Genomic DNA, 72,089 nt, shown 5'->3' with positions numbered 1-72,089 from the left:
CGGTCAAAAGCGCCGCGTAGGATTTCAAACCCTAAAACAGCATCATCGCTGAAATCAACCAAACAACCAGGCACGTGCATGCCCTGGGCTTGTGTATGCGTTATCCTGATTGCCATCGGGAATGATTATGTACCGAGATGAGAGTGACGTGTGGGTAACTAACGTTATTGTCTATTTTGCCTGAAAAGCGTTCGAAATGACATTTAAAGGCATAATTTACCATTTGCAGGAGAAACAAAAACCCAGTATTAGTGCTTCAAAATACATGTAGTTCTAAAAATAAATGTGAGTTAGGGATAGAAACAACCACTGTAAAATCTTGATTCCTTATAAGTGATGTTAAGTATTGTTAAATACACAAAATGTGAACAGTAGTTATAATAATAAAAAAAAAAAAATGTTTCCAGACTAAACCGTCTACAGCAACGGTTTAATGAGAAAAATAAAGATATCTCCTTATATTTTAGGCTTTATGACAAAAGTTTTATACGGTAGGATGTTTTGTGATACAAGAGACCTACACATATGCATCAAATGTGATATCTTGAACATTCTTTTTCAAATCACTGCTCCCAAAGGTTAAAAGGACCTCTAAAGGCTTCTGGCTTGTTTCTCTAAACACAAACGGACATAATTATCATCATAAAAGCTTAAATAGCATGATATCATGATTCACGTGTATGTATGTATAATAATGCACTACATGTATGTGTTTAAGTATGCAAGTATGTACGTAAGTGCGTTTTGTGTATGTATGTGTGTATGTACAATTTATACGTGAACGTGACTTTAGTCATTTTGACTGGAAATTAATATCCCAAACGGTTATTTCTTTTTCTTTCTACAAGACACATGAATCAAATAGCCCGGCAAATATTGCGTTAATGTGTATTTTTATTGTCCCATAAAAACATGGTTGATAATACTAATACAGCCTATTCACTACAACGAAATCAGCAGGCTTAATTTATACAGTAAGTGTTGCACACTCACAACAACAAAATTAAGAAGTAGAGGCTCAAGGCTTTCAGAAAATATAACTTTGTAAATATGACTTCAATAAAGATGATTTTGTATTATGTACATCTTGATTAACAATCATGGATCGAAAAATAAAATTGACGTCAAAGTGACACGAGTATACAGGACTCGTCTACATCCCTAATAGTTTGGTAATTATTGTACATGGCTTATCGTTTATACCAACGCAGCGGTAATTCCCTATAACCACTACTAGGAATAAAGACATTTTTAAGGGGTACACACGCTGTGGTTCTGCACCAAGCAGGCATTCTGCTCTAATATTCCATTGTAAGAACTGTACATGTTCAGTACATTGGAATGAAAAAAAAAATTCTCAAAATGAATACATGTACATACTTAACTAAAATGTAAAGCTAATGTTGTTGAACAATAAATATCATGCATGTTTTCGTACTATACGTTTGCAGGATGCGAAAAATGCAGCAATTTTCGTTTGCACTTTCACAGCCTCAATGGTCCGAATTTCTAAACATCGCCTAGATTTAGTCCATGGATTAACTACGTCATATGACGTCATTTAGACCACGGTCTGGTGTAAAATTTTGCGTTTCCCCAAAAGAAATTCTGATTTAGTCCATGGATTATCTAGTCTACCGTTTGGGAAATGCTCAGTGGCTTTGATTCAAACCATGGATTCGGACCAATACGTTTTCCTTGTTTCGTGATGAGATACACAAACATTAGTAAAAAAAAAAAAAAATGACGTGCACACAAGAGTGACGTTTAGTCGTTCCTCTGCCCATCATTTTCTACACCAAACCGTCCTCCGGCCAGTGATATCTGGCTTTCATTGGTTTCTCAACACCTGAATTATATGCTGGGCTTGATATTAGGGGTGGCTCGATGGCCAGGGGCCACTAGAAACTGATGTCGGACCACCAAATGTCTATTTTGGCTGCTCGATCGGGAGCCCAACTTAAATTGAACATTTGTCTTAGGTCACTAAAATTTCAAATTTAAGCGTTTAAGTAGCCTGAACGGGCCACCAGAGGTAATAAGTTAGGGTCGAGCTCTTATGTAGCCTATATTATGATATGCTTACACGTAAACATGGTAAATATGGTAAATATATCTTGGTAATCATTTTGGTGTACCTTTATTGACTAGATGAAATTCAGTTTGCATAACATAATCTGAATGCATAGATGATTGTAATGAGTTCATGTAACTGGTTTGCAAGTTATCAAGACGACACTCAGTCTTTCTGCAGTTTCAAGTTACGAACTGAAATAATGACAAACATTTTGTGGCGTCATCCCGAACCAAAGCTCGTTATTTCGAAGGTTCGTTGATCCGAAAATGAAAAGAAGGTCGTAATAACGAACCTTCGAAATTACAAACGTTACAGCTGTAGTTCGTTTTCGGATTGAAGAACCTTGGGAATAACGAACCTTCGTTCATTTTCGGCGGATTAACGAGCTTTCGGAATAAAGACCTATACGATAACGAACGGTAACAGATTTGTCGATAGATTATTCACTTTTCAGTTATTAACAAGAAAGTCACTGATTTCTTCGCAATATCACATGGTTCCAATATTCAACTTCTTGTAGGTTTTGGCTGAAAACAAATTACGCTGTCTCAACGAGAAATTTTACGAGGAACTAACGACACCATGCCGATGTGGTGATACCCGACATCTTCGTTCAATTTCAACTGGAAACGTAGCTTGGACTACGTTTTCTTGAGGATTCGCACTCTAATCCAAATGTTTTGACGAAGATCATTTGAGCCCAAGTTATTATCTGACTTTCTATGATAACTGAATGACGGAAAAGAGAGATTGTTTTTCTATGATATTATTTTTTGAAATTATGAAATGAATTTGATTTGTCACAATACATGTATCACTTTCTGCTTATATTTACCGATGACACGTCATTCTCTAAAGACGTTAACTAGTCTCTTGAAACCACAAATTGTGGTAATTTATGATGTTCATAGTGGGCATGTGCTAATATACTAATGACATTGAATGATGCACAGCACAGATTGGATCGGTGGGAGCTGGATGCGCGAGTTTAACGTTGGCGTGGGTTTTAGACTGTTCCAAAGTTTAACAAAAGCATCGTTCTCACCGATCCATAGAATAGGCCTGTGCATCATTCGCTACATAAAATGGGTTCGTAAATTCATGAAATTCAACTTTTTTCCCCATCGTGCGTCCGTTACACCAACAACACAATGCAACACTTGAGCCATGCGTTCGGATTTCATGGGTTCGTAAATTCATGAAATTCAACTTTTTTCCCCATTGTGCGTCCGTTACACCAACAACACTATGCAAGACTTGAGCCATGCGTTCGGATTTTTCCGGACGCATGGTTGTGTGTGAATCAGTAAAAGTCAACGCATGATGACTGATCAATCAGATTTCAGAAATTCTAAAGCCCATTTTTATAAAAGTTAATCATGCACAAGCGACAAAGACGCGAAATCCACATAGTCTTAAATCTCAGACTTCGTCGTTGTCAGGCACATCCGTGTTGTCCTCCTCGCCTTCCATCTGAGCGTAGCTGGCCGGAAACAGACCAATGCGACCATTCATCTCTCCCCTCCACCAGCCATCATGTCCCTTCTCAAGCACGTTTATCACATCGCCTGGGATTGAAGTTGACACAGAATTGTATTTAAGTTTTTGCTTTTGCACCTTAAGATGATAGATCAGGGTAATACAAAGAAGAAGGCACAAAAAGTGAATCAAAATTTGGGATAAACGGTAAGCACGTTATGGTGAAAAGAGGCGGTAGAAGAGAAACGCAGTATACTTAGAAATCCACGTCGGTCGACTCTTTGCTGGCTTTGTGATGCAGGGTCACATTAAAAAAAAAAAAATCATGGTTGGCGCCTTTTTGTTGGTGTTGTAATGTATAGGGTCACAAATATCCTTAATCCAATTTTCGTAGGATGATAATTGGGCAACGCCAAGATCATATCAAACTAAACACACAGAAATATTGTGGAAAGTGGAATAGAGATAAGACAGAAAACTCATTATCATTCACCTCAATATCTTCCTCTAAGGTGATTCATCTCAAGTCGTTGATTGTAATCACCCAATGTTGTAAATGAAATGACTGTGATCATGGTGATATATCCTGGAGCGATGGCCTTACCTTCCTTTATGTCCAGCTGATCCTTGTCTGTCGCCTGGAAATCGTAGATGGCGCTACACACTCCTAGGACCTTCTCGTTCCCTACTAATAGTCCCATGGGGGAAGATAAACACAAAAGAATTAAATCAAAAATTATATTTTACATAGTTATGAGTCTGCCTCATTCTTCTTTTTTTTTTTGTATCGGATTTCTTTCTTTCATTGCTCCTTGTTTTTTTTTTTTCTGTCATGTTCGTTTCCTGTTGAATTGTTATACCCGAAGATTATGGATTGGAGCCGATGGTAAATCATCACCAAAGCTTTGGCTACTTTGTGATACTGTAGTAGTCATACCTATTGAGCATAATTGGATGAGCATCGAAATATGCAAATTGGCCTGTTTTGAAAAAAAAAAAATCATGACATTTCGTATAATATTAATAACATAATTATCAAACTTCTATTCATACAGGCCTACTTTCGAATGTCGGTTTTAAAGGGGATGGCTAGTAACTGATCAGTGGGAATCAGTGGGAATGCTGGGGGATGATTGTTCCAATTCTTGTGGGATTCATTTAAGAGTACATTATATGTCTATTGTTGTGTGAAAATTATTTGCTGCAGAACGGTGTCATATTCAAGTAATGTGCAGTTTAATGCCCCTCCACTGTACAGGCATGCTAACCTGGAAACATTAAACTGCACATTACTTGAATATGAGACCATCTTAAAGCAAATAATTTTCACACAACAATAGGTAATAGATATGATGTACTCTTAAATGAATCCCACAAGGATTGAACAATCATCCCCCAGTATTCCCACTGATTCCCACTGATCAGTTACTAGCCATCCCCTTTAATCTACCATAACATAGCTCATCAGGTGCACAGGACTGTCTTTTGGAATAAAGTTACATAGCATACAGATCATCTCATGCAGGGGCGGATCCAGGGAGGACCGCAACCGGCGCACGCCCCCCCTTTATTTTTTGCGGAAACAAAAGAAATAAAAAGAAAAAAATGGGGGGAGGGGTGCGTGCGCCCCCCATTTAATTTTGTAAACACGCCCCCTCTTTACGGAATTCCTGGATCCGCCCCTGTCATGTACAGTACTTCAAAATTCTATTCACGTGGAAAGTGAATGTCATTGACCTCTTTATTACAACGCGTTGGTTCAGTTGAAATTTTTGATAAACTTGCAGGCTCAGAAGCTAACTCACTTGAAGATGCTGCGGAGGCAGCCGCGGCTTCTTCCACCGGCGAAGCTGCGACAGCTTGCTGAGAGCTCGGGGCCACGGGAGCAGCGGCAGCCTGCTGAGAGCTAGGGGCCACTGGAGCAGGGGCTTTCTCTGCCGCTACGGCTACAGCAGCAGCAGCAGCAGCAGGAGGTGGTGCCTTGACTACCGCAGCAGCAGCTACTGGAACAAAGACGAGGGATGGCATGCTTGAAATGCTGCGGACGTGACTGGGCTCCGGTGCGTTCGTCCGCGGGTAATGTAGAGTGCCAACTGTTGAGCCCTAGGTCCATAAAGACAAGTAATTAAAGATATAGATATAAAAGTGAGACAGACATATTTCCCCTAAATTTGATTGATTTACATTCATATATGTACTAGTTTCTTTCTTTGATATCTTAAAACGTGAAGATGTTCGCTTGAAATGAGGCTACATAACTGATTAGAATTTAAAAATGTGCGTACTATTTTATGTACGTTTATTGCTACTCATGTTGTACAAAGATAGGTCAATTCATGGTCATTCATTTGACTTGATACTGATATGGTCATAACGATAACCTTGGCATCACATATCATCGTAAATCAATGTTAGGAACTCCATAACGCAACAAACCGCTACTTTCAGGCGCTGTCGAAAACTCAGCAATATGAAAATATAACATCAGTAGAGTTTCCCTATAAATTAATTGATGTGAAGTCACTATCAATTCATGTGTTCACTGAGGCGGAACAATAATTTGTTTGTTTGTTTCTTCATTTTCCATTTGAGAAGATGCCTGGAAAGCCCATATTCAGCTATGCTAAGCTGGTCTTTCGTGAGGTCCAGTTGGATGTGAGGCGGGACCACTTCAGCGGATTAAACACCCTGCTCTTTGCGATGAATGAATGAAGCGGGATCTTTTACGCGTATGAGTTTTGACTCTCTCACTCACGGGACCTCCATTTTATGTCCTATCAGAGGACTGATGTACCATGTTATAGTTACTGATGTACCATGAAGCACTCGCTCAATTTTGCTCCTCGGTTCTTCGGTTCTGCTAATAAAAAAGGGGGGTAATAGGGATCCAAATCAGTGTAAAGTCAGTCTGAAAGGGGTTTTCAAACTCACCTGCTTGTCCCTGTTCACACGGATGTACTCGGACAGTCCACACACCGGTCTTGTCTGTCCGTCCATCTCTGCCAGGGAACTGAGAATCTTGAATTTGGATGCTGTCAGCATGTTGATGGAGTCATTTGTCTGTTTAATTTGAACGGAGATAGAGAGACAGACAGATAGGTAGATAGATAGGTAGATAGATAGATAGATAGATAGATAGATAGATAGATAGATAGATAGATAGATAGAAAGAAAGAGAGAGAGATGGAAGTGGTTATGGCCACGAGTATCATAACAGATTCAAATCAGAATGATTTTTCTTTCTTATGTACCAATGATGCAGATATTGAGCTAGTGTCTGAAAATTGTCATTGGTTTACAATAATTCAGTATACACGCTCCTTTGAATTCTCCAAGTGCATGGAGAGACAGAAAGTCAAAATTTAAAACTAAGCTTAAATAAAGGGAATTACAATTCGACGACGACGACGATGACAACAACAACAAAACAAGAACAACAACAAATATATCATATACCACGTTTTATTGCACTAGACAATTTGGAGCGTGGCAGGGTTTTGTTCTTTGGTTGTTTTTGTTTTTGCTTTTTGCTTTGACACCATTTACTAAAATGTGAAAATGCACCAAGAGAAAAACTTGTTATTTGAGCAAAGTAAAATAATGCTGAGCATATGTCAGGTCTTTGCATGTCAAGGGAAAGTGCTCTCTTGATCGTCAAATCTGAATTAATGACGTATATCCGTTTTATGGAAATAGATTCAATTCAGTAAATTCATAGATAGATGGAGTATCAAAATGCAATGAACTTCGGGGTGGTTGATTTGTAATCATAAAGTAATAACCTAAGGTATTTAATGAGGCAGCAAATTTGCGTTGCGTGTGGAGCTTGGAATAATTCAATAACTTCATAATTACAATTTTAGAACTACAATTTCCGATTACTACAATTTTCACAACAACAAATTAGCTAGAGGAGTTTGTTACTAAGTTTGTCAACTTGCCTTAGGCTAAATTTATTTCAACAACATTGTTTCTAATCTGTTTGACTCTCTTGTAAGTCACTCTCTCAGGTCACATTTCCGCCTTTATTCTTTTCAACATTAAGACAGCAAAATCTTGCGAACTAAAATTGAGCATGACCTTTTTTTTTCTATCAAAAAACATTTGGATGACATTTAAGACCATGATGGTCATTGAACACTGCTACTTAGCGTACTTACGTGCATGGATTGAAGTCTGCTGTCTGGCTTGGGGCTATCCTTTGGCGCCTTTGTGCTGCTCTTGCGGTTAGGTGCGCTCTCTGCAATTGAGAATGTGGGTACATAAGTTTGCTTTGAATTCCTCAATGCTATTATGCTTTTTGAGTGATACATGGGATATTACTTGTCAAGTGTTTCTGAAAAAAAAATACTCGATAACCTAGCGTTTTATTAAGCGGTAGTGAAAAAAAAAGCTTAGCTGTAATTATTTGAAGAGTTTGTTCGCAAAAACCGATAAGTCCATTTTTGAAGATTTTGAAGTACGGTCTTTGTCATAAAGTACAAAATAATGCCTTTTAAATGATATATTGGTTAGTACATATAAAGGTACATTTTTAAAGTTATGGTCAAAAGAAGCGAACATTTCTTTATTATTCTCTTTATTTTTCTTGACCTTTAATGGCAAATACCTCCATTTGGCAAATATGGACTTATCGGTTTTTGCGAACAAACTCTTCATTTGTTTATTTAGATATTGATTATACATATTCATTAAGTATCTATTTTTGTATTTACTCGTTTATTTTTTTTTACTTCAATCAATTAACATTTTGTTTATTTCTTTATCTATCTATCTATCTAGTCATTCATTTATTCATTACTTCACAGAATTTATTTGAGAATTTGAGAAGTACCAAGAATATCATACGGCACTAGATGACTCTTGCCAAGTCTCACATAATGATTACAGAGAGATTTCAATAAGAAATTTATAACCTTCCGTCTTTAAACATCGTAACGATTTGATTATGCAGAGTCGCTGAGACGATCAATCAAAGTGCAGTAATCTGCTAAAAATGTACCTTGCCCTTTGCCGACTCTGGCCATTTCAGCATCGATCATCTTGATCTTTCTCGCTACGTATGCCTTGCGTTGCTCCATGCTCATTCCATTATTTTGTTCTTCCTCCTGCAGGATGAGAAAACATCTTGTGAATTGGCAGAGTAGTGCAAAAGATATATAAGAGCACACACACATACACACACACACACACACACACACAGTATACACACTCCCAACTCTTCATTAATATGCCTACTCGAAGATATTAGGCCAAGTATCAACGCAGGCCTTCATGGATGCTGAAGTACACGTCTAAAATGATAAATTGGTAAGTTAAATCGAGAAATTAACCTTCTGCGGGCAATATTCACTTTTTTGTGACTTGTTAGCACTATTCTCTTATAAGGTGATGCGTTATTTCATAAAAATCACCATAGCAACGACACTCTGATAATAACAGCATACATGATGATTATGCTTATTACACGCTCAATTTATCCGTATTTTCTCTTTTTTTATAACGTACATAAACTTGAAGAAGATACAGTGATATCAGTTTTGTACAGGTTAATACACATGAAGCCTTTTCTTAAGCTCAAGACACCATGCTAGTTGACTCCTCTTAAGATAAGCTGATTGAAAATACGTATACTCGTATCAAACTTTTTATAAAAGATATAAAAAAAATAAAAAAGAATCAAGTTTTTAATAGAGAGGCGAGGACAGACCTATTGATCACTCACATAGGAATCTAGGAGCATCTGGTAGGTAGGCTGTGGAATCTTGCCCTTCGCCTTAGCGATGGCAGTGACGTCAGCACTGGGCACTACTGCCGACAAAGCGCGGTTGATGCTCTCACAGCACTGTGTGAAACAACAACATAAACACAAAACAAGAAACAAAAACAAAACATCCCAATATGAGACTCATATCATGTAATTTGTAGGCAGTTTAATGAACTTCGCGTTATATTCATGTTTATATGTAACAAGGAAGAAAGATAAAAAATTGTGATTCGTGAGACAAGAATATATGGACGGGTCAACATTAATCGGAGCAAGGAATGTAATAGTATGGTATTAAAGGGATTTGATAGAGAATGGTTTGAACAATTCGAAAAACACTTCACCACTTTGGCAGAACGAGACCGTTTTAACTCCAAAAATTTACAGATACTCATCGTCACCAATATCGCACCATCACAAATGATATTTGGAGAAGAATTCATTGAGATTGAATGCAGCATGAACAAAAAGGAAGCCTCTTTAAAATATGCAGTGATTTTACCGTCTGAATCTTTGGTGTCATGTCCCATATGACTTGAGAGTATTTGCCCAAGAGCGACTTCTGTTGATTGATGCGTTCGATTTCAAGCTTTTGGACGGTAGAGGACGCCCCGACGACAGCCAGCTCGTGGTCTTGGCGCGCTTTTTCAGTCATCATCAGCTGCCTGATGTATTCTGTTTCTGTCTTGACGACAGTCTCGTCTGCCTTTTCGCTCTTCGATTTCAGCTAAAAGATATGAATGGAACATGAATTCAATTCAATAACAGTTGATTCATCATCCATGTATATCAAAAATAGCAAAACAAATGGCTGTCACCGCGATTTATAATCATTCAATTAATGTTAATCTTACTTGGATGTGGGGATACTCTATTAAGAGTTGATAACCCTTTCGAGCTTGGAGGGGAAATTTTAATCAATGCATTTGCCTGAAATTATAATGATAATGATACAATAATATAATAGTAACAACAACAACAATAATAATAATAATGATAGTAATAATAACAGCTAAACATTGGGACGTAATGCAAAAGCATGGAAGCAGGGGAAGAGGAACGCTGGGATTATGGACAAAACTTATGAAATTGTTTCAGAAACGACATAAAACATTCCTATGAATGCATATCCAGACAAGAAACTGGAAATGCTAAATGTCCTTTTTTTATCATGTACATTGGAGTTCAAGCATGCGCAGACTGTATAAAATGAAACAAGCAAACGAACATACATCACCTCTTAAGCATCTAATTGAATCCCCCACACACCCACACCCACCCCTCCCCCCGAGTTAAAAAAAAAAAAAAATGGAGGGATACCATATGCCTTCCTCCACCAGTACACATACCTTGGCAACCTCCTTTTCCGACAGTGGCTTTCCCTTGGCGTTGTTGGGACTGCTGGCCTGATTGAAGAGGTTCTGAGATTCCTTTGACTTTGCATATACGGCCTTTTTCTTCTGCATAGGTATCGAGAGAAATGTTAATTCCATTTTTAACCCTTTCTGTATCAGTGACCTTTTGGACAGTGTGTAACATGCATAAGGTTTGGTTGGCAAAGCACAAAAGGGGTTAAATTACTCACGAAGCAGATACAGTGGACTCCCGTTAAAACGATGTCCTCGAGACCGGCCGTTTTCTTTCGTTATATGGAAATTTTGTTATAACCGAACAAATAAACAATAAAAAACATAGAGCAGATAATGCTGAGGTCTGAAATTTTATTTCGTTGTAACCGAAATTTCGTTATAACCGTGTTCGTTACAACGGGAGTGGACTGTAGTAGTTATTCTCTTAGCAGGGATATTATGTCACTTTGCTAGAGCATGAAGATGCTCATACAAAGGTACATTTGATTATAATAAATCATGTTGTCTATAGGCCTGCAAATATCAGCTTCCGAAGCTGCGAAGATGGTATTTCTTATTTAGTAATGTTCGTTATTCCCGAGGCTCGTTAATCCGAAAATTGAAAAAAAAAAGGTTCGTTTTCCGAAAGTTCGTTATTCCGAAACACACACGTTTCCTACACCTAGATGTTCGCAATCCGAAAATGAAAAAAAAAAAAAAAAAAAAAAGGTTCGTCATTCCGTAGATTCATTATTCCGAAAACGAAAAGAAAGTGAGTCCTAATGAACCTTCGGAATTACAAATCATATTTCGTCTTCGGATCAACGCACCTTCGGAATGACGAACTGTAACAATTCTTGTTCTCATGAACTCAAACCTGTAGAAGAAGAAGAAGAAGAAGAAGAAGAAGAAGAAGAAGAAAAAGGTGAGTCCTAATCAAGAAGAAGAAGAAGAAGAAAAAAAAAGGTGAGTCCTAATCATGCTAATGAACCTTCGGAATTACGAATCTTATTTCGTCTTCGGATCAACGAACCTTCGGAATGAGGAACTGTAACCATTCTTATTCTCATGGATTCAAACCTGTAGAAGAAGAAGAAAAAGAAGAAGAAGGAGAAGAAGATGATGATGATGATGATGATGAAGAAGAAGAAAAAACAACAACAAAACAACAACAACAAAAGTAACAGCAAAATCAACCACAAAGCAAAATGAAAACGAAAAAGACTTGCCTTCATGAGTTCTGCTCGTGAATCGTTCATTGTCTTGACAGCCTTTTCCACCGGAGATTCGAACTAAGAAACGGACAATAGGATCGAAAACACAAAATAATCATATTAGTGTTATCAATAAGTAGAGAAAAGTTCCAACTTGCCGAATATCCTCTTACAGTTGAATCCAATTAATGGACAAAAAACTGGAAGTTTCTCCATTCTTCGAGTGCCTATTTTCTAACATAAATGCAACACTGTATATCTGACTGCCTTCCCACTAAATTCATATCCAACACCATGACGTGCTACATACAGGTTGGACCTGTCGAGCTTGTATGTAATGATATCATAATACATGATGATGATGATGATGATAATAATAATAATAATAATAATAATAATAATAATAATAATGACACTTTACAATATTTATATAGCGCATTATCACATTTAATGTCTCTAAGCGCTGTCACATGGACTGTTTATCAGTAAGATAATTGTGTTGTGTGCTCATAGAATTTCCATGGCAACAGGGCGAATTCAGTCCTGACTAGAACTGCCTTTCAGACACTTTGCATTTCAGCAAAAATAATGATGGCACACCCAATGTACTTACCAATTTGTAACTCTTTGCCTGCTGTTCGGCCATCTTTTTCAACGGTTTCTGAAGGTCCCTCATTATGGTTTCAGCTACAGTTCTTTCAAGAAAATTCAAAAGATGAAATGATGCTGGTAGATTTTGTCGGAAAAGAGCTATTAGAGTTTACATTTGTTTGTTTATATGATCTTATTTCTACATTTCTTTCTCGTATTTAAATGGAACACACAGTCAATCAAACAGAGCTATTGAGTAATATATAAATCTAACAGTGGAAATACTTGGAAAAAAGTTAAATGATTGACCCAGACGTACTGCATTATTTCATGATAGTGCAAATTGAAGACCAGCAGGTGTCACTTTGTGCATAGTGAATGTAAGACTTACATATACCTGCGGTTCAGGGGACAGACTAAGTAAATCAAAATATAACAGAAATGCAGAACTTCATTAACATGAGAAAACGCTTTATAATGGCCTCAGAAATACTATGTGTCAACAAACTCGACTTAGATGACAGCTATCTATCTAAACATGATAATTATTATAGTGTTGCACATTTTGTGCTTTCGTCTTCCATATTAAAATGTTTTAAGAGTAACCTGCTCACGTGCAACTGGAGTTTTCTTTTAAGCAGATATTAATCTGTTATGAGCAAGATGAAGTTCACAGCAATGGATGAGAAGTTAATACATGTAGATATAACAGCATTCGTATCACCAAGAATTAAACGGAGAAAGACAGTTTAAAAAATGTAGAACCAATTAAAATTATTTCCATGGTGATTGTCGCTTCTTTTTCTTTACTAACTTTTCAGGAAATAGACTCACTTGTGTATGGTTGCCTCTGCATCGAATTGTCCACACAACACACTCCATGCAGCAGATAAGGTTCTGGGTGAAAGATTTTGAGAATTTATATGAATATATTTACTCACGGATGTTTGTTTTTCAATTATGTCAAATACTTTATATCATATGCATTCGGTTACATTTTTGTACCAAAGGTTTGTCATTCCGAAGGCTCATTTTCGGATTAACGAACCTTATTCCGAACCTTCGGAAAAAACGGACGTCACCCTAACAATATATGAGAGATATAAATCGGATTTCGTTTGTCTTTTTTTTTTTACACATGCAACAAAATCATGTGTTTCAAAACAAATGATTTATGATGCTATGTTTATCTATGGAGGATTATGCTCTCTCGCTACATTTAATTTTCAAGTCATATTAAAATGTACAAGTAAGTTTAGCTCAGACAAAAAAAAAATCAAATTACTTTGTGGTAAACTTCAGGGGAAAATGTCACAGACGAGCTGTTTGCCCTTCTGTTAAAAAAAAAAATACTGATATGTTTAGAGGGAAACCCTTTGGTATCAAGAACAGCTTTTGCAGGAAGACCGTACCCTGAGTTGGTTCTGGTAATCTTGTTGGCTTTCACGCTGAGTTTGGTGAGCAGTTTGGAGTAATTCATCTCCACTTCAGCTCTGTGAGAAACAAACAAAATACAATGATAAGTAAAAACCAGACATACGGACACAATTGCAGCATATAGCTGATATTCGGTAAAGAAATGACTTTTTACCGAAATGTCTCCTTACTGATTATCAGCATAAAGCTGATATTCGATTTTTAAAAAAAATACATAGTTACTTGTGCCAAGCAAAGGAAATATAAAAATATATCGTTTCTAAGAATACGGAGTCGAAATATTTTTGCCCATTCAGGTAGTTCCTTTTTCCAGAGTGTAATGCAAAGGGAATATAAAAATAAAGCATGTTTAAGATTACTGACAGAAATACGTGTCATGTATTATCAATTTGTTAAAGTTGAGGTGTAGATACACTGAAAATAAATCTCAGTAGGAAGAAGGATTCAAAAGATGTAACAACCAAAAAAAAAAAAAAATGTCATGTGTAATGTTCTCTGAGTTCACACCATGTTTGGCATCATACACAGCGCTCTCTTGATCAAGATGAAAATGCATTCTAGATTAGGAAGTTTACCCAGGTCAAAAATTTAATTTGTTGCTTGAGAAATTTGGAAAATAGCACTTTCTCATTTGATTTGATTTTGATTTGATTTCAGGTTTTTTTTTTTTTTTTATTGACCTCTCTATTCTTTCTTCCTTTTTTTTCAACTGAAGCATGACTTTTTATTATTATTATTTTTTTGCCAGTATGCGGTCTTATGTTTATTGATACCATTTATTAATTGCAAAGGCAAATGTTCTTTGTTTATGATGTAAAACCTGATTTATCTTGTGTTTTGTTTTTGTTGAAAAAGAAAAAAAGAAGAATGAAAATAAATGAATTGAATTGAATTGAATTGACCTTTGATATTTTTGCGCCAGAATTTGTTATACGTTATTTTATAGAACACAATAATAAAATCTAACTGATCAATATTCTAAATGTACAAAAATAATGTCTTGTACCAAGATACATTTTCAACTTCATGTTTCTTCAGAAAAGTATCGATTTCTTCAAACGCAAATGATACCAGTTCCTTTCCAGCACAGGATGCACTAGTTTTGATGTACGTGCATACGCGTTGGTAATATGAAATGTGTGTTTATACCACACACAGAAGATATCTATCTAAATTACCAGCACAGACTTAAACAAAAGTCAATAGTGTTTACAGATAATTAAGTAGAGAAAAAAGGGCGGTCCATAAAGTGATACTGTTTACACGTGTCAAGCTAGATTCTGTACGATGCAAGCTGCCAATGTCTCGAACTAAGGCAGTGACAAGGACTGCCGATCTATCAGTCCTACAGAATTAGAGTCAGTTAAACGCACCAAAGGTGTAGTGATGTCGTGAAAGAGACTAAAAGAAATGAGTCGAAAGGTCGGCTCTGGCTTTGCTTAAGATAATGGGTATCAAAAACAAACATCCAACATTCACTGCAGGTTAAGTACGTTTGCAAATGACTTCACGATGTGTCGTTATTGGCTTAGAGCCCTATTGCGTTGCAGAGTTGAAATAGAGTCTTATATGCATACTGTTGTGTGAATAAAATTGTGCACTTTTAATCAGGTTCAGTTTAAAAGACAATCCTCGTTCAATGGATCATATAGATTCGGTTGAGACCTAACTTCAGGTTTGTAACATTTTTTTTTCGGGGGGGGGGGGGGTAATGGAAAACCTCTCATGAAATATGAAAGAGCATGTAATTCCGAGAGGGATTCAATGTTTATTTGATGAAAATTGGTTTTGAAATGGCTGAGATATCCAAAACAGCGAAATTCTGATAATAGGTGGGACCCACCTTTTATTAAGATTGCTTTGTTTTACTTTGTTTTTGGATGTCTCAGCCATTCCAAAACCAATTTTCATCCAAAAAAAAAAACAACTTTGAATTCCTCTTATAATGATATGCTCTATAGTAATTCATAAGTGGTTTTCTGATATCTCACAAAAAGTTAAAAGCCCAATCCTCGTCTCCACCAATACTATACCAGCCCTTTAATGTTTAACGTAATAACTATGATTCAGACATCGACATTTTTGAATCGATATTAATATATGAATACTTTGCCACCATTCTCGAGCAATTTCGTACAGTTTTGGAGTCTCTGCAATTCAGTTTTTTATTACTATTTTGAGCTCAATATGTACAATTGCTCTTGTATAGTACACTATTCCATCTCCAATTTAAGCAGAGTTTTCTCTGTTGTGGTCACGATGAAGGGTTAATACATCCCAAAACATATCACATAGATGAATCCAGAGAATTATAATGTTTGGATTGATCAAGCAAAAGCTTGATTTTATTGACGACATAAAGGAAAGTAGAAATTGTTACTTCAATTGTCCTGTCTTGCGTCAAAGCACTGAGCAGCAATGCAGAAGACGTATGCATGCATGTCCAGCTACTGTCCGTAATACGCAAATTGAAGTATGTATATTGCATATTGTGTTTCATTCATTGGGTTCAAGTTCAAGTTCAAATCTATTTCGTTTTATCCCGTCGGTCTTAAAGTTTTGAGTGATTCTCAACATAATCTTCGATCATAGTGTTATGGCATTAAAACTGTATCCTACTTATGTTGTCTGTCACTATATCCTCAAATTTATTCGTTGATCAATGATTACAACCCGCATAAAGGCTCTGTCTAAACAAGTCGGATGTGAGTCTGGAACTAAGTTTCCTCTAATTACAGTTAATCAATAACGATATTAAACGACCTTTCGTCCCGAAGACGCCAAACACGCCCAACTAATTCTGATTCCGTATGGACACTCACGTGCAAGCCCTGGCATTCTATAAAATTCATTTCATCTTAGTGTGTTTGTAGAATGCCGTCTCCACCTTTTAAATTATGTTCAATTTGTATAATCAGTCACAACAGTTAATCCTTATCACACTAAATGTTTGATGTCAATTTCTTAAAGAACAGTGATTTTTAAGAATTAAAGAAATTGAAAATTTCAGCTTAGATTTAAGGAAAAAAATATTCAAAACAAAGATAATATCAGTATTTTCCGCTATATGACTTGAGATTTAATACGAGTAGATGAGGGGACAAGAGAAGCAATTGTAGTCCTCATACTAAAACATTTGTTGAATGTTGGACCAATTTTACTTACATCGTTTGTACATTGATAAGACTTATCAAACATTGCTTGCTCTCGCAGGAACATGTCTATAGAATTAAGCAGAACTATAAGTAAGATAAAGCAAATCTCAAACTATGCAATACTATCCATATGCCATATAGGAGTATATAGACGCCACATTTGATGCAGTTTGCTAAAGAAAAAACACACAGATGTCAGACAGCATGCCAGATATATAAAATCATCAGAGGTAAATGTGTCAAAGACACAAATGCCAGAGCCGAGAATGTCACTTATTAATCTAAGTCTCAGTGAATAAGCAAATTTATTTGTGGTACGTGGTAGCGATCGTTCAATACAACGTTAAGAGTTTTATTCAGTTTGTTTGTTTGTTTGGTTTTATTTCTGCATTTTTCATGAGAGAATACACAGTGCAAACATAACTTACAAATCTATTATCAACGATGATAATCAACACCAGATTAAAGTTTTTAATGTCTTTAAGTGTCTCATATCAATGGATGATGCCTTTGTTAAGGTCGGGGTTCGGTAAAAAAAGTAGAAAATAAAATAAAAATAAAAAGTATGTCAGTTTTAATCGTTCTGTTGTTTGGAATTCTTTATCAAATGACATACGGTGTCACAGGAATTTAAAGATGTTCAAAAAATCTCTTAAAAACATTTTCTTGTGAAATACTGAACCTTACTGTTTTTGTCTGCATAATTTCATATGATTGTTACATTTCTATGTTTTTTATTGTTGATGATGTCTGAAATTGTAAAACACTCGATGTGTCTCTATAAGCACTCGTACACATCTGAGAGAACTTATTTCATACAAGGCCTCTAGGCTTTTCTCTAGTTCTCTTTTTCATTTCCATATACTGCTTGATATGACAAATATGCAAACTCTAATTATGTTTGTTTGAAAAATGTGATTTATTTTTTTTTGTTTTTGTTTTGTAACCATTGATCTTTTATTGGAATGAATAAACGAAACGAGGGTTGTGTTGCAACATAAGGAAAATACCACGAGATTTTTCCCCAGTTTAGGTGCACACACAGAATTATTCCAAGAAGAGATATTGGAAAATACGTTATCACGTGGGATGAATTATAAGGGATGGTAGATGGCTAGAAGGGATTATCGGGTGTATACATTACGAGCTAGACATCCACGAGTTATACAGTCCATTAGCCCAAGGCCAACGAGCTCGACATTTAAGTAAAATTGGCCTACGAGCTATACGTCCACGAGCTAGACCATGGGCAAATAAGGCCCCCACGTGATCATGATGAGTTCGAAACTAGGCACAAAGGCCCTGGAACTCGACATTAGAGTATCGAGTGGACCTTTCTTCCCCAGCGTCGTGCTCGTGGGGCTTATTCTGCCAAGTGTCGAGCTTGTGGGCCTTATTTGCCTTTTGTTTAGCTGTTGTGTCTGTTTTACTTGGTGTCTAGCTCGTGGGCTGTATGACTCTATATAGGGAGTATGACTCATGGACCCTTTCCCCCCATGTTTAGCTCGTGACCCCGGAATTGTAGGAAAAATTGTTCCGGAACTATTCGACATTTCAATTTAAAGGCGTGGATTTCTTTCACCTTTCTTCCAGAACAAGGGCTAACTCCTTCGTGAACTCCGTGCTCTCCCGGATGTGTTTCCTCAACTCCTCGTATCCGGCTGCATCCTGGGAATGAAAGTATAAAACAGATAACGATGAAGCCAATGATGTGTAATGGTTTATGGTTAGATTAGGACTAGTATAGGATTGGCACTACGACGAATGGAACAAATGTAGGGAATCTGATGGTGATACAAAATGACAATCCGAGATGCTGTCTAGCGAATTTGGGGGAACAGTCGATGGAATGTATGATTTGTTCCTTTTTCCTTCCTACCCATATTTACGGAAAATGCCGGACCAAAATCAAGAGAACTATTTCTCTCGCTTTGGATACCTCATTCCCACGTTTCTTTCAAACTGTGTGCACTACAGAGCATAATTATTATGTTACGCTACTCTCTAATCATTTTCTTCTGTCGTTTCAAAGCGTATAAATGTATTCATTCCCTAATATGGTCCAAACTTGTGTAAAACTATACGTGAATTGTGTGAATGACTATCTACCCTGCACACAGTTAATAGGCATATGAGAACGCCGATACACCCATGGTATAGCGTTGGAGGCGTGGTCACCATCTTGGATTAATGGTAAGAAATACTGTGATCTAACAATATGTGAATAAATATAGCTGGTGGTAACGACGAATAAGTTCTGATGAGCTCAAGAGTGTCATTAAGATGTTTGTATGATGGGGACGGAAGACAACAAGACAAATTGTTTGTGAGGGGAAGAGGAAATAAGAGCAATCGTAGAGAGCAAATAGACAAATGCTTGACTGTAGAATATGTTTTTCTCTGGATGGACCTTTATAGGTCATAATTCCGGGTTTATTGACATAATTGAGCTCATGAATAAACGGGCGTATATTTGTCTTCTTTGATTTTTTTTTTCTTGCCTTGTTGTTTGCAAAGTAGATATCTGCATAGATCTTCTATATTTCATTTTCAATAGTAACATTCTAAGTTTATTCCCGCAGACGGTAACTTTACATAGGCCTACAGCAAACACATTACATTAGAATTTGTAAAAACAGAAGGTCTTATACTGTTCCGAAATTTTAAAACATGTGACTATACAGATGGAAATATGATAACACCGTTATTGTGCTAACAGCTACAGCCATGATAGGGCACTGAAACCAGTGAAACGGTTGAAAGTGGAGAAAATCATGTTTCTTAGAACTTACCACAAACGCCGTAGTGAAGTCGGCCTCTGCCATGGTGACAAGACGCAACGATTAACAAAGTAGTCCTGGAATAAATAATTGTTACCGGTACAAGTTCTAAGACCAGTACTGGGCCTTTTCACTTGCAGTTCCTGTTCCACTGCAGCTGCGTGTAGTTTCTTAAAACCCTATAATGCAGGTAGGTCCCTGGCGTGTATGGACACCATGCGTGTTTGCGCTGCAGCTGACGGAAAATGCGTAAAGATAATGATGATTACGTCACGTTCCAAGATCCATTGGGATGCTTGCTTCTTGCGACATGTCTCGGTCCACATTCGAGGCACCTGTGTGTGCTAATTACACTACACTGCCTTTTATACCCGAGGCCAATATAGCCATTATCTGTTCTCCTAGTGCACACCATCAAACACACGACCAACTCACGTAATAGACTACAGTATTGTATGTGACCTGTCTTTCTTTACTGAACTCTTGCAGAAGGGATGGACTTTACCCAATGCGAAGAGCCAACCCTTTACAGGCTTGGTATGATTAATGATGTTATCTCGGAAATCTTGGACCACTGCGTACAGGCACGCCCATATGAGGCGATATCGTGCGATGTGGACTCGCCCGACTCCGGCGGCGACGCTGATGTAGTTAGTAGTCATCTCGCTTGGCAAGCTTTGCACTCCATTTTAAATAGACTCTGATAAACGGACTAAAGTGAATAATCTTATATGCGATGACGGGGTGATGTCACCTCCTCACGAAATGAATCTGTATCTTTTAAAGAAATTAGACAGAGTAATTTAACTCCTAATAACGATAGGTTGTTATGGGAGGAGATTGTTTATTCTGTATGATATGACCCGTTTCTGGAGTTGTTTCTCTTTATTTTATTTGGGCTACCAGAATTTCTATCATCGGTGTACAAGAGGAAAATTTATGAAGGGAAGACTTCATCGCTCTATCTTGAGTACACCTTGGCTGGGTTGCAAAGAGGTGTGTTTTAAAGGGGAAATCCACTCCAAATATAAGTTAGCCTGATAAAAAAGAGTAAAATCTTACGAGTTCAACAGTAAAAACTTGACTGAAATCGGATGAAAAATAAGGAAATTATGACATTTTGAAGTTTTGCTAATTTCTGTAAAACAGTTCTAGTACAGTGGATATAAATATACAAATGAGTAAGCTAACCATATCATGCCCTCACAATTTTCCATTGATCGTGTACAAAAAAAAAAGAAAAAAATGACGAAAATTCGATGTTTCTGCCATTGAAGTCTGAAACGTGATGTTATTCCTGGTTGAATAACTTCAGAATAGTGATCAGTTAGATGTACGAGGATTTGAACCTCGGGGATAATTGCGTTTGAATGAAAAAATGGAAATTTAAGAATTTTATGTACAAACTATATGGTAAGTAATGTGAGGGGATGACATGCTCACTTTTCCATTTGCATATTCATATTGACTGCTCAAGAACTGTTTCCCCCCAAAATAGCGAAACTTCAAAATATCATAACTTTCTTAATAACTTAATAACTTCCATAATATCTTACTCTTTCTTATCATACTAACTTTTATTTGGACTGGATTTCCCCTTTAAATAAATAGACCTATGTCTCTTTGGCTGACACCAATGCCACTGTTTCCCGAAGACGTATAGAATACTCAATTTCCCTTAACTTTCCTATTCCACGTCTCATATCAACGGAATAAATAGTAGTTTGCCAGTTTGCTTTTACTCTTATATAGCACTTTGAACACGGAAAGGAGTTTTACGAAAAGGCACATCCAGTTGGTAATCATAATTATGATGGATTTTGTTTCCATTCTTCTTCAAAGCGTCAATCCACACCACTGCGTACAGTGAATGCGACTATCAGTTTTTCACCCTGGCAGAAAACTAATATGGACAACTCCATGTTCCAGAAGCGGCTTTTGTTGACCAGTCCATAATAGACCTACGTATTGTTGGCGTAGTCAGGGCTCTTTGCGCCTGTCCGGTATGTACGGCACTTCTTAATTTATATGGTGACATGAATGTCTTTATTTTTTTTTTTTTTGGAAGGGCCACTTCCGTCGTCACACACGTACACACACACTCACACTCACTCTCTCACACACAAGTACCTCGACTTACTTGATTGTCGGGCAGTAAAGTAAGAGTTTATTTCATATAAAACAAGATTGCTGTCCGAGGGCTAAAATTGAATGTTCCCGGTTTACAAATACATCAAGATTGATCATTGTCTAAGAAATAACATGACATTACAATAAGAACAATATCATGTTTGTATCCCATAACGAAATAAGTAAATACAAAACATGAGTACTATACATTGAGACTATTAAAATGGGACTTAAACGGAACTGAAATGGAGATTAAAACGATTACAATGTAATTCTGCATAATTTTGAAAAGAAAGGATTATTGCGAAAATTACCGGTAGCATTTAGTAGATCTATGAAATATGATAAAGCACTTTCTTTGAACAGGACCATTCAGATTTTGAACTCTCAAAAATTTGATACATATCACATCTCGTTTTCCTAATTGGTAACTATTCTTTACATTGTGGGTTATTTGGGAAAACGCAGTGACATAGGTTATTCGAGAAAGATAGCGCAATGTTATAATGCCATAATTCGTTCACTGATTCCTTCATGGTGGAAAGAGAGTACCGTACATCAAACGTTGCAAGGATGCAGTGAATACTGACAGAGTTTTAGATCCCGTTCACAATGCAGGGCCGAGCCGCGGCCGAGCCCGGCCTCAATTGCGGTACTCGGCCCCGCAATTCTGTCCGTTTACAGTGCCGGGCTCGGCCCGGGCTTTTAATTCAAACCTTTCAATATTTTGTCGTAGTGACGCTCTGCTTGTAAACAAACACTATTATTGGGAGGGCGCCGGTCGCAATTTGGTACCGCATTTGGTCCAATTTGCGTTTACCGTTAGAATAGGCCGGGCTCGCCCGCGGCCGAGCCGAGGCCGAGACTACCTCCTGAGCTTGGCCAAATGCACGGCCGATTTTGGTACTGTATTTGGCCTTTTGCGCGTTTACAGTAAAATGAAGGCCGGGCTCGGTCGCGGCCGAGCCCGGCCCTTTCACTCACTGTAAACGGGGTCCATGTCAATTATCCACCCTCCTTACTCATTCATTTTACTTCACTCTTCTATTAATATGAGTGTGGCTTCGATCTTCGAAGTGGTATACTTGACAGAAATGTGATATTATGTGACATTATTGAAGGATCGGAAGGGTTTATATGCTGCGACCGCTTAGGGGCGAGATGAAAGCACATAACCTAATAGAAGCATCAAAAGTTCAACAATGTGTGTTATATGATGAAATCACACTAATAAGTTGTTTTATAATTTGTAGAATAACATGCTCATAATAATGATACTAGTAAACGTGCTTCTCCCTAGCCATATTGTACATACCACAACCTATCTCCGTTAAGTCACCTGTTGTTCCTGATGAACAAAGTACTTTCATCCTTTCCGATCAGAACAGGATTTTGTTTCCTATTTTGATCTAGACAGTTACAGCCAATAAAGAATAATTGACAAGACTAAAATCACAGGTAGCAGCAAGCGGATTCCTCGAGGAACTTCGTCATGGTTCTGTCGCGCAGCTCTTGAGTGAACTGCACCATGAGCCTTGAGAAAGCGTACTACTTCATCGTGCCCCTCGTGCTTGGCAAAATCCAACGGCGTAAAACCGCCAAAATTAGAAACATTTACATCAGCTCCATTGGTTACGAGAAATTTTACGGTCTCCAAACGGCCGTGCCCCGACGCCATGTAGAGGGGTGTGCAACCGCCACTGTCCTTTGTCCCTATGTCGGCACCACTGGAAACCAGGAACTTGACTGTCTCTTGGTGACCCCTTTCTGCCGCAGCGAGAAGGGGTGTTTCGCCGGTATTCGACCGCTGCTGCATGGTGGCGCCCTTGGATACAAGGAATTTGATAACTTCCAGGTGGCCTGCTTGTGCAGCAAAATATAAAGGTGTAAAGCCATTGGAATCGCGTGTATTTACGTCAGAGCCGGATGAAATGAGAAATTTGACAAGCTCTAGATGACCATGTCCAGCTGCCAGATAAAGAGCTGTGGCGCCCTCTTTGTTCGTTCTCCCAACGTCAACTCCTTGAGAGACGAGAAATCTGAGCAGTTCCAGATGACCGTTGCTTGCTGCTGCGTGGATATGTGTTGGTTCCTTGTCTAATCTTTTATTCGGTGTGGAAGATTCGTTGAGCATGAGAAATTTAATGACTTCCTGTTGATTCTCCTGTGCGGCAAAGTATTCGGGCGAAAAACCACGGGCATCACATTTGCCTACATCAGCACCATGTGATACGAGGAACTTCACAGTCTCCAAATGACCCTTTCCGGCAGCTATGTAGATGGGTGTGAAACCTTTGCTATTACTCTCCTGGACATTTGCTCCATTTTCTACCAGGACTCTGACAGTTTCCAGATGACCACACGCTGATGCAATAAAGAGGGGTGATGATCCATTCGCATTCTTCTTCTGTATGTCCGCCCCTAGCTTCAAGAGGAGCCTTACTGTCTCCACGTGACCAAATCTTGCGGCTATATAGGCAGGTGTGCAATCTTCGTCGTTCCCTTGCTGTACATCTGCTCCGCACTCGACAAGAAACTCAACCACATCTCGATGACCAAGACCCGCCGCCAGGAAACATGGTGTGCAGCCTCTACTATCAGCTCTTCCTACGTCAGCACCATTCCAAACTAGGTGTTTAACAACGAGTAGGTGGCCTCTTTGTGTCGCAGCTTGCAGGGGTGTTGGGGCAGATAGAAAGTTCTTATCTACACCGGCACCGCTGGCTAAGAGGAACTTAACAATTTCCAAATGACCCTCCTGTGCTGCACAGGAGAGTGGTGTATAGCCATTTTCATCACTCTTATCGACATTGGCTCCACTTGACACGAGAAACTTCACAGTCTCCAGACGGCAGTAACCCGCAGCAAGATAGAGTGGCGTGCTGCCTTCATTATTTCCTTTCTCTATATCAGCTCCCTTACTTAACAGAAACTTTACCAACTCTAGATGTCCAAAAGCTGACGCAACGCAAAGAGGAGAAGAGCCTCTGTAATCCCCTTTATTTACATCAGCGCCGCATGAGACCAGGTACTTTGCTATCTGTATGTGGTTGTTCTCCGCTGCAGCATGGAGGGGAGTAGGGGCTATGTTGCAACTCTTGTCCATGTCAGCGCCCTTCGATATGAGGAACTTGACTGTTCCTTTATGGCCCTTTTGGGAAGCGTAACACAGTGGTGTGAAGCCATTTAGGTCACACTCATCAACAGCAGCTCCATTTGATACAAGGAACTTCACTGCATCAAGACGGCCTTTCCCTGCTGCAGCGTAGAGTGGTGTGCAACCTTGATTATCCCTTGACAGCACATTGCCTCCTTGGGATGCAAGATACTTGACAATCTTCACGTGGCCATTTTCTGCAGCGGATAGCATTGGTGTCATGCCTGTAACGCTCCTGGTTTGGGTTGCTCCTCGGGACATAAGGAATTTGGTGACTTCCAGATGCCCCATTTGCGCTGCGAAGTGCAGAGGTGTACAGCCATTCTCATCATGTCTGTTGACATCAGCGCCACAGGCTTCGAGAAACTTGACGACCTTAAGGCGTCCATTCCCTGCCGCCATGTATAGGGGAGAGCATCCCCCATTGTTCGCTTTCTCAATGTCAGCTCCCTGAGCTTCAAGGAACTTCAAGATATCCAGATTGCCGTATAATGCAGCCATGTGAAGCGGAGTGTTACCTTCTACATTTCCCTTCTGTAAATCAGCTCCGTTGGTAACTAGAAATTTTACGATCTTCAGATAACCACGCGAAGCTGCAAGGTGAAGGGGTGTGTTCCTTGTATCGTCTTCACCAGATATGTCTTCTCCCTTTGCCACGCAAGCATTCACAAGCTCCAGACGCCCCTTTAGCACAGCAGTGTGAAGCAAGGTCTGACCTTGCCCATCGCTCCGTTTCTTCCCATCCTCAATCCTGTGGGGAGTGATGTGAAAGGTGGCGTAAGAATAGCGGCGATATTAACATTTGACATTAAGGGTGAAAACTGCAGACATACATCATGAAAGAACAGTTTCATTCAATTGATTTTCATTTGGAAATGTAACAATGATTACCAGTAACCTCCTACCCCCCCCCCCCCCAAAAAAAAAAAAAATGATTCACTTCATCATTTGTTTTGAAACCTGTGTTAATCAACAGGATGCACCATAGAAAGAAAAATCATCCATAAAAATGTTGTGGGTGACATTCATATAATATCGATACTGATACATTCAGCGCACGCTCAAAAACTTCAAACAACATCACCGATGTAGAAGTACTTTTTACCTCTACTCCATTGTATTAAACTGAAGTTGTAGTCTTTCGCTTGTTGGCACATAGCGAAGTTACGAATTCAGATATATACTTTAATCCATATCACATGCAGCAACTTATGTTCATGAAAAGGACATTGTTTTCTGCTTATGACACTGGCAATCTTGTGCGTGTTACTTCTAATTGACAGCCTACTTGTGATCTCTTCTTTTGCTGTGTTTCATAACTTCTGCAGGGACTACAAAACGACTTGTTTTCTTTCTTTACGTTGCCCAACATATGTTAACTGGTAACTAGTGATTGATGTAAACAAAATAAAGATATGTTCTAATCACCTTGTCTGACTGGTTGCAAAAGCTTCCTTCTCCGTATTCTTATCCTGGTAGAGTAAGAATATTTATGAATGGGATATCAAAGGACATGTATGCAGATATATTTTTGTCTAGCATAACTTTTTTTTTCGCTCGTGAACAAAAGAATGAAATCGAACTGGAGGCAAATGGCGCTATTAGACAAAGACAACATATTCGGAGAGAATACTATTTGATCTTCATAATATTAGCACAACAGCGTTGTGTATCTGATGTGTAAAATGAATATTCTAGACCAAAAATTAACTTAAATTTCAAAAGAACACAAACCATTTACAAACACAACAATGAAAATGTTATCAAAATCGGATTATAATGTACAAGTTATTAAATTTTGAAGAATTTTTAAAGTTTGCAAAAGGGTTCTCGAATTGGTATGGATATGAAAATGAGGAAGCTGATGTCATCATCTCAAAATCTTCACAATTCAGTTTGAACAAACACAAAAACGGAAATAATTAATATTTATGGACTACACTATATGGCAAGTTGTCATCATTTCACTTATTTGTACGTTTAAATTGATTTTAGAGTTTAAAAACTGTTTTTTACAGAAATTCAAGGTTTCATAACTTCTGTTAAATTCTATCCTGTCATGATCAAATTTACGCTGTGCTTGTATGATTATACATTTTCTTCTCAGACTGACTTTAAACTTGGCCTGAATTGTCCTTTAAACATTTCCTGTGATATACCTGCAAGTTGCAAGGTCAGGGGACAAGACTGCAATAGTCCAAGTACTATGTAGGCCTACACCACAACCCTAAATATATAGTCGACACAGTGATGATCGATGTAATAATTCTAGCACACAGAAGACTTTTGGAGAAGAACTATTCGTTTCATTTCGACACTTATACTATGAAGGATACATGCATACTTTAAGTATGTCCCTTTTACAACCCTGAAAATTAGATTCATTTCATAAGCTGGTATATGGCAGAGCTAGGTACTTGAGACCTTTCGTTTAAAATGATGAAACTTGAAACTTCATATAATGATGATCAGGGAATAAATATTGCAGATTTCCAGGGAATTTATTCGTACCCCGCCAACAAAAAAATAAAATAAAATCAACGTTATCATCTGGACAAAAGAGGAGCGTATTCTCGAGTAACATTGGGTAAGTTTTTCATTTCTTTCATTTCTTAAAAAAACACAACTATGAAGTGTTTTACCATAAGATTTCATACACGCTGTTGAAAGACAATAATATTCCTCGACTATACTATCAATACCACATTTCGTGACATGTGCCAAAGGGATATGCGACCTTTAAACATTTTCGCGTCAAATCTCCAACTTTTTATTCATCACTTCTTACCTTGAATTCACTCATGGGCGAGTCAGTGCAGTCAATTTTGTCTCCCATGGTGATGCCTTAAATTTAACAAACAAAAAGAAATTACTAAAACAATTCTAATGTTGTGACATGGACATTTAATATCAAAGTGTTGAATTATTAGGAGAACACTAAAATGACGTATTCGCTCATATACAGCGCATCGTATCTTCAATAAGTTTTCTTATCTCCCTCGAGACAAACAGAGAGAGAGAGAGACATACAAGAAATCTTAACCTTTCAGATGGCAGTGAATATTATTTCTCATGATGTCAGAACGGGTACATCATTAGAAGTTGTACACCTTAGTGGATACATACTGACGTCAATTGTGTATTTTTTTTTCTCTGTGCTCAAGAGAATAACTAAAAGGATTTTACAGAAATATGACGGGAGTTGCTTTGATAATTGATGTATTGTCAGTGGCTTCCCAAGCCTTCATGAGCCTTCATGTATCTGCACTCGGCACGGCCATTTCGGCTGACTTGAAAATCAACTCATGCTAATGAGGATGAATAATATAGTATTTCCCGTTATGAAAAGATATACGACCAAAATTGATAACCACATCTTTCGAAGTCTCTGAAGCACAAATATATCATGACACTATTTGCGTAAATAAAGCTGCCGTGGAATACTCGTCAAGGTAGGAGCGTTAATATGTTGACAAAACATTAAATCTCACTGCTGAAATTATTTGATGTAACAATTCGAACTTATCCTTTTTCTAGTGATAGTTTCATTGATTCCTGCATTAAAGTAGTATGCATAAACATAACAAGGCTTGTCCATACAAGTGAATGATGTGCAAGATTCTATATACACTTTACAATCAACAATCAACAATCCTAACAACGTCTAAGCAAAGCTTCATCAACATATTTAAAAAAGGAGATAAACTTACCTTTCTGCGGTAGAATGAAAGACGAGATCCCACTTTTCTTGTGTAAGTATGCATGTATAGAACATTAAACACAATCGATCGGCAGACTGAATATAGATGAATTATTTGCTTGGGGTTGTACGTCTCTATAATTCAAATGGCGATTAGTTATTTTTCAGATTATCTATTTTGTGTGTGCTTGAATAGGGACGATCGAAGTTCATTTACATGTGGGATAATGTAAACACTCGACGATGATATTGAGATAACCCGCGTGGTAGGTAGATTTCGCTGAGGCCATTATTTATGCAGAAAGTACATGCTAGCCTGCTCAAACTCAACGTCGAACGGTAGATCATATTCATGAACTCTGTCATTACTCTGTATCTGTAGAGATACGTGATTTTCGACCAATGACGAAAACAAGAGATTGCTTGTTGACACTGTTTTGGGGGTTATTTTTAATGGTTTTGTTTTGTTTTGTCTTGTGTTTGTTTTTGCGGCTGTTTTTGCTTGGTATTCCAAATTCCTTATCTGCTTTTATCGAGGAAGGAGAGCAGAACGCTTCAGGAAAATCTTAAATCATAAATGGTCTTGACTTAGAGGTTTACTTTCAGCTTTTAGCTGCAGCTAGGTTGTAAACTAGTCAGGCTCTTTGTCATTTTCTTGTGAACCTCTCTAGTTTATATATATGTATATATGAAGAGCTTGTTTGCAAAAACCGATAAGTCCAAAATTTTCAAATGGAGATATTTGTGGTTACAGGTCAAGAAAAATAAAGAGAATAATAAGAAAATATTTGCTTCTTTTGACCATAACTTCAAAAATGTACCTTTATATGTAGTGACTAATATATCATTTAAAAGGTATTATTTTGTACTTTATGACAGAGACCGTACTTCAAAATCTTCAAAAATGGACTTATCGGTTTTTGCAAACAAACTCTTCATATATATATATATATATATATATATATATATATATGTATATATATATATATATATATATATATATATATATATATATGTATATAAGTATATAAGTGAGGCAACAAAGTTTCCTACTGGACCCACCTGGAGTCCCATGAAAATAATGCTGGGTTTAAGTCTCACCTCTAAAAAAGAACGATAATATTTATTTTTTTCATGTGCCAAAATCTCTTCATTTTCCCTAATTTTCATGATAATGAAATAAAATCCACAATTCTGTGAAAACATTACACTATATTAAATGGATAAGTCTAATACCGGTTAGTAATTGGCTAAACACAGTCACGTGATGGAGGTACATTCGTTATGTTCGCCCATGGGCGATCGCCCATGGGCGAACATTCTTTTAATGTTCTCCTTTGGGAAAACATTTTCACGTAACAAATGACAGAAGGCCTAGGACCGCGCGCGCACAGTGAATTTGGCTCTGCGCGAGCGAGCGATCGAGTGCGTTGTGCTGGTGGTTGGTGGTTGACTAACACATATAATATAACAGATGATGACTTTTGTTGTCGGGAACATGTACCAAACGTTCCACCCTCAGGGTTTGAAATGCTATTTCGGGAGGCTATATGTCCCTCGACTTCGTCTCGGGACTTATAACCTCCCTTAATAGCATTTCAAACCCTTCGGGTGGAACATTCGGTATGTTCCCTCCCCCGCCAGTCATCATCTATTTAATATACGTTCACAGGCTTCACTAGTTACTATGACTAGAGCAAGTCAAGACACAAGAGACTGGTTAGAGCAAAACGCATTTCGATAGATTTTCAAATGCTTTGTTATTATGCATAAATATTTTATTCATCATTGTTCTCCTTTCTGCTTCCGTACAGACATGTCCAGATTATGCATAACAAAATGGGGATGAATCTTTCTCCAAACAAACAAACAAACATTCACGTTCAGTCTGTAAGATTAACAATGGTATTTCAGGCGTCGTAATATATTTCTTTTCAAGATTCACGAGTATCTTGCGTCGTAGACTGTGCATGGATGCGTTGTTGTTGTTTTTTTTTATAACTTCTTGCATAGCATTTAGCAACTTTACAGAAATTGGAAATGACTAACAAGCTGTAACGAGTAAGATTATGATACGATAACCATTAGTGTTATAACAATGATTAATGACAAGGATTGATTATGATAATTCGTGCTAGCACAAGAATAGACTGTACCCAGTTTCAGGCCTTTGTCTATACCTACATGGTGGCAGGGCTAACCATTAACCCTTGCTGTACCAGGGACTCTAAAAAGTGTGTACAATGCTATGGGGTTTTCTGCACCAATCGGCATTCAAAGTATACAACGGGTTATACAGGGCGAATGAATTTAACTCACTTCAGACTTTCATCTGGGTAGGTCTATTTCTGTCCCCCTGTCCAAAGCTGTCTGTGCATTTTGAGAACAAAAATATTTCCTTTTCTGTCTAGCAGTTCTACAATAAGATGGTTCCAAGGTGTTGAATTACGCTTCTCTAGTTCTGAAGCATTCTCTCTCTCTCTCCCTCCCTCCCCCCTCTCTCTCTCTCTCTGACTCTCTCACTATTAATATTGTACATTTATGTGTATGAAGTGTTTCATATTATGCAATGATAGAGGAACATCTTGATTTGTATCTACATGCTTTCTTTGCAATTGCCAGGAGAAATAATTCGCCATTTATTCAGGCATATCAATTAAGAAAATATTGATATAAAGTATGATATAAGATACATTACGCATAGATTATATATGGCAAAAATTGTACGCATCTGTGCAAATACAGTCGTGCATTTTACGTGAGATGTATGATGAAGACTCCTACAAGAATGAAATAAATGATAACCTTTGTAACAGAATTATGTACACTAAAATCTGGCTTCGGACAAATGTATTTCTATGATTTTTTGTCATAGCTTGTCATGCGAGTCATTGTTAACAGTTGTAGAAGCACAACTCTTTCGACACAAATTCACTTGAACAATGTAGTTTGATTAGGATGCATTCACTTATACAGCTGGCTAAGACATAGCAAGTAACACTGTCTTGCACACACTTTCTCAGAAATACGATTAACACATGTATGTGCACTTAATGGCTTATTTTGAATAGCCAAAATATGCATATTTCACGGCGTCAGTTTACATCAACTGTTGAATTACAACTTACATGTAATGATATGGCAGAACAATAATCAAACTGTGATCCGTGAAGACTTATGGCCACGCTTGATCACGCTGCATTTTGTAGATATATACTGTATCGTCAAAATTTGCGTGCGCAAGATATTTACATAATTTAGATTAACAAAAATATCTTCTTTACTATTTGACATTATGCATGCATGGTGTCTACACGGGCAAGACAACTGATGCCGCAAAAATCCGATGTCACTTTGTAACTCAATCCTGTTGCTTAGAGGAAAACTTGTTCCTGGAGAGGGAGTTAGACAACACGCATCAGATCAGTGACAAGGTGTTGGGTATCGAATAAATATCAGGAACATCCTGACGACTTAAATGACTTTTTGTCAACTTATAAGGTAACATGTGAGCTTCCAAAAATAGCAGTCTTGACCCGAATTCACGAAGGTGTTACAATCTTTGTCCATGGTTTAAACCATGGACAAAGACCGTAGTTTTGTATGGGGCACCAAGTGTCGCATGGCCTATTTCGTTACGAAATCAGTCTTTTCGTTGACGAAATGAGGAAATGGTCACATCGTAGACGAAATAGGCCATGCGACAAATGGTGATTTCGTCGACGAAATGACTGATTTCGTAACAAGATAGGCCATGCGACACTTGACACCCCATACAAAACTACGGCCTTTGTCCATGGTTTAAACCATGGACAAAGATTGCACCACCTTCGTGAATTCGGGCAATTGAGTTTGGCATAACTAATCTCAATGAGTTCACGATTTTCCAAACGAACTGCTTTTAATGTTTGACGAAGATAAATATGGAAAAGATATCACGTTTAGGCATGTACATGCATGCTAAAAACAGAAATATTCGATGTCATCCAATTAATTCCTCGTATTTTATAATTGCTATAATAAATTATTAAAGATGCTCAAGACGTCTTTTCAAACCGGTTCTAGAAATTCGGGTTCGATGGCTTGCTGACAGCCGAATAAATTGTGTCATATTTTTCAGTGTTTGTTTAAGTTTTGTAAGATTTTTCTTTTGTCAGTTGCTTTGATTTCAAGTGTTTTCATCCAAAACAATACCAACCCCGAAGGTGCTTCCCCATGAAAGGGAAATAAAATGCGTGATAGTGCAAACATTGCAGCTATAGACGTTCAATTCAGTCTGAGAGAGTGAGGGCTAGTTAGATGTCACTCCGGAACAAGGAGTTGGTAGTTGTTCTCTTTCTGATCAGCGCGCCCGAAGCTACCCCCGGCACTGCTGCTAGTGTCTGTCAGGTCCGAGCACGTCGACATTGAACAGCTCGTGCTGGTATCACTGAGGCCCGGCGGTCCCCAGCAGTGGTCCCGTCTGGACATCGACTCCACGTGATCCAGACGTTCGTCTGAGTCCTCGTCGTCCTCCTCGTGCCTGTCGTCGACGTAAGGAACGCTGTCATTGTTATTATTGTGTAATATTTCAGCGCCATATTGGCCGGTACTGCTGATGGCAGTCTTGTCTGACATGAGATCGGTCACTTGACTCGGTTCGTTATCAAGGGAGAGTTTGTCGATGTCGCTTGCGCGCGACGTATTCAACGACGCCACAGGGGACAACGATTTCTGCGACAACGATGACGTGTCGGTTCGCGAATGTCGGTTTGATATTGTCGGCGAGTCCTGGATACTGAGATTGAGCATGGATAGTCTGAGACGGGCAGGGGAGGTGACCAGGCTGCCGGGCTCAATACTCGACGGATCAGCCTGAAAAGCGAGCGCGGTCATGATCTTTTGGTCGGGTATGGCACCGGTTGGCTTGACCGTCTGCATAAGAGTTGTGGCGGGAATCAGATGGAACGAAATGCTGTCCACAAAAGGCGCCATGACCTCTCGTAGCGAAGAGCCCGGATGTTTTTCCATGTACGCCCTGCTCCAAGCTAACGCCGACTGGAACTTGGTCAGCTCATCTGCTTGTAACTCGTCTCGAGTCAGGATGAGTCGGGCCACGTGATTCGGAAGTGACGTAAACGAAGGAAGTCTCAAGACGGCCTCTGCATTCACGTCAACAAATTCCAGCGCCTGTCCCAGAATCGAACAAACAAGCATAACAACACAAAAACATTAATTTTTATGTTAAAGAATTATATCAAAGAGATTTTAATCTTCACTGCTCTTAAAAGCATGACACGTTAAGTTTCTTTCGTCACTAGGCCTTTTATATTGTATAATTTTTCACATATTACAAACCTAATTGTATGTATTGTAGCTTTAATGCGGCCATAAAAAGCTTATTTTGAACACATTAATCGTTTTTCAGCTTGGGTCGTATTGCATCAATCTGTACGATCATACATCCGACACACTCGGACATAAGCATGACCATCACCCAGGTATGAATATGGACGTCTTGCAGTTGACTACAAGTTGCAATCGACTTTGACAACAACCCCAGTAAAAAAAATAACAAATTATTTTGAGATTGTGGCTCCGCGGTGCTCCGACACACTCGGACATAAGCATGACCATCACCCAGGTATCATGAATATGGACGTCTTGCAGTTGACTACAAGTTGCAATCGACTTTGACAACAACCCCAGTAAAAAAAATAACAAATTATTTTGAGATTGTGGCTCCGCGGTGCTTCATGTTTATGGCAATATCCATTATTGCAGTGCTTGAATATTTTTCGATTCGATCTATTAATAACTTACCTTCTGCACGAGTGACTTCGTTGATTTGTATTGAATATATTTCTCGGCCGATCTGAGCAGAAGACACACAGTATCGATGTTCACGCAGTTTTGGAGGTACGTCATACAGGCTCGCCTTAGCTCATCCAACCCATAATGATCCGCTGCGTTCATCAGGCCTAGGTCAGGAGAGATGCAACATGCGACACAGTTAGTCTTTCCGAACCTTCAAGCCTGAATGAATAGCGACCTCTGCGGTGACTTAGCATTGTACGTGCAAACCAAAGAGATGCTATTATCTCCTTGTGTCCTTTGCGCCAACACAACTACAACATTACAGGTGTATGGTGAGAAACGAACGCAACAGGCTACGGAATTGGACCTGTTGTAGCATCTGATTACCTGTGTAGAATTATGATTGACGTAATACATAAGAACCATGAGGCTACAAACGTTATCAAATATCTCAGCAATATTATGACAACATTGATGACAATTAACTATCATTGGAATCTATAACACAAGTTTAAAGTAGCAATGGTCTTTACACTCTACGGTTATCATATCAGCAAAGCATACGAATTCTCATACGCCCCAGGAGAAAGATGTTTGCCTATTTCGAAAGTAACGCATTGTATTGTGTATTGTTGCATCATTATAATTACAATATTACTAAGGAGTTGCGATGCGTTTACATTGAAACATAACCGGCATTTAGAGATATAAGAAGAGTTGATGATCTTTAACAAAATACTATGTCTTACCAATGACTATTTTTGGCTTGATCGTCACGCATCCAGTATGACAGTACTGGATGAGTTGGCGAAAAACGGAGGGTTCGAACTCCTCGACGATTACCGTCCGTGGACCACAGAGGGCGGTGTTGTCTTCACCCAGATCAATGCTGCTTCGTCGGATCATCTGCGAGACCCGCCTACCGAGCTTGTCGGTAGCTGGGGTCTTCTTCCGGGGCGTTCCCCGAGCTGCGGAGTATAGTAACTTGTGAAAAACCCTGAAGGGGGAAGGAAGAAGTTAAATGCTGCCAATCATTCAATCATATCATATGAAACTGTACCATGAATGACAATGGTAGATCGGAAAGTTAGCTAAGACCTTACTAAGCAACAAAATATCAGAATCATCGTAAATGTTAGCGTATATTTCAGGCAAAACAGTTAGGGAGTCTTGTAACCATGTTAACTTTCACTTATCTTCTGTAAATTGCACTCGAGCCTCATACGTAATGAAACTGTAAGATTAGTGCATACAAACGATGTGAAGAGGGCAAGCGTAGGTTTTGCCAGGGTTATTGCACAAAACTGATTACCTGAGATCGATAGGTGTTTCAGTAAAATAGAAAGAAATATGACTTTTTCCTAAAATTTCAAACAAAGGGAAATGGCCACAGCGTTACTATTTGCCTATATCACGAGGCTGTCAGTCAGTTTGATTTCTTATTATGTGAAACGTTATATATTTGAAATGACGTAGTCCTCTACCTGGACATTGGATATTCCTGGAGACAAATTTGACCATCCTTGGAAAGTTTTGTGTACCCATCACATCAGCCACAACAGCACAGTCGTTCTTTTAATGACTTATAACTTTACTGCCATGCGAATTGTCCAGGATACCACCATAATCATTACTATCATTACAATAATCATGATAATGACATGCAGGACATATTCTGTGTGGGGGATTCAGTTGTGCATGAAGGTAATGCAGCTTCACGAAGAATGATCATCAATTATTCTCACCTGCTTCGAGCAGCCAAAATGGCGCGAACGGCGCAGACTGGATCCTTCTTTTCTCCTACGAGGAAAGTGACGTCACACAGTTCGGGCATGTGCGCCAAGTATCGGAGATCTTCGGCCACGCCGAGCTTGTTCTCGAAGATCCACGAGTTTCCCCGATAGCCATTGAGAACACCGGACCCGTCCATTTCGATTCGAGGGGTGACGTCCGGTGACGACGCCTGAGGGGAAATGGGTTGCTCGTCGTCCAAGTCGTCTCCACCCTCCCCTATATCAATGGTGTAGTTATCTGTGGATATAAATTGTAAGAAAAAAACAAGAAATGATTAGTACAGAGATACTGAAGTGTGTACATTCATGGAAAGACATTTACGTTGTCACGTTGACCAAAAGAACCAAGGTATGATGACGTCATACGAAAAGTAAGACGCATGTTAGGGCTATAGACGTTTTAGGACGTATTCAGAAGCCATTTGTGCAACAAACGTAAGTAGGTTATATCCTGCAGACTCGTAACATCGAGAAGTTATCAGTTTTCCAAATCGCTCTCCGCAATCTCGTCATTTCCAGAGCAATAAGCTTCTCCCCTTCCTACAGTTATTCAGCGCAGAACCAAGCAAAGGACTTGAGCTGGAGGGAGACATGCTCTAGCGACGAAAGAAGGAATCTAGACAAGACGTTCGTACCGATTGGGCCTGACTATGCCCATGGTCTCTCGTTTCAAAATCGGAGCGAATAGCGGCGCGATTCGGATAACTGCAATGATAACATTTGACATGAAAACAGAGAAATAAATGACAGGAAGCTTAATCCGTTGAGAACGACTCCCGAGTATACTCGGCAAGTGTCTATGGGAAATGCGTGCTGAAGCAAAATCAGTCCGTCCTCAATGGGTTAATAATAAACTCTCAAAGAGGTCACATGATCCCTTTCTATATAGTCCTCGAGATTGCCGTGATGTTTTCATCAGAGAGAGATTGAAAGAACATGTACCGTTAATGCGCTGGTCCGCCTCTTCCCACTGCTGCCTGCAACTTCTGCAACTGGACGAAACAACCTGTTGATATGCTCTCCAGCTATTTCCCATTGTGATACTAATGCCGGCCAGGAACCACTTATTATAATTTTAGGGCATAATGAGTCACTGTCTGGAATAAATCCCCCAACCTATTTTAATGAGCTACCGCTAAATCCCCCAACTTATTCCTCATTTAACTACCGCAAGATCCTTTCCTTATGTCGGGTGATCAAAACACCACAAAATATACTTGACAAACATCGCTAAAGTCGCAAACCACATATGAATCATTTTATCTTAGATTAAGCTCTTTAAAAACATTCATTTAAAGAGGGACTTCTCTCCACTTTCAAATTCACTTTAATGAATACAGAAGGGAATGAGGTAGGAATGGTTGGAGCTTTGGAAAAATGATCGCACAAAAATTGAAAAGTTATGAAATTGCGAACTTTTTTTCACAAGCCAATGATATCAATAGTTGTAATTACACACGAAGTTTTGATGGGGAGGATAAGCATCCTTGTCTCACATGTTTGCCGTTTTGCACTGAAATCTCGACACAATGATCTACTTTTATGAATTATCAAGAAAAAAAAAAATACTTTTGTGCAAAATTACTCTAGGATTGCAATGTTTTAGCCACGATGACTTATCAGGAGGAAATCGAACTTGTTTCTTCGTCATTGACATCTCAATTGCACACGTGGATGTCAGTAATATTAATGTCTGGTTAGAACACGAGAAATATTGTTATTCCAAAACTCACTTTTTATCGTATTAGTATAAAACTTCCACCGATCTTTTGCTGTTTTAAAACTCAAGTCAACGTGAACACGGAGTGAATTTTCCTTTTGACACTCGATTCCTTATTGTTTAGAAGGACAAAAATCCATGTCGAAAATAAGACAACGTTGAGATCTTACTGGCAATTGATAGAAAGAAAACATTAGAAAAACAGCTCGCATCTTCGTAATCATAGCGTGACATGTGTCGTTATGAGAATATGCCGATTGTTAGAAAGGGTTTATACGTTGTGAAGGTGCCTTATTGACCTAATGTTGACTTATTATTTAACCGACCCTCGTGTTGTTGGCTATAGCATGTAATTAGTTATCTGCAAGTCATGCTCCTGCTTTGAGAACCTCTCTAACTAATGTGCTGGCCTCGTTCCTGACACCATTCAATCTCTAATTAGAATAATGACCACTGATGTCATGTGAACGCTGCTCATTAGTAGATCGTCACTGGAGGGGACAATCAAGACAGTAGATCAGCCGCGTGCGGTCTAGTCGATATTTTGTCAGAACTAGCTTTCAATCCATTACGTAATGAGATGTAATCACAATGTTTGAACACCTTGTCATCTGGATTTTTTCACAAATTCATTTATGCTTGCGTATATTCAGTATGGAAGATAATATGTGCTTGGGAGCTTACATGGGAATATTTGAAGAGTTTGTTTGCAAAAACCGATAAGTCCATATTTGCCAAATGGAGATAATTTCGATTACATGTTAAGAAAAATAAAGAGAATAATAAGAAAATTTTTGCTTCTTTTTACCATAACTTCAAAAATGTACCTTTATATGTAGTGACCAATATATCATTGAAAAGGTATTATTTTGTACTTTATGACAGAGGCCGTACTTCAAAATCTTCAAAAATGGACTTATCGGTTTTTGCGAACACACACTTCATTTAATTACCATACGACTGAATAGGAATTCGAACGAATAATTATGCTCGTATAGTCATTATGTGCATTTGACACCTACGAAATCGTTCACATGATAATGTACTGTTCTGGCAGGAAAATGCCATTATTTTGGCGTGAGCACAAACACGACATATTACACATTGGTAAGTTAGTTGATTAAATTTTGGATTTGAACAAATTCAAGGTCCCTGGTTCGAATCCCACGATCACCGTTCATCCTTGGACAGGATGTTTTGCTTTAAAGTGCCCCTCTTGACCCTAGTGTACAAAGAGACAGGAGTGGCCGGGCGACGCTTGAGTAATAATAATGGCAAGCCCTTCTGCTATGGATTAAGTGCAGTACTAAACAGGCTCCACTGAATAGATAAGCTTCGTTTTCATTATTCAATGTGTGTGCATTTTTCTTTGCTTTCCTTTTCATTACGAGTATAACATTGTCAGCCCATTTCTAGACTGGAGATATATTCTTTTTTATATCGAATTATTGTGATCTGGGTGAACAACGACATCGTGCAAATGATGACTGTTGGTTATTGGTAAAGTTTGAAAGAAATTTTCTCTTCTAGCTAATGCGTTGTAGCTCCATGGTCTTTCTCAGAATGTGGGGCGCTTCGGGCAATGTTCACATGTGCCATATTACAATAGAGGGGAAAACACTCCCAATACGCTTTGAAACTAACAATAAACATTTACATGATGACGTCATGTTCGGCATTAAACATCGAAAAAGATAAAGACGAATTGTAACTCAAACACTTATTGCGTGTTCGGATTCCATTAGCGCACCCAAAGGCACAAGAAATCCAGTTACAAGCACGGCTTATAGTAGCCGTTTGCTGCGGGCGTAGAAAGCGTACCTTAGAAACGGCAAAAATATTCTGGGATCACTTTCTTAGCTTTTCAAGGAATAAAGGCATCCTTTTCAGTTGATGACAGTGTTTTGGCGTAAAGAGCGGACCAAACAAAGGGCGCTGGTGGCCTACAATTATGTACCTAGGGATCGGCACCGCTTTCCTTTTCACCGGCAGGTGTGTGCTTAGCGAATTTCTTCTTTCTCCCCAACGCCATTTGAGCCTTTGTTCCGCGGCTTGTTCTTTTGTTGGTCTGACAAATACTGCGCTAGGTAAAATGGCCTTTCACAGCCAGATGGAGAAGAATGGCAAATTAAACAAGGTTGATTTAGATGAAGATATTCGGCAAAGTCAGACATGTCGCTAAGCAACGCTTTGGTTTTACTCTGTCAACAATGCCACCGGCAGGGCCATAGACGCTTTTTTCTTTTGTTAAAATTTGTCCCCAAGTTCATACTTTTGATGATTGATTTCCCCGTCCTTATATCCATGCGTAGGAACTATATGCCATTTGTCTTCTACCGTGATGTAATACATTCAATTTGTCTGTCTGTCTGTCTGTGTAAGTGCGTGTGTATAGGTGTTTGTAGCCCACCAATCATTGTAATTATGTCGAGTTTTAATCATGATTGCGCAATTTCGGTTTTGTATTGGTATTTTTTCTAATAGCGAAGTCACACTGTGTTGTTATATATAGATCACGTCATGCAAAGAACTCAACACGAAATAGGTCCTACATCGTAGACACTAAATGCAAGACATGGGTGAAAGCAGTCAAAATTGTAGGCACCTGGCCCATTGCAGTGAAGGGTAGATGATAATACTTTGATGATAAATCTTCAAAATTGTAGACTTCTGAGTTGTGCCTCTCCTCATTGACGCGTTAGTAAAACATGATCAATACTCAACACCTGGATTCAAAATAGCTTTCGATTCATCTGCATAAATACATTTTCATTCAGCCGGGTAGATTTCTCACTGAAAGCGCCAGGATGAATTTGATGCAAAGGTATACACAGGGGGTCTGGAGCTTGTAACCATGGGAACTCGAGCATCAGATGCTGATAACTTAGGAATAGAGGCCATCCGAAACACAAGTGTTATGATAGTCGGGGTGACCATCACCCTGCGTTTCTTTAGAGTCATTTATGGCCGACTTGCCATGAATTCGAAGCCAAAAAAGTGACTTAGGGCTGTGGAGGGGACTGTATGTGCATGTTGTTTGTGTCGTGAGCTTGTTTCATTTTGCGCCGTCTGTCCTCGTAATTGCGTAATTATTTTGTTTCATTGACGTTAGATGGTTGTAGGGAGCGTGATTCTATACACCGAGGACATCCCAGCTCTTACGGTCTATGAATCGCAACTCCATTGAGGCGGGGGCTGCTGGGGAAAGGTGCTAGTGTCGATTTGCATTTTCCCCTCTCTCTCTCTCTCTCTTTCCCGAATGCTGTGAGACAAACAGTCTCTGCTATTCAGCTTGTACATCTATTGAACAGTTTCTGTTTAAGGTAGCAGGAGTTACTTGCAGGGCATCCCTTGATGTCAATAGAAATGCAGGCGTAACGTGATGCACGCTGAATGTCAAAAGGACGTACCTTAATGTACAGCAAAATCAAAGGCTATTTGGGGGAAAATACAGGCACTTTAAGGTACGACAGGTATCCCATATGCAAATAATTTCCCGTAGAATGTGCGTTCAAAGTAAACAACTGTGCTTGAAAAAAAAAAACAACAACAAAATTGGCATAGAAGTATGTAGGACCCTACTCAATGTTTTAATTAGAAAGTAATTAAACTCTTTGTTTATTTCTATCCTAATAATATTGCAAGGGGATTTTCATTTCTGCTCGAATTCTGCGCAGGGATCCTTGATGTGGAAATACGACCCTCTTTCGTCTGGATAAAGAATAAGCAAGTTATTCTAGATTTGGATTAAAGTTTGTCAACCCCCCCCCCCCCCCCGGTGTAAAACGCTGACGAAAAAGACACTCACATTAATCAGAAGCATCCAGTACGCATCAAACCTGCGTTTCTCATCTGATATGACTTCGCAAAAGTTTCAAGCATTAATGGCAAGAAAGAAGAAAATGATCCCGGTAACACCACTTTGTTATTGCTGTTTTTTAATCCAGGAGATTTTAGTAGTGGCTGAAATGATGGTAATGATGCAATATGACGAAATGCATCGCAATGACGGGTTGAACGATTGCAACTCAATCGTCGTTATTACAATGAGGTTTCAGATCAACTTTCGAAGTGATTACGGTTCTTTATATCTCGTCGTGCATTGAAACATGTAAGTCAAGAGATAACTTCTCGTCAACCCGCATTCAGCGACGAATTTGTCATCAACGCAGAATATTCTCACCACAATTTGAAAGTTGTTTTTCTGAATGTCGCGTTAAGCCTAAAATCAATCGCGGACATCATTTTCATCGATTGGCGAACATTGCTTTGGATAACGCATAATGTTCTTAGTTCTCATGCATTCACAAAAACGCCCTGAGGTTTAATAGACCATAATAAGACTTAAACATACAAAACCTGACAGAAACCTGCCCCCTGCAACCGGCCTCAAGTCTTGCCCATCGATTTGAGATAGAGCTTATCAGCTTTATTTTTATCATTCTTTTTTTTTTTTCATTTTATATGCGGTAATGTTATCAACGCTGCCAAAACTGTCTTTCGTTTGCAATTTCAATTTTACGAGTAAATTCCATCGTTATGAGTTTCTAAGTTTCATATTTGTGCGTTGAATTGAAAATATCAAAAGCTGTAAAAGCTGACGAAGACAAACAAACCCTCACAAAGCTTCTTATTTTCGTATGGCAATGTTTTATGCAACAATCATGGCCATGGATGTGCATATTATATTGTATAAATATTACGGTCTTGTAAGTGATAGGAAAACGTCATCGAATGACCATGAGCGTAAATTGAAGCACATGAATTTATGACAATCTGATATCTTCAGAATGATTTCCTTTTTTAATCTACTTTATTTTAATCTGGACCTGGAATATCAGGCCTGCATTTTTAAACAACCGATGTATTGAAAATTAAATGCATCGAACGTTTCCCTAAAATATCTTTAGATGGTGACCCTGCATGATGTAGGCTACATCGTATATTGGACCTAAAAGCCATTATACGCACCGCATAAGGTGTATAAGATGGCAACTGTTATAAAGCGACGCTAATGTACTAATTCTGAACATTTAAAATCACCCCTTACAAAATGTGTCCAACTATTCTTCCTCCTTTCTTTCAAGTATAGTTTACGTTCATATCAATGCGTATAATCATACCTTAGAACTCTTATAATGGCTTTCTTGATACCCGTACAACAACATGAATAAAGTGTCAGATTGTTGAGTTCATGGGTTTCTCGTTACATCCACTGTGTTACGTGCAAGAGCTTCTGCTGGTACGAGATTGATTCGGGGGAAAATCCGAACGCTCATGCGACCCGAGCCTTTCCGTGTCTACCAGAAACATGAGAATTTTAATCCAAAGCATATTGGAGATAACTTCTCGTGATATCATTATAATCAGTAATGAATGAATACGATATTCTTCATATTAATGTAATTATTTTATTGAATGACAACCTTTAAAAAACTAACAGGCAAATTTAACTACAAAATGAACTGTGATTGTGTGCCTCCGGACGGCCATACAAGAATAGATATACGCAAGAAAAACGTAACTTACCATTTAATTCAAATACAGTTTAAGAGAGGACAATTTTCACAGGCGAAGATTGCTGATTCAATCGCTGAAAACGGCGTATCAGGAGAAATTCACCGCTCAAGAGGAAATAGAAGAGTCACACTGACAGATAATAACGTTGTGCACTTATATCAAACACCTGGAATTGAGTCAGATTGAAGAAATGCTGATCTGCAGACAAAGTGGTACTCTTAGTTTTTGTCGGAAATGTTATCACTGGCTGTGCTAACATTTCGCCTGGATACACACTGGTGACTTCAGCCCTCCAGCTCTAGTTGAAATGTCATGTATTCTTTGTACCTATTCGTGGGAAAGTCATTGCAACGAGAATAGAACTTAACGCACAAGAACTCTCATTATACTTTCAAAGTAGCCTCGCATGAGATCCGCCTTTTGTTGACTAGAGCGGAGAAGGGGGAAAAAAGATGACAAAAAGGAAATGGCAAAATTCGAGACAAATTATCCCCCTTGGCTCGTCAGCGTTTAGGGTCATGAATGTTCATGAGCGATTATCTCTCCCTGTTAGGCTGTTTGTGTTCTACACACAAGTAGAATCAGCGCAGACTTGTCCCTTGACATGGTGGTTTGCTGGTCCTTCCTCTCCTCGCATGCTACACTGGCCGCCAGATCGGCCGAGTGCGTGCGAAAGGCGTCGGTCGGCGACCGCAGCTCCCAGCTCAGGCCACGAACGGCAGGGTGGTCGAAGAGCGAGTACCTGTCTTACCTGTGACGTCATGGATGACGCATACGCATTAGAATTATCGAGCTTCCCTGGTAAATGTCTAAATGTCATGGGAACGAACGAACGGGAGAACGTGCATACACACGTGTGCAGATGACTGAAACGGCGTTTGGCTTATTAAACTAGCGCGAACAAATTAAAAATCCATTTTAATTTTATTTTCATGTTTTCATCAGAAATATATCTTCAAAACACCACGAAGTGTGTTTTTATTGACTTTTATGCTCATTTTCTTGTTTTTGTCTTTCTCTGGAATACACATACCTCGTAGTTGATTTTCTTTTTTTCATTTACCTGCTAACCTATTTTCGCACTAGTATGACACAGTCTGAGAGGGACAATCAAGCTACCGAGACGCGGATTCGCCTTTCAACGAATCAACTTTCAATTTCCTGGAATTCGAGAATGAGGATAAGGCTCAAAATGTTGCTTTCAAGTAATTATTGTACCACGTGATAAAATCATACTGCGCAGAGCCACATGATATATCCTGATCATGTCATGATTGATGATTCGCTATCATGACTTTTCACGAGTCTCATTTCAACTTACCAGCGACTTCGCAGAAAGGCAAGGAATGGTCAATTCTGTTGCCGATATGCTTCCAAGGAAATTTCACCGTGCTATAACTGTTTTATATCGCCTTTTATTTGAGTTGTATACACATCTGATTAGAACATAAAATCTTGATCTTACAACTGCAAACACTACCATCAGGGGAAATGCTACTCTCTGAAGATGAATACTGAAGAAGCTAATGGAATTAGATAGAGTGGTGCCGATTTCTCAAATGAACTCCAAAACACCACCTTTTTTCTGCCCCGTGCAATAAACTGATAAGTTTTCAGCATCCTAAGGCGATTTTCCCATCTATTCTTCATCCGGGACGGACCTTTTTCTTTCTCTCTTGAATAGCCCCAGAATCAGCCAAAGGAGGAGCATTAAAGAACAAATTCGGAGTTTAAAGAGCACTTTCAATACCGCCACGAGAGTGCCGGTATTGAGGGGATAAGGATTGAGGGGAGAATGGACTAGGGGCACAAGGGGACAAGGATTTCTCGTTAATTAGAGCTAAATTTGGGCGCTTCTCTCTGACGTCCAAGGGGGCACAAAAGGTAATGGTGTCAAGTCCATTGTAGGTCAGTCGAAAAGGCTTTTGCGAATGAGGTGTAAGAGTGGGTCAACAATGAAACTTGTCCGGAGAATATTCTCACACTAGTTCAATATTGATCTAAGCATTTCTCTTCAAGCGCCAACGTGAAAGCTACGACTGACCCATGCATGCAATCGTCTTACCACTCGATCAATGAGCGAGGTGAGATGCTTTTATACTGTGAAGAAATTCTGGAAATGAGAAAAATAAAGGTTTGCTGTTGGATTTCTTTTTTCTCTTTCTCTCAGGATTTCAAGAGACACAACAACACTCTGTGGGCGTGATGACTAATTTTACACATCAAAAGAGACACTTATAGTTGGTGCATGTCCCGACTGACCCCGAAAAGCCAACATTTTCATCACAGGAAAGGATTTCAGCCATCAATTTCTTTGTGAAAGCTAGCAAACTTGTTTTGGCAGAAACAGACGTCTTTCCATTTGGAAAATAACACTTTCTGTAAGTGACAACAATATTCACCATTGATGATATTCCCGGACAAAGATATCATTGTTTCTATTCAGTTTTTTTTTTCTATTCTTTCGTTGATATAATTTTGTATTACACTTTATAACTTGTATTTCTTACAAATTGTTGACAATATGATTTATCAAATGCACACTTTGTAGATGTACTACCTTTTGTTGGATGAAAGTAAAATAGAAGTGAATTGAATAAAAAAGAAGAACATTGACTCTCTGCTATAACAGCGACATTCATTAACAAAGAGTAACAAAGACGAGTGGTCATACCGTCACTGGGAATGAGGTTGCCTCAATATTCTTGCGTTCAAACCGCCAAATTACCAAACCACCCAGATCAGCCACGCTTTGAATGTAGAATGGGTATGTTTGTTTGTTTGGTTGTTTTTCCCCCCAATTATTTAGTTGTTGTTGCTGGCTTTTGACCCAGAGATAACGGGTCTGCATCGCCATTTACTATGGCAACATCGTTACCTTTGGCGTGTTGATAGAAGTAAAATTATGCAGCCAGATGCATGGAGTATCAAAGCGTAAAATGATAACAATTATTGATTTGAGTTCGGCGAATTTCCACTACGACTTGCTCTATCAATCGGAAGGCTCGGCAAAAACCTCCTGAAAGACAGCATGCATCTTTAAGTGAATCTTTGGATTTTATTAACAGTTGGGGTTTGTCGGCATTTGCGATGCTCTTTTCGATCGGATAGAGTAATTGGAGAGCTTTACAAAAAATAAGAAAAAAAAAATCGACCTGGTAGTAGAACTGACATGATTTAGAAATAGTAGAAAACGAGCACGTGCATTTGCAGCTGCCTCGTGTCCGTTCATGAATGGACGTTTTAGATACAAACTGACCATGGACTGAGGCTTGATTGATTGTTACTATCGGACGCGGCTTCTTTCATCAGAAAAACGATATAATCTATTCAGAGATCTTCAACTTGCTTTGGAGATTGTCTCACACAGGTCCACGCAAAAAAAGAAAGAAATCGACTTAAAGATATGGTTATAGAGAGAACGATTTAAAAATGATTTGTGATTGCATTGTAATAATGTGGACTGTAAACAAGCATTCATGATGAACGTTGGCTGTTTGTTTCTTTGTTTGTGCGGGTTTTATCCTAAATCTGAAGCCACATAGGAAGACACTAGATATTACAAACGTTACTCACATCTATTCCTAACGAACTCATTTAACACTGAATCCAGGCATGCAGAAATGTCTAGCACTTTTTGGAACATACAATTGCTGCCAAATATTAATTCAGCTTCAGACCCTGAGTGTGTTTGCTTTGTTGTCATGGCGACAATCTTAGATCCTCTCTACTTATGTTTACGCATGCAATTGCCACAATACCTTCTATATCATAATACTTAGCAGGAATCAATCATACGCAGCTACATAGATGATTAGGTATCAAATGTGTAGCTGTGTAAGAGAAGGAGCAAAGAATGCAAAAGAAACCCATAATTGACTGAAACGGGATTTAAGCGTGTGTCAAACGTTTGTCAGAGTATAGAAACTCACCACTTAATCTAAGTAGACACTTATCTGTAAGGGCGCAATTATGTCTCCATTCATACCTTAACTTACGCACACGCCTGTCGAGCATTTCTCGTGGAAAGACAACGCCGTTACGATAACTGACAACACTCATGTGTTGTTAGCGAAGAATGTGCACAAAAGCGACCGCTCCAAATGGCCGTTAATGACAAATATCGATTTTCTTGGACAAATAACCTGTATTGTTCTGGTAGTCTAGGGCAGTGGAAATAAATGCCAGGACTACACGTCAGTCAAAGTATTTGTTGTGAGGCAAACTTTATCACATCCGCTGAACAATGAATGTCACTATCTTATCATACGTTAATGGAGGCTTAAACCTCCAACACTGCCTAACAATTAATGTGGTGACCCAATTCAAAAGATTATCAGACTGGTGTATACTACTGTATACTAGTGTTCAAACGTGCAAAGGAACATTCAAGCTTTTAAAAGTTCTAAAACTTATCATGTCATTATCAATGAATTCATGGACAAAAATCACGATAGAAGTAAAAATCTTGTCATCATTATCGAAAATGTTATCACTCATAAATTTTAATTGACTTGAAACAACCATTGGTCATTTTCAACCATAATTTTTCACAAAATCGTTTTATACAATCTATATAGAGACACTGGCCGCATGCTTATGTTTTCGTTTGTTGTTGTTGTTTTTTTTTTTTTTAGACGAAAATGTGATTAGTTAAAAGCAATTACATTAAAACAAGACGATTCGTCAATGCCAATCTCTGTGGTGGTGATGTATAGTTCGTATTACAGTTTCGGGTTTTCGATTCAACAACGTTCTGCTGCAGGGCAACCATAGCTTTTTCTCACAAACGACGAACGGTTACGAGAGACACTCTCAACACGATTCAAAGGATTAAGTGCCATTTCGAGCCCTTAGTCTTCCCTTTAGCTTTTGTTCTTCCTTGTTAAATCGATTACGTGTTATGTATTTCAGACCAGAGGAGTACAAATGACCCGAGTATCTCAGAAAAGAGAAGAGAATTGAAGAGGTGTGCTTTCTTCGTGAATGGAGCAATCAATAAAGTAACGCGACTAGATTTGTTGGCACAAGGCTGAACAGTGAGAGCGAGGAGAAATATATAGCCATCGCACAGTTTTCTTGGGGTATATGAGTTTTGAATAACAGGGAGAAGAGATAAACTTCCAAGCGATATTATTTTCAACGGCTTTAAGCAGAATGTTGTTAGCTCAGAACTTCTCCAAGGAAGCACCATGGACAAGTTTCGAATTTACTTTTACTGTAATGGCTTTGTTATTTTAGAAACTCGGATTGGAATAAACTCTTTACAGATGTTCCATGAAAGTTAAGATGGAATTGAGCTATTTCATTCACAATTATTTTTACAGCAGTTGGTTTTTGTTTTTTTTTTTTGCTTTTGTTTGTTTGTGTCTTCGTTTTTTGGTACATGCAACTGCCATAATTTTCAGACATGCACCACTTCTTCAAAATTCGAGAACTGGAGAACTGTTATACTGGCCTGTATGAATAACAAATGAAACTAGTTCCACGACAGTGTTGGTACTTTATTACGACTTCTTTTACAGAATTTATAACCCCTTCCATTCCAAATTCTGAAATCCCCATAGATTTAATACACAGGCTGCCAGGTTCCCGTATAGGTTCATTTGACATGTCTGAGAATGCTCTACTACGTGAGATTTCTTTCTAAATTTAAAACTTTTTTTTGTTTTTTTTTTTACTTAGTAGGCCACAAATTTAATCTGTAAATGCTGACGTATCACGCTGTTCATGAATGAGATTTAGGGGGTATAGATAGGGTCACCTCCAATGGCCTACAGAAGAGAGAAATAGAAAAAGAAAAAATCAGAAAACAAAGAATACACACAAACGACGGAGAAGAGAGGTTTGCACATAAGAAATCCAGCTCAGACTCAAATCACATCTATTCAGACATCGAAGCAGTAAGGGGGATTCGTCTAATCACGAAGCTCCTTCGTCTAATGCGATTTCGCGCCATTTGGAGGGGGTTCAGAAACAGCTGATACTTCTAAACGTATTTTGATCTCTTTAATCATCATTTCTTAACAGTTCGTAGCATTGATCGAAGCTTCTTTCTAGGCAGCCGCAGAAATCTAGTTTTCGGGATTCTATCTAACTGGAGATCTACTGTATTTGTCTATTGCTAGTGCTCTGTTCTCTAAAGAGATCTATGATTTACTTATTGATTATCCGAAACTTGAGATCAAGATATTCCGAAGACCATGGACATAATCTTTGATAATAGCGACTCTACTGTATAGTAGAATCCCCATCTTGTTTTCAGTTTGAAATGTATCATGCTGGCCATTAATCGTTGATTCTCATGAACAACAATGTCACTGGTGTACTATGATTTGTGCATAGTTCCTTGACAACCGGTATCCATAGCGTATCCCAAGCCTGTGTCATTACGGATAGAAATTATTTGCCCCGACTATAGTACTGACATCCCGAAACATTTTTCTATACGGAGAATATCGAATTGAAAGACATGCCTAGCGCATCTGAGGATATGGATCTGAAATATCTACAAAATCATAATTATCTGGTGGAACTGCGATGTACTGGGAATGCAAATGACACCAGTATCTACACAACAATATGCGACATATGTTCCTTGAAGGTTTGCGACATGTTACTAAAACGCCTATCATGTAAGGCGTGATACCCGTCCAATTTGACTCTGAGATGCGCATTTTTTTTTTTTACACCGTATTCTACCTCTTTGACTTCTTAAAAACTTTTAGTATTCGGCAATTACAAAATCCCATATCGAATAATCGCTGCGGAAATGTGCGAATGTTGATAATCGGTTGTGTCTTGACAGAGATACAGAAGATGCTGTTACACAATGGCGCAAATCAAATCATTGTAAGGAAAAGGAAAGTACGTGCCTAAGCCTAAGGGTGGTCTTGATTAAGAAGGGGATCGTCCTGTAACGGGCTATCAATCATGCATCCTTGGCGATTTGTAATTACACGTCACGGTGCAACCGCAAGAGAACTGAGCAATTTGTTCAATATCAACAACAACAACAACAACAAAAGGGAAATCCATTGCTCTTTATACGGCGGATCGGGAAGATTAGTACGTCAGCGGCAGAACCGTTTTAAAGGGTCTTGTCCAAGTAGGATTGGGTAACAATGCCTCATTATGATGACATTGACGTTGAATTGTTACGTTCCGTTCTCCACTTTAAGAACAAAATGGGGGACTCCTCCTTCGGGCAACCAACCAACCTAACTGACGTCTCACTTGCTCACAGAGGCTATAAATAATTGTATAGGTCTAATTGATCGGCTCACGTGGTGGTTAACAAATGGATAAGGCGAGAAAAACCGCAAAGAGGAAAAGGGAAAAATCTTCCCCTTTGACTTCGTGAACATTGGATAAACCATGTGCAAAAGCGTCATTTCTTTATCGACAATCTATTTTCCCATCCTTGCCAACGCATGTGGAAATCCTGTTCAATATCTTGCTCTCTCTTCATGTGCATCAGCAGGTTAATGGTGTAAACGGTTGGTAGTGACACCGAGGTGTCGTCTGCGCTGTTGGCTAAGCCGCGTTTTCTCGACGAGTGACTGAAGGTTCCGTACAACCACAACAAGTGTGCGGGGCGATTAAAAACGCATCCGTAGCAGTACACTTGAGGAATACTACTGTGTACCTAAATTTCCATGGCAACACATTAGTTTGTGTGTGTGTTTGCGTGCGTGTGTGAGAATGAAAAGAATGAAACAGAGACAATCCCTGATTCATCTTTAAAGTGCATTGAGTGTGATAATAGTTTACGGCATCTGAAGTGAAAGAAATCGAGAGGAGAGAAAGTAGACGCCAGCCATTGTGACTTCTTTATAGTAGGAAAAGAAAAAAAAAAACAGAAATGGGTAAGAAAGCATATTGCTATTTTGGAAGGAGTTCGGGTTACTACATGTCAGAAGCATTTACAATTCTTTTGAACACATCAGCTGTTATAAATCTTCCAAGGTAGTCCTAGGCATTCAGAAGCTGCCATACTCAAAATAACTGAGCACAACGCAAGATTTTTAGCAGAACACACTTTAAACAACCCGTTCATCGACATCTTTTGAAATGACTCGTTCATACTCACCCTGAAATGAAATTTTTGCCTTCGGCTGAGACAAAAACTTTTTCGACATTTTAGTGAACATCTCAAGAAAATTCCTGTCCGGGACATTCGTCCGATCGTCCTACGAAGACTGTGTGCGATACACTCCAGTCATTACACTTTCGACCGGAACAAAATCGTTTCCAACGTCAGACCACTCCAGGGCAGTGAAGCAATATACCACATCCGTCTGTTCACACGTGTTTTTTTTCCTGGTGGAATCATGCAAACCACTGTCTAATATGCGGAATTAACATCCTTGCCCATCAAGAATGAACCATGAAATGAAGAACGTGTTCTCAGCAAAAATGAAAAACAAATTTCAAGCAGTCAGTCAGTGAGTGGCACCCCTGTCATCGATTTAGTGACCAAACGCAGTGACCACGAAAAAGCGGTACATCCCCGTTGGCGCACGGCGACTACCGAACCGTGCACTTCTCCGGCAATCAGTCCCCAAATTCGATGTACGCCAGACAGTGGTGACCACTGCACAGGCGACAGACAAAAAGCGCATGCGCGACAAGCAATGTTTGACGTAATATATGGACCGAAGCTCATAATCTCTCCATTCCAACTGTCAATAACTCATCTCACAAAAGGCGAGGAGGCCCTTGTAGGCATCTGTTGTCATGTAAAGCTCTTCTGATGGGATTGGGTTGCCCAAGGAGGGATCTACCTCCTTGGATTGACAGAGCGAAAAATGAGCTCCGTTAAGCATGTTAAGGTGTGAACTCGTCTTGATTTGTGCCAACAATGTCCAGTCAAATGAGAGGTATTTGCATGGGTCTCGGTCTGTATCATCTCAATATTACAGAAGGGAAATGAAGATACGGGGTCCCAGCGTCACATTAGATATAAAGGCAACGAAGAGATATACTGTAATGGCCAGGTTAAAAAAAAAAAAAAAATCTCCGCTGACGATAAAACGTGTAAAATGGCGTATAGTACAAATATTTTGCAACATAACGTAACGTTAATGGAAGTATACATAGAAGAAGATTACCAAGGAATTGGATTTAACGCCATCAAACACAGCTGAATATTCTGAGGTGTGAGATCATTGATATCAGAGGAGGAGGAGGAGGAGGAGGAGGAGGGAGCATTGTGAGTTGTGACGAAAAGCGCGCCACCACGCATGTTTTGTCTGGGTTTGGTTTTCCTTCATTTCTGCTTCATTTCTATTTCCAAGTAACGTAACAATATAAAGGTTTTTTTTCTCTCTTTATATTTTTTTAATGCAACCATAAAACAAACAAACCACACAATATAAACAATGTACAAATGTCCAGCCTATAGCATTAAAAAGGGTTCAGTAAACAAGTCACATTAAACTATCTGCCATAATGGAGTAACACAAGAAGATTGATGTCTATCAGATATATGAAAATAGAGGATCAACCATTACAAAATCATGGACCACTTCCTCAGATGATATTGTAATTACCTTTCTTTTGTGCTATAGCATATTCAGTTTTCTGTTTATACTTTACTAAAACCATAAATGCATCAAAATTCAAAGTTGAACCTTGAAATCTACATCTATATATATATATAACTTAAGACAAAGAAATAAAAAATTTATTGTATCAATATAAAGTTAGAGTTTGAAAAGAGAGTGGAAGACACGAAATCAATAAGAGAAAGCTGACTCTGTGAAGTCGGTGACTACATCGACGATTCTCGCTAATAAACATAGCAGTATAGCAAGAATAGCGAAATAGTATAGTATTCACATACATTGCGTGCGGCAGGGGGAATTATCTGATGAATATTATGTCAAATTAACGCAGCCACGAAAATTCCCCGTGGAAACATGTTAACGTTTGGTTCCGACTGCAAAGTAGCAGGTTAATAGGAACATTTACAGTGATTTTTAGTACAATCGTGAGTTTATCCTCGCTATCTATACGTGCCTCAAAAATCCACGCATTTCTTTCACCTGTTTGAAATGAATCTCCCGCATCACACTGTAAGCTATATAGTTACTATCATCTATGGCTTCATTTAAGCCAGTCGCTTTTCTCCGCCCTGGGATAACCATCCTCCCCCGCAGATGCCCACGATGGTGGTCTCCAAATAATTTTGCAAACACTGCTCCTTCCACAGTCTGTGTGATTTTTTTTTTTTTTTTTTGATGCAACACAAAATAATAATATGTATGTTAGCTTCTAGAAAACAAATATTCTGGTGATTATGATATCATAATTCCATACCAAAAGGAAATTCAGAGACAGTTGCAGATAGTGCAATGATTTTACTTGCATTTCATCTTTGCTGATGCTCTGTTTGTTTTGTTAAATTATGATAACTTTCTAATTCTAAAGTGCAGAAAAATGCTAACATAAGGCGATTTTTTTTTTTTTTTTTTTTTTGGGGGGGGGGGTCTTTCATCAACTTTCGCTGATTTCTACTGATACAATTATCGCCCGTTCGTGATTTATGCTTCGTTTTGAGCTCTACTGTGCAGGAATAGATAGTCAATTGTGTTGTCATAACACTGAGCAATGTTGATGTTGATATAGGATCTGCTAATATCTCATTTTCACTGGTTTACAATTAACATCTTTAGCTAAGACCACTTTTGAGACTGCATTTATACTGTAAGCATATCTCATTCTTTAATATCATAACTAAATAATGGAGTAAATAACTCCTACTATTCAATATCTCGCTGTCTTTTTTATTTCTATTCGATGAGACGCTTCGAAGTGAGGAGAAACGCCGACTATAGCGTGTAGAAATCTCTCAATCATGGCAAACACCAGCAAGACATGATGTTCCCGTGTCAATAATGCCGCTCGCAATTAAATCATTAGCTTCGAGTAGTCCTCCGCGACGAAAATTACACGGATCGCAGGAAATAGTTATTTGATTTCGTCTCCCATTTCGTTGCTGTCCCAGATATTTGTCGAGCGTTAGCTCCATTCACTCTCTGAGTACACACGTGCACACTTCAAATCGTCTTTCTTTGTGTAGTTTGAGATGTGGAGAGACTGGGCCACAATGCCCGAGTACGCATTTTGGGGCAGAACCCTTAAAACTCACTACAAGTGTAGGGCGTCCTCTTTGTCTTCCAGCGAATGCCACATTATTGTTCGCTCAAATTGGAGGTGGTTAGTTTCACAACGGCATTCTTGCAAAAGAAAACGGAACAAAGAGAACAATGGCGTTTCCGTTGTTCTCGAACAAAAAGGTCCAGCTAAAAAGGGAAAATAGCTCAAGATAGAGGTGCTGAAGGAAAAAAAAAAAACAGCCTCACAGTCTCAGGTTAACCATCATGTAAAAATTGGAGAAGCGTACTTATCCAACAAAGTTCTATCTCAAATAAGAAGGTGCAGAAAATGTTTATGGTAGAATAATATTAATACCAGATGTAGTGACACCGTTAATAACAGTAATAAAATGATGATGATGATGATGACAGTGATTATGATGACAATAATAACAATGATACTAATCTGAAAAATACTCATATGGTATTCTGCTTATATAAAATGAAACTTCTCCTCCAAATCTTGGTGATTAAAGCACGTTATACCAAATAATAAATCTTCATGTTTCATGAGGGAGTGGACATCTGTTTTTTCCTTAAATATTTATCTTAACTATCTATATTAAAAAAAAAAAAGAACCCAATAAGCTAAGACGGGTAGATTAATATTATTTTATATTTTCCTGTGTATGTGAATTAGAATAAATTTCATTTTTTAGCTTTATTGATGAAGAAAATCTGAATTCCTGAATTCCAGACTCCTCCGTTTCACTCAAGACAGTGTATCGGTCTTCAATCACGTATTGATTTCGTCATCTGTATCCAAAAGAAGAGAGATAAAGAGAAAGAGACTGAGGAATATCCAGCAGAGCTCGAGCGGAAGGCCATTTCTCAGGCGACCGGACGGATTGTCTGAGGCGCCTGCCTGGGTTTCAGTGGACGGCTGACGTTCTTCCCGCGCATAAAATCGATAATGGCGATGCGAAATTTAACAAGGTACGAAACCCATCCCAAGATTCTGCACGAAACAATTTATGTACGCCTAAAACCATACGGATCAAATAAAGGCACAAATCTCGACAGAAGTCAATTTAACACTTGAAATATAAGGTAGGCTATAATTTTTCATTACTTAAACACTGCTGAAATGTGAGAATTAAACAAGATCAAGAAACAGTTGCATAATTATCATTAAGTGCATTGTATAATCATAAGAGTTGTGATTCATACAGTCTGGTTAAGTAAAACCTTCAGAACCCTCAACGTGCAGAGCATTTCACGTTCTGCTAGGAAACAAATCTTTGCGGCATAAATGTTGGTTGTACACCAAATTACATATGTTTGGGTTCCGATAGTATAAGCCTGCAATAGAAACGCAAAAATTGATAAAGAACTGATTAATTTTGGAATAAAGAACTGATTAATTTTGGAATAAAGAAAAAGTAAAGCTGCTTGGATCAACACAGTAGTATACTAGTAATATGTAATAGGTGTTTGTGTGTTCCTGCCGTTATGATTCTGATAGCGAAAACAAATCATAACATTGGGCAGCTGGTAAAGCACAGCAAGATGCCTAATCGAAATCTAAAATTCTGTTAGGCGAGAGGAAACTAAAGCTTATAAGCCTGTCGCGCTCGCCATCTCGAAATACAAATGACATCCTAGGTACGCTACAATGACCACTTGTTTGTCACCCCCCCCCCCACCCCCGCCCTTCCCAAGACCTCTTTCAAGTCTAAGAATAAACCAACTGTACGTGACTGTTGTCAAGTGTACTAGTTATCCTTCGAATGGACGTGACCACGGTTCACAAACTGAAATGTGCCCTCAAACCGGGTATGATTTAAAGTGCCGGAGTTCGAGTTGGCTTCTCGGTTATCCAAACCATCGCCGAGAAGTTAAAAATCCTTGGCAAAAATAACCATTGACATGTGAATCAATATACGGCTCAATCGGGGTATTATCTTGCAGTATGCTTATACGGTTTATGGAATGATTATTCTATTGTTGGTATGCAGTTTCTATGTGGAGTTTGGAAAGGGCAGACCACGCTAATGGGGGGCGGTATTTCTGAGCACGATCTATCGACATCTCCCTCAGATCAAGAGCGAACCTGACCTGGAAATCCGCCATGGCCTTGGAGCTACGAGCAAGATTTATGCTTAGATGCCCTACAACTGGGCGCGTTGGTCGGTGTGTGCATCAGTAAATCCGAGCTCTGAGCCCCCGATCAACCTCCGGGGGACTCCGATCCCTCGTAGCCTACGTCATTCGCTGCTCAACTTCGGAGAAAGAAAAGCTCATTAAATTGCACGCAAGCGAAAACCCCGTAAGCGCTTACAGAGTCGATGCTTTTGTTTTTATCAATCCACTCACTGACTGTCCAATTTGTAATTCTGTATTGTTTTCTTGCAAAAGGTCACTTTATATCCCAAATGATGACTGGTAAAAGTCCCCTTCTTTTGACATTATCGATTTTCATTGGGGACCGTCCTTCTCTTTATGGCGGGGTAAACAGAACATGAAATCGTCACGTTTGGATTGACGCGTCTTTGAGTGCAGGTGTACCGGCCGACTTCAAGAAGTATTTACATGGCTTCATGAAAGATATGAATAATGTCGGCGGTTTTGTCTTTGTTCTGTCTTTGTTTTTCATCGTACTGTCCTTCATGCTGGACGAAGCTAGGTTCTTTTCAAATGGCCTTACCTCTTTGGAATGACAGCATCATCTCAATTATGTCGCTTGCATTGTAATCTTAAAGGTACTAATCAGCAGGATGGAGAGAGAAGCCTCAGACATGTCAGGGGAACTGGATTTTCTATCAAATACTTCCCTATATTGATAGCTACCTTACCAAGGCTTTCTCAACATTCTCCATTTGCCTAAGATACGTTCGATATCAAGACTGATTCAAGCACATTCTGTAACTTTTTTCGTGTGTGTATAGTTCATTCTGTCTACTTGTGATCTTCACTTTTCTGTTCGGCCTATTGTAGTTACTATTGATCTATAGAAATATGTTACAAAGTATGTGAAATAATGTGAATGGGATGTAAAGCTAATTTGAACGATACAACCATATGAATGAATATGGCAATCTTGACATACGTTCTTTATTTCTTTCTTTCTTTCTATCTTGATTTTTCTTCGAAATAAGATATCGCTCACATACTTAAATATCCTCCAAATTAAACCCCATAATAAGACATGTTAGACATCGTATGGTAACGAAAACATTCATACCATTCGCGTAACTCTCCAAGTCAGAGCATAGTCAAGTCCATCGGTGATAAAACTTATCTCTTATAGTTTCATCTCTTTGATCATATCACCAAATATGTCCTACGATCAAGTTTGTAATTTCAAAAGATCGTTATTCACCTGATTCATCACGTTAATGAGTGTTGTGGCAGCATGCCCAGGAGATAATGAAAATAACAAAACAACAGAAAACACCGCCACCACCAGCAACTTAACACATAGCAGCAGACTTAAAGGCTTAAAGCAGACATTGAATGTACATTCAAATGTAACAGCGTTGTAGAGAAAATAAATCATTTATCGATTGCCCAGAACCTAATTACCGCATGGATTGTCCCCACTAGACCTATTCACTGCAGATTCCCTCCAAGTCGCACAATGTCACACTTCGATGACGCCTTTTACGTTTGTAAATAACATATACGAGCACAAAGAATTCGAGGGCTGAGAGAATTATTCTACAGACATATAGATATAAATATGTGTGGGTGAGAGAAAAACAAGCATGAACAAAACTAACGTATCACATTCTGTTTCATTAAAAACCGTCACTTTAGACTTCGGGGAAAACGGCGATCACTCAAAAAGAACCCTCCTCGTTCTCACAACTTCTTTCAGAAATGTGTAGATTTCATAGTTCTGAGAACATTATATGAGTAAACTTCATTTCCTTGATAATATGGTAGCTGCATCAATCCAAGTCAGCTTGTGATGGCTATCTGCAGTAGATTTTCTTCTCTCTTTCTCAGCTACGAAATGCTATGTGTCAGATTCACATTCTTCTCTGCATGTATTGACATTTTAAGAGAACAAAATAATGAAGTTATAAAGTGTGTGCAATCCATGAAAGAATGTTGATTATTTTTGTACTCGAAGAAAGTGCAGAAGCAGAATGAATTAGATCAGATTGAAATTTAAAAGAAGAAGCAAATGGTAATGAATTTACATCGCGAGGCAGATGTCTTGGCAACTTGGTAAAATAGAAAGAAAAAGAATGGGTTACAGCGTTCCGCGCCTTGAAGGATAGTTGAAAATGTATGTTATGCTCTTTTTGTTTAGTTTAGGAGTCTATGACAATGGTACTGACGACAAATGCATTTTCTCATCATGTTTTCTCTACAAGTGGTGAAATAAAATCAAGGACGCAATAGCCATTGTCAAACAAAAGAGAGAAAAAAATATAAAACGATGATTTTTTTTTCTCGCTGGTGCTCGATCCATCCAAGGAGGTGAGACCTCCTGATCCATCCTTCCTAACAATTAAACGAAATTCTAAACGCATTTTTCAACTGATAATATGATTGCAGAATTCTTCTGTTCCTCGATCGTCATCATAAAGGTCTGCTATGTCAATCAAATAATCATAACCACTTCAAACCAAAAAAAAAAAACCAAACAAAAAAAAACACACAGTCAGTTATACCTTCTTTAAAAAAAAATGACCGCTAAATTATTTAGAGGGACTGCCATAAAATATAAAGTGATGAAGTATAACGTGTGCATGTGAACGATGGATGAAGAGATGGGGGTTGATCTATAATGCTTGCGCTATTTGCTCCATTGCCAACCTCAACCCTGCCAACACATACCTGGATGTTGCCTGGTTGCTTCAAGAAGCACTTTCCACTTGTCTCTGTACTTCGGCATGATCCCAGGTACGTGAATCCAGAGATGATCATTTCTTCAAGGCAGTAAAATCGCCTAAAGACAGGACGGAGGTCAGATTTATCTGGGGTATTAATCTCAAGTCACGGATCACCACACGAGAGCTGAATCACTCACTGTAAAAAAATATTCGCTGGAACATCAAACTAAACTCCGTCCTATCCCTACCGTGTATCGTATAGCTACGGGCAATTAAACCAGCTGTTCCCTATATAGACATAAGACACTGAGATATATCCCCGTCCCGATAAGCTACCCAACTCTATCGATTTCTGAAACCAACTCCGATCGCTCAGACGGTAAAGCCAACAAAAGCTTCATTCGATGCGCTAAAGGACCACGTTAAGAAATACGCAGAAACCCAATTTATACCGCCCTCCTTCAAAAGACAAAAGAAAACAACAAAAATCTTCATTCAAAGATCCTCAAAGACTAGATGCTCAATATGCCCTTATAACAGATCAATATTACGACAGGAAAGACGAGTGATCCCTATTCTAACAAGGGAAACCAGATCTGGAGTCAAATGCACGATCAAGGAACTAACGTACCTGACACTCGGAGGCCGATACATATACAGTCCTGTTTAATGATTAATATTGCAATTATTAGTTGCAATATACGTAAATGCCCTACAGTAAAATCAGTGGCTCATATCTAAACAACCCATGTTATTATCGTTGTTATGAACAATTCGAAATAGTTAGAGATTTACGTTTTCATTATCTAGACATAGATATTTTACAGGGTGCAGCTAAGTTAGGAAAGCTGTGTGTAATGATTCCGGAAATGGTCTCAAAATTTTGGACCTGTTTTGACATCTTAAGAATAGTATTTGCTTCGCTCCTCTTCATTTTACCAGCGTGTGGTCAAATCCAATATAGAATCACCTGCAACTTTGCTGTCATATGAAATGAAAGTCTACCAGTTAACCTTGTTTATAAAATATCTGTTTTGAAATCTCAGCAGATTTTACAGTATATACGCAGAAGATTCCCGTTGCCAATGAGTTGATTTTTTGAATTTTTGGACCCATAAGTCAACCCCGTTTGACTACATCTAACATTGACTTGCTGCAACTAAAAAATCGGTGTTTATATACGTCGATGAATGGGAATTTGTCAATCAGTTACTAAAACACACACACACACACACACACACACACACACACACCCATCCCCCACCCCACCCCCACAAAAAAAAAAAAACAAGAGGAAAATCGAGGCAAGAATATTTAGTTTGAAAATGATGTTATAGTTTTGCTGGAGATGGGGCTACAAGTTTCCAACCTTTTTGTGAGATATGATGTATAGTCCTATAAAAATTAGAGAGCATAGTTATACAATTCTAAGAGGAATTCAAAGTTTGTTTGATGAAAATTAGCAAAAGGGCAATTCATCAATTAGTCACAAAAAAAACAACAACCAACATACAAAACAAACACTATGCAACCCGACACAATAACCATTTAATTCGAACATCTAGAATTTTCTTTTGGATAAAGTGTAAATTTTACATTGTCATGTAAAAATTCAGTTTGTTGATTTCGGATAATTCAAACAACCATTTCATAGGACAGTGAGCTTCGGGTTTCAGTAGCTTTCTGTGATTCGGAGCCTCGGCTTTTGTAATGCATGTAAAAAAAATACTGCCTCATTTCGTGAGATTTTACACGTCATATTTCCGAACTGAAACGCACTGGTTTCATTCGTCACAAATACGTGGGTAGGTACGGTGCGCACTCTGGAAAACAAAGGAACGCTCGTAGGGGATTATATTCCCCTTTCAACTTGAAGCTTTTACAATCTTAATCTGATCGAAGAAAGTGTTTAGTCGATCCGGTGCTTGTATAGAGATCTTTGTTCCTTATAATTGGGTACAATTATGAGATTACGTTAAGAATTATAAGGATATAGAGGTCATTCGAACTGGCTGACTGGCTGGTATCCAACCCATGCAGGCTTCGTATCGATGTAAACAAAACAGATGGGCGGTGTTGTGGAAGAAACAGAACAATTACAGAAAATAAACGCCTGATTCACGATGTTCACTTGTAATTACATCCTTTAGAGTTCATATAAGATACAGGTTTTCCAGCTTGGACCTTCTTTCATTAATTCCAGGCACAAATTTCTTAACTCACCATGAAAAATGTTTAATTCTTACCATAACTGAAAGTATGCGGAACGGCAGCTGATGGCGGAAATACAGTAAAAAGTTGTAACAAAGAACAAGGTTATTAAAACAAAAATCTTTCATGTTGATCAATTCAACACACATCAACACTGTTCAATTCAGTGCTTATTTACGTCGATGTAGGACATTTTTGTCAATCAGTTGCAATATCAGTTTAATAGCTATATAATAAAGAAGAAACAAAACAATGGAGATCACTGAATTATGTGTAAGTCGAGGGGAAGGGTGCATGTTGGCGTCGCCTTGCAGCTTGTGTTGGAATGTTTGTGGGCAGTCCAGAGCCGTAATGAAATTCATCAACTCCTCATTTTCTTCGAAGGCTATTCGAAGCAAACGACCTGCGTTCCAATTGAACTGTCTGCAACGGTCACAATACTGAATGAGGGGTTCAAATATCTATTCGGATGACATGACACTTGTGTAACTTACGAGGCAGGGCGAAGCTTTGCTCTACGGTGCTCTAGTTTGCTTCGGACCGCCCAGCGGTTCAATCGATACAAAACGCGCCAGCTTGCCTGGCGGAGGATACCAACAAGCTATTGACGATCAGTCGAGGTGAAAATACCCAGATACCTCCTTTATTTTCTGTCCAGAGGGATGATCGCCCAATGTCTCGAAACCAGGTCGCTTAAAGAATATTCTTTCTTCCTATAATCTTTTCCTCAAGATCACCATCGAAAGTTAATCTCAAACATTTGGAAGACATAACTGTTGTTAGTCGAAAGTGAAGTGAGATCTTTCACGTTAGCGAGTTGTGACCCCATCACACGACTTGGAACATCCTATTCGAGGGACAGATTGTTATTCCCTCTAATAACTAGAGGGGATGTCATGATTTCACGAGGGAAGTGTAACCTCCACGATTATTCACAGCATCGCACAGCTAGACTTACGGGGACTTGAACCCTAGCCATCTGATTGCAAGGCAGACGCACAATACCCAGTGAGCCACCTCACCTCCCTATGCCTAATGCACGCTATAGAAGCACCAAACACGAATTTATTTGCGGAAAGTTGATATCAAATGAACCATATTTATAGAAGAAGGGGAATTTGTTGTTGTTGTTGTTGCTGCTGCTACTGCTGCTGCTACTGCTGCTGTTGCTGTTGCTGTTGCTGTTATTGTTGTTGTTGTTGTCTCGTTGTTGTTGTTTTGGGGGAAGGGTTTCTCCCAATAAAACAGTTATGTATGAACAAGCTGACTATTACACAGATGAGATCATTAAAAATGTTGCATTTAACCAGTATAAACATCTTGATCCAACTATTAAAGGGACAGTACAGTTTTGGTCAGGTGAGGATTTAGCTTTTAACGTTTTGCGAGATATTCAGAAACCACTCTATAAGATGTCAAAGAGCATGCAATTCTAAGGGGTATCAAAAGTTTATTTGATGAAAATCAGTTTTGAAATGGCTGAGATATCCAAAAACAAGGTGAAACAAAGAGATCCTACTAAAAGGCGTGGCCTGTCGCCTATTGTCACTTTTTTTTTTTTTTGGGGGGGGGGGGGATATACGTTGAATATTCTTAAAATTCCATGCTCTTTTATCTTTCCTCCAGAGGTTTCTCATTACATCACTTATGAATGTTATAAACCTGAATCCCCTCCTCAACCAGTACGGTACGGTTCCTTTTAAACAGGAAACTAGCTATATTTGGACACAAAGTAGCGAAAATCCTATAGAAAATGAAATAATTTGAAGAAGAAACGAAAAACAGCCCGAGATACAAATGAAGAGTTTGAACGCAAAACGAGTTAACTATATTCCTGTTCAGTTTAGATTGGAGCTGCTAAAACAAAACAAACAACAACAACACAGCAAATAGAATGATAAGAGGAATATGAGATATTCATATAAGTCATAATTTCAAGAATATTCCATGTTATGTTACAAGAGAGGTAAGTTTAGAAAGGTTTTATTTGATGATGGACTTACTTAAAATTTGTTTAAAATGGCGCTCAGCCACTTGTGCGATTAAACTTTTGAAATTAATGAAATAATGTATCATTTTCGAAACTCCTTTCGAAGGGCGTATGTAAATGAGGTTTTAAACTTGTCTTGATAGTTACATCCCGAATCATAGATGACAGCTCGTATCTGATGGAATTTACTAGTATACACCAAACAAAACTTCAATTCACTATACATTCATGGTTTGGTGTCCATGTCTATTTTCCATGATGAGTTTGCTGCGGTACTGACGAGGCAAAAGCGCTGCGTTTTCTGCTTTGGTGATTTATCCAGGCTGTATTGATTTTTAGAGTTTGAAAGGAATGAACTTCCCTCTTCACCCAAGGGAGGTTGATTGGGGAAGGTTATATTGCTCGATTCTTCCTGAATTGACGGCACACTCCCAAGTGGGATTAGAGCGGGGTTATCTCAAAGGCTTCTTACGCTTAATTAATCGCCGTTTTAACAGATTATTGGAAACAGGAATCGACCAGTGTACATCTTCTGACACTTAACAGAAAAAGGGTAAATAAAGAAAGGAGAAACAGTTTTAAGGGTTAGAAACGGTGCGTGCGAAGATTCAGTTTTCCTCAAATTCTTTGGTTGTTATGCAACGACTAAATGTGGACACTTCATTCACTTTGGGTTGGACACGCAAAAATTCAGTAAAATGATTGTGATAATGATTGTTCACAGAGCTTATTTTCTTATTTTACTCACAGCAAGGTGCACTTTGACTGCTGAATCTACTGACAACATTTGTTTAAACTTCGATGCTTTAACTATAAGTTTGGAGTATGTGCAATAGAATGTGACCGAAATCGCCTGCAAGTTTTACCGAGACAAACACACGCAAACTAACACGCCAAATTCGTTTGCTTTACATTGTCATTCTGATCCCAAATCTTTCTCAGACTAGGTATTCTAGAGCAGAGTGAATGTTTTCACATTGAAAATGCTTTTGTTTTGGATTGGTTTGGTATTCTTGTCATCAGCACAACATAATCTGTCTCCTATGGAGATATACCGGGGGCAGCATTTCTGAATCGAAAACAAGCCCGTAATATGACAGAGAAAGGATGCTCGGAGAATAAACAGCTCTATTAGGAAACCACTTGGGACTAAGGCAAATGCATCATTAGCAAGCTAATCAGACAACTAATATAGCATTTCTCCAGCTGTGTGTTATGGAATTTGTGACCAACTTCTTATAAGGCTTTATACCCAAGGATAGAACGACTTCACAACAATATTTTTCTCACTAAAACATCCTTGCGTGACGTCAGCAAGAAATGAGACACCATAGTATTCATTAATTTTGTACACACATGAAAAAAGAATAGCAGTGGGCTTCTTGTCTGAAATGGACGTGTGAGACATTTAATACTAGTAATTGCATCCTAGATGATATTGCCCTTGTAAAAGTTGAAGTAATCATGTGATCAGTTCTATATCTCTTTATTTCGTAAATCACATCGATAGATATCTTGTTACTCTGATCTTCGAATAGAGTTCACTTACAGAATCTCGCATAACTTGGATATTGCAAGGGACGCGACAGTTTGCAACAGCCCCATGCTGGCGAAAGCAGCGATATTTCGGGATCCTCGAATTTCTTTGGACCTACCGCCTTCCATTGCCTTCGAGGAAGAATAAACTTGAAAACAGGACTATTTTGTAAGTCACCATCAACAAATTATCAAACTTATCACAGCTTAATTAATCAGCAGCCTTCTGTAGTCAAGGCAGCTAAGAAAGTTCTATGACGGTAGACAACTCTGTTTTGGTCACGCATGCAGTTTCTCCGATAGCGCTGCTAGCGAAAACTTGCCCGGCGTCATTTATATCTTCGCCTGATATCATACATGACATGTATTACATTGCGGCGCGATATCACTGCGCCCATCGATAGTCACGAAAGGTAACACTCCTTCTAGCGGTTACATAATGTTGTCCAGGGGTGGTTATTCTATGCCGATCTCTTTACAGAAGGAATAGATCTGGTCCTAATCGGTTCCGCTGGGCTCCGAACAGGATCACCTACATGATGGGATTATCTCCTTCTTAGATGAGAGAGAATGATGAAGCACAGCTAGAAATTCGTAAAGGTTGTCATTTTCTTCCACATCAACTTCATGGAATCACCCGCCAAAGATTACACGGTTGATATTTCTTCTATTTATACAATGTTTTAACCCGTTGAATACTGAATTCTGAGATCCCCATAGACCTGATACACAGACCACCAGATTCCCATGGGAACGGGTTAAGGTTGTATGTCACAATTTGAGGGTTCTCCTACAATCTTACCCCTCCCCTCCTTTTCCATCTCTATCTCTCTCCGAGAAAGTGATAACAAAGTCAATTTAAAAGGTGTTTGACTGTCGGAGGTTTCGTTGAAGTAAAATGAAGCCACACTCGGGACATTTTTGTTAAGATTATCTCCACTTGTTGGTTGATTACCATTTTGGACATGCTTGCAAAAAGCGCAATAATCACCAAATCCGCTTAGGCTGAACGGGATATATGTTTTGTATGTACACTATACTTGTTTGAGATGGTGAAAGACCACTTACAGTTTATTGCGAGCTTGTCCATCGTGAACTTTGTCGACACTCGATATCTTATACCAATTCATCTGATCTAATTCGGCACAAATCACCTATTGTTGTTGTTGTTAGCTTTGTGTTTATTCGTTTGCTTTTTTAGTTAGTTAGTTAGTTATATTGTTTATTTGTTTGTTTTTTGCATCAACCTTTATGCTCCCTCAGAAAACCTGAGACTTGGATTAGGCATGTTTTATTTACGGCGATCTGCTTTTCAACTTATATATATATTTTTTTTTTAATCTGAGGCCCACTTTGGCCTTTTTTTAATCGAAGGCCCATTTAAATCGAATAGGAATCTCTTTATCTTATTTTTAGCTGATATCGCGGCCCACTGGTTGAGAACTTATTGTCTAATCAACATAAATTCATGATAAAAATTCATAATGCGAAAATTCTCCCCATTCCAAACACATGAAGGAAATGAATGAAGAGACGTCATTATGACGTATTCAACCCTCACAGATCACTTCAGACCAGTCCACCGTATGCATTAATTTTCAGTTTTGACCATACGTTGGGTATACGCGTTGCTATAAGTTGACAAATCGCTTTGCTTTGCATGCCAAAATGTGCCTTCTGCTAGGAGAATGTTTTGTTAACGCGTCAAACAGAATGCTTGAGAAGTAGGGCTCTTCACACTACATTCGCAAAGATTGACTCGGAAATTTTTACATGTCCATTGGGACTCCTATGTACATGGGATTCTATTTTGTGTCGTATCTGAGGGACCATGAAGGTGTGTTCTCCCTCCTGCCTCCCTGCAAGGACCTCGGGGCAGGGACTGAGCATTTTGTCCCGAGGAAGAAAGTCCAGCATAATAAATACTAGTTGACAAAAATCGTTTGTGTGTCTCCACACTGGGGACTAAACTTTTGCTCCAGAAAGAGCATTTCGCTTTCAAACTTGTATCATTTTTCCCTCACTCCTTTCAAGTTACCCATTTCAAGAGAGAGAGAGAGATAGACAGATAAATGACAAAAAGTAACAATTAAAGCACTCTTTTTACGATCTTTGCATTGTTCTTTTTTTTTTCTGTAAACCCCAAGGTATGTTATTTATGCCATACAGTGTGTTGTTTTAGTTGTTGCACTTACAGAAAGATGTCTCGCTAGATATAGACCCTACAGCGAGCACGCCATATTTCCTCCAAATCACGTAATCATATAACGTCAGAATTATACATTTACGTAGTGTATGAGGCCAATTAAATCTGGCATTTGATGACATAACATTTCTTTTCCCTAGCAGAGAGATGAAGTAGTTTGAGCTAGTAGACAAAAGTTCCATGAATAAACAATGATATGAATATTGCTAAAAACTGGTTGTCTGTGGCAATAAAAGAGAGGACATATTCGACACAAAGGGTGTTGGTTTTGGAATGCATATACAATGTATGTCCTTAGTATGGCAAAATATCGAGCACACTCTTCCAGGGACACCACTTCACACTTTTGAGACCTTAAAGGGGCATTCCAGACGATTTTCATAATTTCACATCAAGTAGTACATAAATCAACGGCTCCATGTGTAGATTTGTAGAATTTATTGTTGTCCTTGAGCAGAGAAACAATACTCTGAAAAATCTTAAACGAATTACACTGAACAATGTTGATGACGTAGGAGCCTCACATATTTTAGCAATGTAGCAGTGTAATTCCATTACAATACCACTTGCTTAACAAGTTCACCTGTGTAGAATGTATGCATGCCATCTTCTTTTGTTCTGCTTCCTTGAGCCCCAACTCTCGCATTCTTATGGTGAGGCTGCCATGTCATCGTCCTTGTTCATTGCAATTTGTTGTAAATTTTGAAAACATTCTTATTCCTCAACCCAATCACTACAAATTCTGAAACCCTGTACTCGGCATAACTAATTTATAGTTGTTCAAATGTGAAAGTCTGAAAATCATCCGGAGGTCCCCTTTAAAATACCAGTACCAATGTCACCTCAAACAGATAAACGAAGTTATTGTTCTCATACAGTGATAAAAAAAACCAACTATCAGAATAGCCTTCTATATCACATTCTCTCATGGACTGATTTAAAAAAAAAAAAGGAGCAAAGAGGGTGAAAATATTATGTCATATCTTCAGAGAAGCGGTGTACTTTGAATTCATTGTAAAGCGTATCAATCATTTGGTTTAAAATGTCCAGATCATAATTGCATGCGCAAGAGAAAACTCTGTTGGAGTTATTCATTACTTTGCAAAGACTTGCTGGGTATATTGCCTTTTTTCGACAGTCAACCAATTTCGTGTTTTTTAATTAAGAGGTTTTCAAACCTGGCGACTTTGATCTACTCTTTCAAGTTACGTAAACCAATTCTTAAGTTCGCATACTATTTTTTTTAATGGTTTTCTATAGTTGTGACAACGTTTTATAGAGAACATAAACGTGGAAATCGTGAAGGGAATATTCTTTGCTTGAACAGAGCAAAATATTATTATCGATTCAAGATTGCGTCAAAAGCGCACGCTGAAGATGTGTAATAGCAATGAATGTTGAATAACTGCAAGAAGAACATTGAACACAACTCTCTGTTGATCATATATCATGATTAAACACTGGAACAGAACTCACCCTCGTGGGTCTGTGTCAATGGATTTCAAGGTCGAGTGTGATGTGGTTTCTTCTTTAGCAATGATATCCCACGTCCAATCAGGGCCATGCTCCAATCAAGTCAGCCAAAATATCAGTGGGATACGCTGACTAATCATGCAATGATCAGAATCAGAATCGCTAAAGCGCAGAGAAGAATCTTTGGCGCTGGTCTGTATTCCTGGCAGTAGGATACGGTCACTATTTCCAAATCACTTACACCGATCTTTTCTTAAAAATCTTGTTTTCACAAAGAGGGTATAGAGTGTCTCTAGAGGTGCCTATAAGGACCCTACTTAAGCAGATTAAAGAAAAGACAACTTTAAGGAAAAAAAAAGACCTGGATGCTAATTTATGGTAAAAATAGTTATCGGATTTCGACAATCGGATTGCTGACTTTCTAGAGGGTTCTTCATGCCTGATATTCCGTGGAATTCCAACAAGAATGCCCGAAATTCAGCTCTATCCATCATTTGGCTGATTTACAGTCTGTGCATCTAATTCATGAACGAAATCTACCTCAGAACTTCGCTTATTTCTCTCCTTCTATTCTGGAAAGAGTGGAATAACACCAAAACACTCACTCGAAAGAACAATGATATCATCTAAAATCAATCATACTTGACTACGAGTCAATCAACTCTAGCCTAACCCAGTCTAACATGTAATTAAAACCTATCTCTCTCTCACCATCACGTTATATACAAACATCCAACCAGAACGATTATAGTTAGTGTCAAATTTCTGCCATTATCATCAGCTATAATACCAAAATGATTACGATCATCATCATTATCATTGTCATCATTAGTAAGGCGCAAACAAAATGAACTGTATACATACTAAACAGACATAGGAAATGTAAGGTATTTTACGTATTACAAATATTTGCTCTGATGCAGAATAAAAACTCATAACAAAATTCGCACTATGTTATGGGGGACGGTATTACCCTATTTTTCCCTTCAAAATACATCAGCCGTTACAATTATCATCTTCAGCGGTGTATCAACGATACAAGTGCCCCCCCCCCCCCATGTGGGATAAAAACAAACTATATCATATCGAATCTAATTTGGCCATGACTTCTTTCTAACCACATAATAATATGTGAAGATGTTGAGATAACTAACTTGACTAAAAAAGAATAAAGCTCTTTGCAATCGATGTTCCCAATGCACTCTTCCGAGTAAATAAACATCGTAACAAAAAGAAGAAAAAAGAAATAGAGTGAGAGAGGTGTTTTTTTTTTCCGTAGAGGTGTGTTAAGTCGAGTCACACTCCTCGTATTTATTCACCGCGTTCGTGCATACCGATGACAATCAGCGCAAATAAAACGTGTGGGAGTCATGGTCTTTTTGAAGGCAGCAGTCTGTGAATAGCAGAGGGAAGTTTGCGTAACGAAATTGTTCAGTCGTCTGTTTCACTGAACTTACTAGCACTGCTAACAGTCAACACAAGCCAATTTCGAAGAGAGAAAAAAAAATATTGGAGCATTCGACTGAACTACAATACCGCTCCATTATGTTCAAATAGACTTCAATAAATGGGCATCAAAGTCACATAGACAGGCACGAAGAGGTTTCATCGAAACTGGGCATAGAACCAGAACGTTTTTGGGAGCAAGTGGCTGGTAACTTTCGAACCAATTTTGTGGTACTGTCTGATTGTTCTCTCCGAAACCATGCAGTGTTTGCTCATTATCTTGCAGACACTTCTATTTAGCATAAGGGTAAACTTATTCTACACCAACAAATATCATAAAAGAGGAGAAAATACATCTAAACGTATTTTGAGTCTCAAGAGAGTCGCCATGGGCTTGCTTCTTCCGAGTTAGGCCCATTCCGATCTCGTAGTGCCTTCATAATTTGAATTCATAAAAGGTATTCACTTAAAACTATTAACATCGTGGAAATAATGTCAAGTGTTGATTTGTGCTTTCCCGTGCGGGTCCTGTTTTTAAGCATTGGTAGAGCAGACGATAAGAGAGTTAGTAAGATTGAAGATGAGGTTTTGAAAAGGGTGTACTCACAACTTCGGCTTCGCTTCATCTCTTCAGTAAACTACTCCAGCCATTCCAGGGGCAAAAAGTAAATAAAGTCGATTTACAGAGTACAAATGACGCCTTAAAATGTCTCCTTTGTTTTCACTTTAAAACATGGTGTACATACATCCAAACACTTCACACTCAGATCGGCCCAAGGTTGGTAATTGCTCTTGCCGGCAGCAGCCAGTAGTCCTAAAAGGCCGAGCCTGCTCCTGAACATTTTCGAATAATCACAAGATGGGTTTACTTTCAAGTAGGTTTGTTTAGAGGATCAGGGCCTGCAAGGGAGGAACCACATTCCAAGACAGGTTGGGTTAAGTTTTCCCCCAAGCAAAAATGTGTTTCGACGCACTGTTCTGGCGGACTAACCTATTTAAAGCGAAGCTTACATGAACACCGATGCATACCCCTAGGCGATTTCCCTGTGTCGCGGAGTGGAATAATCGATGATTAAAGACGTGTAAGGGACCTTTCATGCGCATGGGGCTATTACTTGGGGTCTTTGTCTTACCATGAGCCAAGCTAACATTGTACAAACGCGTCATTCGTTGCCAACAACCCCGAAGGATGACGCTACAATTCTTTACCTTGTTCTGTGATTAGATGTACACCGATCCGTTCTTTCAAGGATGACCCATACAACTCTCAGCCCTTGTATCGATTTAACTTTATTTTCTGCACCCTAAAATAAATTCCCAGTTAATCAGGGCGTCAGTAAAGATGAATATTACTTTGTATCTCTATCACATTCCAAAATAAGTGTGTTGCTGACAATTCACTACTGCCAGTATGACCGCACATTTAAAGCACAATTTGAGAATCACTAAAATGAGGTTTAAGAGCAATTCAAAACATAATGCGTGTAACAAAATGCCTCCGGTACCCTTCGGGCGGAGGCATAAAAACGGGAATCTGCGTAATCATGTTTCAGGGGATATTACTGAAATGAAGCTTCCAAATTGTAGATATCAAGTTGTCGTTATCTGCGCAA

At 38.7% G+C, this 72,089-nt stretch overlaps 2 protein-coding genes across 2 annotated transcripts; both read right to left on the bottom strand.

Moving 5' to 3' along the window:
- Window positions 1-3,441: 3,441 nt before the first annotated feature.
- On the bottom strand, window positions 3,442-20,047 carry LOC140243897 (nostrin-like). Its single transcript, XM_072323567.1, has 15 exons — window positions 19,862-20,047; window positions 18,652-18,737; window positions 13,890-13,970; window positions 13,312-13,374; window positions 12,500-12,581; window positions 11,902-11,964; window positions 10,673-10,783; window positions 9,826-10,050; window positions 9,282-9,401; window positions 8,559-8,664; window positions 7,717-7,796; window positions 6,488-6,616; window positions 5,362-5,659; window positions 4,161-4,244; window positions 3,442-3,645 (listed from the first exon to the last, which is right to left on the bottom strand). Exons 1-15 carry the CDS (start codon window positions 19,892-19,894, stop codon window positions 3,500-3,502), a joined length of 1,707 nt encoding a protein of 568 aa, XP_072179668.1. The 5' UTR covers window positions 19,895-20,047; the 3' UTR covers window positions 3,442-3,499.
- A 13,091-nt stretch (window positions 20,048-33,138) lies between these two features.
- On the bottom strand, window positions 33,139-59,676 carry LOC140243632 (serine-enriched protein-like). The gene is made up of 5 exons (XM_072323297.1): window positions 59,619-59,676; window positions 36,378-36,663; window positions 35,382-35,629; window positions 34,639-34,796; window positions 33,139-34,005 (listed from the first exon to the last, which is right to left on the bottom strand). Exons 1-5 carry the CDS (start codon window positions 59,674-59,676, stop codon window positions 33,139-33,141), a joined length of 1,617 nt encoding a protein of 538 aa, XP_072179398.1.
- Between the last annotated feature and the right edge of the window lie 12,413 nt (window positions 59,677-72,089).

The sequence above is a fragment of the Diadema setosum genome, chromosome 20 (assembly GCF_964275005.1).
Source record: "Diadema setosum chromosome 20, eeDiaSeto1, whole genome shotgun sequence".
NCBI classification, from domain to species: domain Eukaryota; kingdom Metazoa; phylum Echinodermata; class Echinoidea; order Diadematoida; family Diadematidae; genus Diadema; species Diadema setosum.
Note: the sequence above shows the minus strand (reverse complement) of the source record. Positions and strands in the feature narration are given on the sequence as shown.

What these genes read in the sequence shown, in the direction of transcription:
- LOC140243632 (XM_072323297.1), bottom strand. Translation starts at nt 59,676, where the DNA reads ATGCCGAAGTACAGAGACAAGTGGAAAGTGCTTCTTGAAGCAACCAGG. An exon ending in CAAGCCAAAAATAGTCATTG is followed by an intron (nt 34,797 to 35,381) that starts GTAAGACATAGT and finishes CTCCTGACCTAG; the next exon opens with GCCTGATGAACGCAGCGGAT. An exon ending in CGAAGTCACTCGTGCAGAAG is followed by an intron (nt 34,006 to 34,638) that starts GTAAGTTATTAA and finishes ATTCTGGGACAG; the next exon opens with GCGCTGGAATTTGTTGACGT.
- LOC140243897 (XM_072323567.1), bottom strand. Translation starts at nt 19,894, where the DNA reads ATGGCAGAGGCCGACTTCACTACGGCGTTTGTG. An exon ending in ACTTCACTACGGCGTTTGTG is followed by an intron (nt 18,738 to 19,861) that starts GTAAGTTCTAAG and finishes TTTCATTCCCAG; the next exon opens with GATGCAGCCGGATACGAGGA. An exon ending in TGCCTCCGCAGCATCTTCAA is followed by an intron (nt 4,245 to 5,361) that starts GTGAGTTAGCTT and finishes TGGGACTATTAG; the next exon opens with TAGGGAACGAGAAGGTCCTA.